Raw genomic sequence first — 72,089 nt, forward strand, 5'->3', positions numbered from 1 at the left:
GGGTGGTGTAGAATATATCCACTACAATGAGGTGGGAGCCACAGGTAGAAAAGGTTCTCCACTTGCCCTTGGCTGAGGGGATCTGGATGACTATTGAAATGATGCAGGCATATTTCCTCTAAATTTTGTGTCTCTTCTTCCTTTTTAATTTGTTCATTTGGCTTCTCCATATCTTCTAGATTCTTCAAGTGGTTTGTGATTTTCTGTTGGCTTCAGGGTATTTGCTTGTCTTGATAAGTTTATTTTAGGAAATACAGGATTATTTGACCCATTAATTATAATTTGAGAGAGCTATAGCTTGCTGCAGTGCTTTTTCCCTATCCTACCAGTAGGAGGCACTCTCAAACTGGTCTTCATTGAATTTCTCCTGTGCACTGGGCAGAGTCCACACCAGGTAGGGAACAATCCGTGCACCAGTTCTCCTTGTGCACTAGGGACTGCCTGCCCTGGGGCTGCAACGTGGGCCCTGAGCAGTTAGGCACAGTCTGCTCAAGGGCACCCTGCAGATCAAATGTGCCCTGCTCCCTGCCTGCCATGCACCAGAGCATCTCTGGGGTATGGCAGGGCTCCTGATCTGTTGGTATGGCACCCTCTCCTTTTCCCCCACACCCGGACTTCCATGGGGGGAGAGCAAACACTGCCTCCTGGGTACCCTCACAGGAGCTCCCAGCCATCTGGCTATGGAGGATCACCTCCCCAGCTAACCACCAAGGCAGGTGCATAGGAGTGGACAGCCACTTTTCAGTCCCTTGCCAGAGGTCATCTTGCTGCTACTGGCCCGGGGACAGAACCTGCAAAACAGACTCACCCTATACCTTGAGTTGCCCTGTCTCGCATTTTTGTCCACATGCCCTCCACGTACTGTTGGGGGCCCTCTATGGCTGATCACACCCCAAAACTGCATTCCCAGGTATCCTCCAGCCCCACTCTAGTTTCTTTCACAGAGGAAAAGCCTGTTCTGTCTCATCTACTCTGTCACCTTCACGGAAGTTCTGTTCTAACAACTTGTTTTTTGAATCACTGAGAGCACCTACAATGCTAGAAATGACAAATGGACACTATCTATTTTTGCCAATTGGCAGGAATCAGTTGGCAGGAAATCACCAATGCACACCAATCTGAACAAGGAGGAACATAAAATTGCCTACGAAACCAAATCTGCATACAGTATGAGCCTAATCAATATATAAGTTAGAAATTCTAACCACATGCTGAACTTATCTGCCAACCTGATTTTAGTTCACGTATCATAATACTGTTGCCTGGCCTAGCTCCCCTATAAACCTCCCCTATAATGTTGACCCTATTTCCATAACCATCAACATACAACAACAATATCCAAGGGCAAATCTCACACAAATATGTGGGCAATTGTAGACTGAGTCCATAAGCAATTTGACTGACCCAGGTGCTAAATGCAAGGCAGATAACACAAAATCTTGTTTGACCATAACATGATATGCTCCCCTTAAAACCACCTGGAATTGCACTAAGTCACACAAACTTCTCTTTATAGGATTACAGAGAATATAGGTAGCAGAAGGAGCCTGGTGATCATGTAAGGGAATTAAATAGCCTCTCATATTACAATCTCTTCTTCATCCTACCCTGGATAGAATTTCCTGAACTTGGGCTTAACTCTAAATCCTAGTGGAATTTTACTCTGCAGTGGAACCCCTGCAAACCACACTAGCCAATTCTCTGATGCTGCAGCAAGTCTTTCCAATATTCCTTCTGATACTGACTACCAAGTGTCAGTAATTTTGGTGTTAGTAGGAAAGGCATATGTGCAACACACCACACAACAATTGAAAGAAACACAGATAGTCATGTCCAAGGAGTTATCCACACAAATTAAATAACTTAAGGACTGGATCTCTTGGCCAAATCTCATTGTAATTTAAGGACCATGGTGTTATATAACCACATAACCCTAGATTTCTTATTGGCTGTTGACAGAGGGGGCCTGTGCACTTGCTAATACATCTTGCTATGTGTAAATAACACTCACCAAGTTTTACAGATCCCCAAGGACGTATGCCAAGGTGACCATAATCTTACTCTATCGACTAAATAGATTGAACAAATAAAAATTTTCTCCATTTTGGATCTTTCCTCCATTAAATGGGAAGACTGGCTGTAAACAGTCTTTGAGATCCTAGTTTGTATCATTACAGGATTCTGAGTCTTTGGGATGCTTTATTGCTTGCTCAAAAGTAAGGCATTATCAAACAACATGTAACTTATATCATAAAACAATGTAGGCCAAGGGATAGATTGGCATATAAGTGAGCCAAATGTAACCCCTGTGTATTGACCCTGGTGTTTACTTCTTCAAAGCAGACCAGGACTGTTGGCCCAAAGTCTACCAGCACCAAACTCAAATTCTTACACAGCCAATTGCCTTAATAGCCTAAATAAACATGATTTTAGACATTTCGCTCTTCCTGTTTTGCATACCCTGTGGAACTGCACCCAACATCCCTTAACCATAGATGAGAAAAACCCTGGGGTTATAAATGAACCAAACCACTGCTGCTCTTTGGAGACAGAACTCGCCCTCATGTTATTGAGTAACATCACTGAACATGTAAACTCTTTCTCTGATTCTTCTCTCCCATGAGAGTTTCCCTGGCCCTTTTCCTTTTGTGGGTGGTGGCTCCCCTGCATCTGGAAAATTCTCCTGCTGTGAGGGACCTCCACTCTAATGCAAACCTGTCATAGTGCCACCCTCAAATATATTTTGCCGCATGTTACTGTCATCTAGTGATCCTGCCATTTTCCTTGGTCAGCTCCTAAATCCTCAAATTTGCAGCAAATACATGGAAGAAACATAAATACATATTGCTGATTGAAAACAGCCAGTCTGAAAAGACTGTGTACTAAATGATTTGAACTGTATGGCCCGAGAGTTTCACTGGTACCCTTCCCCTTGTGCATGGGAGCCCTCCTATATTTAGTTTTCCAATCCATGAACATGGTATGTCCTTCAAATTATTTATGTCTTCCTTTCTTTATGTAGCAATTTTTTGGTATTTTCTTTGTATAGGTCTCTTATGTCCTTGGTCAAATTTATTCCCAAATATTTGATTATTTTGTTGCTATTGTACATGGAATTTTTTAATTGATTTACTCAGATTGCTCCTTACTTGTATATAGAAACATTACTGATTTTTGCATGTTGATCTTGTATCCTGCTACTTTGCTGTACTCATTTATTAGCTGTAATCATTTGCTGTAGATTTTTCAGGATTTTCTATATATGAGATCATGTTATTTGCAAACAGTGAAAGTTTTACTTCTTTCTTTCCAATTTGGATCACTATTTCTTTTTCTTTCCTAATTGCTCTAGATAGAATTTCCAGCACAATTTTGAATAACAATGATGACATTGAACACCCTTATCTTTTTCCTTATCATAGAGGGAAAGCTTTCAGTCTTTCCCCATTGAGTATGATGTTAGCTGGGGTTTTTTGCATGTTACCTCTATCTTGTTTTGGAAATTTCCTTCTATTTCTATCCTTTGAAGTGTTTTTACCAAGAAAGCATGTTGAATTTTGTCAAATGCCTTTTCTGCATCAATAGAGATGATCATGTGTTGTTTCACCTTTAATTTATTAATGTGATGTAATATGTTAATTGATTTTTTTCTGTGGAACCACCCTTGCATACCTGGAATAAAACCCACTTGTCATGGTGTATAATTCTTTTAATGTGCTGTTGGATGCAATTTCCATGTATTTTTTGAGGATCTTTGCATCTGTATTCGTTAAAGAGATTGGTCTGTAATTTTCTTTTCTTGTAGTATTTTTGTGTGGCTTTGGTATTAGGGTGATGTTGGCTTCATAGAATGAGGTAGCTTTCTCTCCTCTGCAATTGTTTTGAAGGGTTTGAGTGGGATTAGTACTAATTCTTTCTTGAATGCTAGGTAGAATTCACACGTGAAGCCATCTGTTCCTGGACATTTACTGGGGGGTAGTTTTTTCAATCTCTTTACTTGTGGATTGGTTTGTTGAGGTTGTCTGTTTCTTCTTGAGTCAATATTAGTCATTCATGCTTTTCTAGGAAGTTGTCCATTTCATCTAAGTTGTCTAGTTTGTTATATAGTTGCTCATAGTATCCTCTCCCTATCTCATTTATTTCTGCAGTGTGAGTAGTTAGGTCCCCCCTCCCATTTTTTATTGTATTTATTTGCTTCCACTCTCTTTTTTTTTTTTTTTTTTTTTTTGTCACCCCAGCTAAGGGTCCATCGATTTTATTGATCTGCTCAAAGAACCAACTTCTGTTTTTGTTGATTCTCTCTATTGTTTTCATGTTCTCAACTTCATTTATGTCTGCTCTAATCTTTGTTATTTTTTTCCTTATGTTTGTTTTGGGGTTGGTTTGCTGTTCTTTCCTTCAGGTGAGCAGTTAATTCCTCCATTTTTGCATTTTCTTATTTTAAAATATAAGTATTTAGGGCAATAAATGTCCCTTCTCAGCACTGCCTTTGCTGTATCCCATAAGTTTTGATATGTTATGTTCTCATTTTCATTTGCCTTGAGATATTTACTGATTTTTCTTGTAATTTTTTCTTGAACCACTGATTGTTTAAGAATGTGTTGTTTAGCCTTCATATGTTTGTGAATTTTCCAGCCTTCTACCTGTTACTGATTTCTAGCTTCATTCCATTATGATCCAAGAGAGTGTTTTGTATAATTTCAAACTTTTTAAATTTATTGAGACTTGCTTTGTGACCCAACATGTGGTGTATCCTGGAAAATGATCCATGAGCACTTAAGAAAAATGTATATCCTGCTGTTTTGGAGTGCAGTGTTCTGTAAATGTCTGTTAAGTCTAGTTCATTTATCATACTATTCAAGATGTGTTTCCTTATTGATCCTCTGTCTAGGTGTTCTATCTATTGAAGAGAGTGGTGTATTGAAGTCTCCAACTGTTATTATAGAGGTGTCTACTTCTCCCTTGAGTGTTGTCAGTGTTTGCCTCATGTATTTTCAGGCATTCTGGCTCAGTGCAAAAAGATTATTGTTATGCCTGTTTGATGAATTGTCCCTTCTGTAAATACATAGTTTCTTTCTTTTTGTCTTTTAATTGTTTTATATCTGATGTCCAATTTGTCTGTTATTAGTATAGCTACCCCTGCTCTGTTAGCGTGAATATCTTTTTCCAGCCTTTCATTTCCAACATATTTTTTGTCTTTGGGTTTAAAGCGCATATCTTGTAGACAGCATATAAATAGGTCCTAATATTTGAATCCATTTTGCCAGTCCCTTTCATTTGATTGGGGAATTCAATCCATTAAAATTTAATGTTATTACTCTAAAGGCACTACATTCTTCTACCATTTCATCTTTTGGATTTTATATGTTATATCTTGTTTGTTTGTCTCTCTTTTTACCCTTACTGATAATCTTCATTTCTATGCTCTTCTCCAAACCTCTCTCTCCTGTCTTTTTCTATCTGCCTGTAGCACTCCCTTTAGTATTTCTTGTAGAGTAGGTGTCTTGTTCACAACCTCTCTCAGTGTCTGTTTGTCTGAACGTATTTTAAACTCTCCCTCATTTTTGAAGGACACTTTTGCTGGATATAGAATTCTTGGTTGATGGTTTTTCTCTTTCATTTTCTTAAAGATATCACACCATTCCTTTCTCATTACCTTGTTTCTGCTGAGATATCCACACATTGTCTTATCACACTTCCCTTGTATGTGATAGACCACTTTTCTCTTACTGCTTTTATTATGCTTTGTTTTTTTTAATTTTATTTTTTAGAGGTTTTTTTGATGTTTTTAAAAACATATAATTTGGAACTTTATCTTTAGAAATTCTTTGAATCTGGGGTTTAAGCTGTTTTTCAGATAGGATTTTTGTTTACTTCTGCCTGATTCCAATTTAAACTAAATTCTTAGTTTATGATTTTTCAGTGATGAATGTAGTTTGAATTTGTGCCCCCATGTTGAATCAGAAGTTGGAAATTCTCTGAAAATACTTTTTTAAAAATACACTGAAACCCAAAAGTGTAATGAGAAATTTGCTTGCTGTGTCCCATCATTGCTTGGATTTTTCTACTTAATCTTTATACTGTCAGCTTCAGTGGTCCTGGCTTTAGGTGGAGATCACCTGTCCATACATTGATTCTGTGCTTTGTCTTGTTTCTTTTGAAGCCCTTACAAGTGAAACTATTTCTCTGTAGACTGGCACTCACCTTCACACTTTCTTGATTTTTCTATCCTTGAATAATAGGATTTTTCTCATTTTCTTCACCAAAAATAATATATTTTTACTTATTTTCAACATTTCTAGGAATTTGTTCAATGGGATACATCCTTTCTACCTAGTTTGCCTAGTTGCTAGGAACAGAAGTCCTAGAAACATTTGAACATTTTTGGTAAGTCTAAGTATAATGGACTGTCTTTTCACCTAACCATAGCTGCTTTAACTTAAATCATAATCCAACATTTGCCACTAATGTTAAAAGAATGCTATATATAACCATTTTGATTGTCTTTATTATTCAGTAAAATTCATTTTGGTGTCAGGATTAAAGACACTGACCATTGCTAAATTTTTATAAATAAAAAGCTTTTTTCTCATTCTTGGATTTTCTATTATGTAGTTGTAGTTATGGTGTGCTGTGATCACTTAAATGAAAACAGAACATAATTACAGTGCTTATTTGAAAGATTTTATTCTTTTTATTTAGCCAAAGTGTAGTATCTCCATCATAAACCAAAATAATATATGTATATATTTTTCAACAAGTTATAAACAAGAAAACAGAAACAAAACAAACAAAATCCTGATGCCAACACAGTTGTTTCACACCTTTAACTCCCCACCCAATGCAAAATGCCGATCACTTAATGGTAGATGGGATAGGGTATATATAATTAGCAGTCTCAGTGTAAATTAGCTTGGCCACTGAAGCCTTTGTCTTTTTTTCTGGGAATTCCTCTCTCATATTCCCTTTGTGTTCTCTTGGAATTTTATGATTTTCAGCATCAGTCCATATGTCCTGGACTATCCAGGCTGTACTAGATATCTGAGTACTGGGGTTCTCTGCCCTGGCCATTTGAGAACAAATTATAGATCAGACATATCAATTAGGGAAAAGAGAAAGATTATTATCCAATGTTTCTACTAATAAATTTTAAATAAATGGTCAGTTGGCACTTTGAATCCATTCTGACCTCCTTCTAATATGATGCCCTGTACTTCTAAGGGTGGAAAGAGAAAAAGAGTACATTTTCTAGCCTCCTTTGCAGTTAGGGTCCTGTGTGTGAATTAGGTTCTGTCAGTTAGATCCACTCATATAATATTAGGGATGCTGAAATAAAGTAAAGGGCATCTGAAGTTTTTCTTTCTCTATAATCAGAAATATTCATGGAGCATTTTTTTCTGAAACAGAATTTCAGTGTCCAGTTGATTGGCCCATAGATGCTGAGAGGCATTTGCATTGGGGATGTCAGAAAGACCCCACATTTCTGTGTCCAATAATCAGGTTTGTTTGACTCAATAGGTACTTTTGATGTTGACTTCCTGATACTTGAATTTCATCCCCTGATATTCTCTTGAATTCAGTAGTTCCAATAGTTTCAGTGGCAGCCTTCTGATTCCCCTCCTTCCTGATTGAATAAGAGATGTACTCCAGGTGGTCAGATTTATATTGTTTTTAGGGCTATTCCTGGAGACTCAGTCTAGAGCCTGTGATTCTATAACAATTCCAACAGCTCTGTAATCACACACTCCCTGAAAACTCCTTTTCTGCCTAGAACACATAGGGTGATTTTTTTTCCCTACAGAGAACCTTAATTAATACAATAGATAATGAAATGTAGACTTAGTCTTGGAATAGCTATGACACTCAACTCCTTATTTTTTTGTAGACAAAAAATTCCTCAGTCTCAAATGAAAATTTGACAACTGGTTTCTAATATAGAAGTAAAAATTACTTTTCTTTTTGAAATACACCCCCTGTTTGTTGAATAACATGAAAGTTTTAGCTGTCTTTTTTCCCAGTAGAAAGAAATTATTTCAACTCTCTTTTAAAGAAGAAAAAGATTGACTTTATCTCTAGAGCAATCTCTACATATCCAAATGATAGGTATAGGCTAAAATAATTTCATATAAAAATTTAAAATATATTTAAATTTATGATTATCAAAGTAATATTTCATTGTAGAAAATATGGAAAATACAAATCAAAAATGGATGTTGAAGAGAGAAAACTAAATTTATACATGATTACATCATCTTGGAAGAGTCATTGTTAATATTTTGGTTTATTTTATTCCAGTTTTTTTTCAGCCAAGTGTCATTACTTCATATTAAGATTATACTATGTTAAAACATGTTTTGAAAGCATTGGATAATCCACACAATTGGTCATCATATCAATATAACATAATTCAATTAGCCGAGACCTATTAATTGAATTTTCTTTGTTTCTGTTTCTCTCATGATTAATTTCTTTATAAATAAATTCTGGACGATGGCTTTTACTATTTCCCTGATTCCTAGAAATTAAAGAGTAGCTCATAGGGTACAAATGTTTTTAGTATTCTTAAAATATAGTTAATTTCATTCCTGGAAAGCTATACAAATTTATCTTTTCACTACAGCCACATTTAAGAGTACCTTCCTTATCTACCACTTATAATGTCTACCAGTAGTTTATAATATGAATTTGGGATGGTATGATTTCAAAAAGACTTTAATTTATGATTTTGTGCCATGTAAAACAGTCTTTCCAGTCTCAGAATTTTATTAGCTCTAATTCCAGTATATAGTTAGATCTTTAGATACCATATAAAATCTTTAGATTTTCATTTACAAAAAAATACTTTTCCATAGTAAAACATATTAAAGTTTGAGTATATGTTTTAAAATACCAAGTGAGGATGCATAACTTCTGGGGAAAAAAGTAAAGTACCAGTGACCTTTTAATTTCTGGATTCCTAATTTAGAAAATATATATCTACATACATACATACATATATACACTGTTCTTTTCCAAATAATTCCTTCTGCCTAACAGTATCCTCTTTATTTTCTGAGTCTTGTGGGGCAGGGTGGGGGACATGGTTGTAAAAGTGATGAAAGAAGAAATGGAGAATGTATAACCATACTATATTCACTCATATTCCTAGCACCTAAAATTTTCTGGGCTTGGAAATATTTCCAGGCACATCTACTAATTTGAGATTTGTTTGGTACCTTTGAAATGCTAATGGTCCTGGGAAAGAATGAACATTATTTAAAAATCAAGTGCATGCATTTTAAGGGATATAGTTGTGTTTAGCTATGCGTCCAAACAATGGAAATTTCATTTGAGATCACTAGTGTAGTCTAATGATAGAGGAGAGAAAGCAGACTTCAATAGTCCATCAAACTGCATGGTGTACCTGTTGGAGGGAAAGGGTGATGATATTAGAGGTAGGGTGTTAGTTCAGAAAAAGAGGGACTTGGCCAACACACAGAAAACTTGCTGTCTCTGACTTGTGCTTTGTACTGGAAACTGCAGTAGTAGTTTGCTGTGGTCAGGGCCAAGTAACCTAATTCAAGGCTAAGATGTTTTAGTCCAGTTCCCCAAGATGCTTCATTATTCCCACCCCTTCTATCCAAGGAGAAGGGACAGAGGAGGAAGGGAGAATGTCCAATGGGCAATGCCTGCAGGTACCCAATCTTCTTCTGTTAAAAACAAAATCTATTGTACAACACAGTATTCTGCACTTTTCTTGTCTTCTGAACTTTTAAAATCCTTCCTCAAGTATTGTGACCTTGCTATCTTCTAATCAGAATTAATTCTACTCTTATTCTCTTGATTCCTAAACTCTGTATATGGCTCTCTTTTGGGAATTGAATCATGTATCCCACAAAAGATATGTTTAAAACTCAATCTGCATTCATGTGGGTGTGTACCTATTTGTAAATTAGACTTTTTGAAAATGTTTTTATTACTTATGGTGTGACCAGATCAAATCAGGGTGCTCTTAATTCATATGATTGGAGATCTTATAAAGAGGGGAAATTTGGATGCAGAAGTCAGTAGAAGCCAGAAGTCAAGAAAGCCAGAGAAGAGAGGGAGAGATCACCTTGTAATAGTGGACTGCCATTCACCAGAACACCACTGACTCCAGGGGAAAGCATGGCCTTGCCAACATCTTGATTTTGCCAACATTTTCTTATCTTCAAAACCATGGGGCAGTAAATGCTTCGTTAAGCCAACCCATGATGTGATATTTGTCATAGCAGCTCCGGAAAACTAAGACAATGTTCTAGAAAAGTCATATTCTTCCTTTTTAAAAATTTGATCAAAGATGGATTTGATCTTGAGCCTTTGAGAGCTCTGTTTAGGTACCTTGCTAATCATTGGAACACTTCATATTTGAGTTCTGAAAATATATACATTTTAAATATATAAATATAGAAAAGAAAACAATAACCTATAATTCCACCATAAAAAGATAACCACTGATTATATTTTTGACTTCTTAGAATACCAATTTCTACTAGCATATATTTCATCAAATTATTGCTCTAAAATTCCCGGGGAACTTGACTTATTATTTTGTATTTTAGGGAATATTTTATGACAGAACCCAGAAAATCTATTGTGCACTTAGTACCTGGATGGCACACAGTAGGTGTGCAACTGTAGATTCCTCTCTTAGTTTCCCAAGCTACTCTGACAGATCCCTCACAGTGGGTTGGCTTAAAAAACAAGCATTTATTGGTTCATGGTTTTGGAGGCTAGAAGTCCAAAATCAAGATGTTTGCAAGACCATGCTTTCTTTCCAAGTCTGTAGCATTCTGTTGCTGGCTTGCTACAATTCTTGGGGTTCCTTTGCTTGCATTTCAGCCTTCCATCACATGGCAAATTGTCTCTCCTTCCACCTGCTCTTCTAGTTTCTGCAGATGTCCTGCTTCTTGCTTCTCCCTGTGGCTTTCTCTGACTTCCCTTTATAAGGCCTCCTACAATATAGATTTTTTCCTACCCTGATTCAGTTGGGCCACACTTTAATTGAAAATAGAATTTTCTAAAGGTCCTATTTACCCATGAATTCACACTTACAGGAACATGGAGTAAGATCACTTACCTAGTTTTTCCAAGTTACTTAATATCCAAAGTCACAAAGTCATATAAGGAATATTGTATGAGCTCAAGGAATGTTTGTATTCTTGTCCCTTCACCTCATTACATGCTTTCCAGAGGACAGAATTACTTGGCTGGAGCCAGACACAGTATACTTTAGTTCACTGTGGCTAATGTTATGGTGTTAGAGATGAAAAGGGGGAAATGGTCCAGGTGTTAGTAAAGGTTGCCATGTTGGGATCAGAAGAAACAGTGAGGAAGAATCAATTCATTCCACAGCCTAAGAAATAATTAGAAATGTCCTTTCTATTATATCCCTAACTAAGAATTACCTGATAGCCTTCCCTTAAAATCAGTCTTGGGGTGGTGGAACATTGAAGTGATGGGAGAGCAGGGGTATGTTTAGGGTGCCAGGAGCAGGCATCACTATTATGGTAAGAAGGACATTTTTCCACTGCCAAAAAGTTTACCCAAAGCCTCCTTCATGTCTCTGTTCCTGAAGCTATAGATGAATGGGTTTAGCATGGGAATAACCACCATGTAGAGAATGGCAGCCCTGCTGTCCCCTTCTGCGGAGTGAGATGGTGAAGGAAGTAAATACACACCTATAAGAGACCCATAGAACAGCAGAACTACTGTGAGATGAGAACTACAAGTAGAGAAGGCCTTCCACCACCCTCCATGAGAGAAAATGCCAAACACAGCCCAGAAAATGTGGACATAGGAGAGGATGATGAGCATAAGGGGAATGGTGAGGCCCAGCAGGACCATTATGATGATCATCAGCTCGTTATTGTGGGTATCTGAGCAGGCAAGCTTCAGCAGAGCACTGGGATCACGGTAGAAGTAGGGAATGGCCTTCTGGGCACAGAAAGCCACACAAGTCAGCAGCAGTGTTAAGTCTAGTTCTTAGACTTAACACTTTGAGGGCAGGGCAGTTGGTTAGTACCCAGCAGACACCCAGCATGAGTGCACAGAGTTGGGGACTCATAGTTGTGCTGTAATGCAGTGGTTGGCAGATGGCCACATAGCGATCATATGCCATCACAGCTAGGAGAAAATTGTCAAGGACACCAAACATAAGGAGGAAATATAGTTGTGTAAGGCACCCAGAGTAAGAGATGGTCTGACTCTGGGCGTGAATGTTTGCCAACATTTTGGGGATTGAGGCAGAAGTGAAACAGGCATCAGTTAATGATAGGTTGGCCAGGAAGAAGTACATAGGAGTGTGCAGGTGAGGGTCAGAGCTGATGGCCAGGATGATAAGTAAGTTCCCCACCACGGTGACCAGGTACATGCTCAGGAAGATGCCAAATAGGAGAGGCTGCTGCTCTAGCTTCTCAGAGAGTCCTAGAAGGAGGAAATCTGAAACAGAGGTTTGATTCACTCTGCTTGGTTTTCCCATCCTTGTAGTTCTTGTTATCTGTGTAGATAAAATCCTTCCATGTGTCAGCATTTTAGTATTAGATCAATTCAAAAATGTGTATCTGTGTGGTGGACAAAACTGTGCTGGGGGAAATAAGGGAGAATAAATGGCCCTTCCTAATGTGAATCTTTGGGTCTCGTTTGGGATGCAAGAAAATATCCATGGGACATTTAGGGAATGATCAAGATAATATCCATTAAAAAATGAATTGTACCTTCTATGCTATAGTAGGGACCCACCCCCACCCCCCCCAAAAAAAAGAGATCGGTTTGACAAGAGAAGTCCATGTAGGATATTTGGAGGGGTAAGAATTGAGTATGGCCTTGATGGCAAGATTAGAAAAGTCACTTATACTTGTCCATTGGAAATGAGGTGCATGGTCTCCATCACTTCCCTTCCCCAACCCTAATGCATGCACATGTTTACACACACATGCACACTTTCGAACCTTCTATGTTGGGCCCCCAAAATGACTTTGGAGCATAATAGAGCCTCCTTTCCCCTTGCCTCCCCAGTTTCTATAACTTGATCTCCCCCACCCAGCTCTAGTCCCTGTGCTCTTCCCTAAAATAGGAGCAAAAGAAATCTGTGTGTATGTGGTGTCCTATTCTCCCAATCCACTGTTGGAACCTCACCTCCAAAAATAGTACAGGGGTCCACTGTCTCCCCTCCATCACTATCTCTCTCCTATTTCCTTGCCCTTCTCCCCTTTTACTCTGTTGCTCCTGTGTCTACTCTGGGAACTGATAGTTTAGTGTCCTTCAGTGTTTGCTTTGATGATGTCTGTTGGACATCATCATGATCAGTACGTATTTATTAGAGGCTTGCTAAGTGCCAGGCATGTTGTTGGCATTATTTCCTTTCACAAGGCTATGTGGGTAAGCATCATTATTCTCCACAATTGTGCAACTGGCAAAACTGAGTCTCAAAGATACCTGATGTATCCAAGATCATTTAACTAGCAAATGAGATTAAAATGGAGGTATGCCTACTCAAAAATCTGTGCCTTCACCCCTACACTGTACTAAATCTCTCTGATATTTACTTCTTATAAATATATATGGGGGGTGAAAAGAACCAGACTCTGGTTCTCTGGGCTTGAAGATAAGCTGCTCTGTTCTTCTGCTCCCCTAGGAGTTAGAGCAAGTTGGTGTGAGATGCCATCTCATATTGCTTTTGTAGAAACTGTGACCTTAGAACCTTTGTAAATAGTTTAGTCCTTCATTTGTCCTTTGGTTCAGAGGAGACGCTTCTGATCTTAGCCAGAGACTCAAGCTCACCTACCCCATAAACTTTTTCCTGGTCATTGGGCTGTTATGGTCTGTGTGTGTGTACTACCTCTTCCATCTTCACCTGTCAGGGTTTGGGTCCATTTCATGCATCTTCAGATTCTCCAGTTCTTTTCTGTGGAAGCAAAATTCACAATAAGGAACTCCCTGTCTCAGAGGGAGTGAAGTCTATTGAGTTTAGAGTTCATTAGGAATAACTGGAGTGTATGACTTATTTTCATCTTGACTAGGCTTGAGAAGGCAGGAATCTTCCTTGGGGTTATAAAGGCTCCTGGAACACCATTCCCCAAAGCTCTCATTAGAGCCTGCCTTGGTGTTGTGCAGCCTGTTCTCCAGCCAGCTCTGGCTGAGTCCTGGGGGAATGGAGGGCCTCTCTTTCCTAGAGGTTGACTTCTTGGGAGTGTGAATCTGAACCTATTTCTGGGATGCAGTGAACTTCAGTGAGACAAGCAAGGCCTCCTGGGAACTCATTTCTATGCACTGGGCAGTTCAGTGTCTGCCCAATGCCCTAGGTAAAACTGGATTGAGGGAGAAACTAGGAACATAAGTTTTAATATGGGCAGTTCATGCTTGTGATTTCATGAACAGAGTAATCCTTATATGAAGCAAGCCCCTCTGCCCCACAAAAAAACCAAACTCGCTCAATTACATGAAGCAGTGTAAATAAAGCATACCAGGCAAAACGCCTGATATATAGAAGTTGCTAAAAATATTACTCATCTCCTTTGTTTTAATTATTACTAGTTGGTACTTACTGAACACTTTCATTATATAATCTCAAGTAATATTCAACAAGCTCAGGATGTAGCAACTATTATTAAGGAGTTAAGTTCCTGGTCAAAAACATGTGTGATTTTTCAGTCCTCATCATAAACAATTACAAAGGCTTTTCCTGGCAGGCCTGAAGGAGGAAAGCTGCCCTGCCCATGGACTTGGTGCAGAGCCAGTGCATTGTTGTCTCAGAAGGAAGCTGCAGTAAGGATTTAGGACCCCCAGTGGGTCATGCTCTTACCCTTATCTGCATGCCAGGCCTGTGGCTTCCCCAGGTGCCTCTGCTGAGACCTTTTGGGGTGGGGAAAGACCTTAAAGACACTTTTCTCCACACTGACTCTACTCAGTGTTTTTTCACTCCTAGCCCCTGCCTCCCCTTCAGCCCCATGGGTCCATAAAAGTTCAGGAGCCTTTTGTTCAGGCCTCCATCAGCAGTGAGACATCCTTCATGTCTATGCTGATCCATCTGACCCTCAAGGGTTGTGCCATTCCGTGGGGGAAATTGGATCAGGAGGAGCCAGTGTTTTCCTCTAGGTTGGTCCCTTGCTTAAAAATCACAGCAAGTAATCAGAAGCTTCACTGTAACGTTTGACACCTAACAGCTCAGCTCAGCTCAGCTCTCTCAGATCTTTTGCTAGGTACTTTGTTCTGTTAGTTTTATATATTTTTATATACTCCTTTCTATCCCATAGACAGGGAAATTCCACTTAATTATTTCTTCTAAATTTTAAATACAGACAAGATGGAATTTTTTATCATATTTTTTATTGTTGAATATAACACAGATACGTAGAAGTATTAACTTTCCAAGTGTAATTTAAAAAGTAGTGAGCAAATTTCAAAAAAATATTATAGGTTACAGTTCCACAGTTTCAGTTATTTACTTATTGTGCAATATAACATAAATACAAAAAAGGTAATATCTTTCAAAGTATGATTTAACAAGTCGATATATTGGAAACTTCCAAAGTTGTTATGAGTTATAATACCAAAGTTTTAAATGTTTCCTTATGGTGAAATATAACATATATACAAAAAGGTATAGCTTTCAATTGCAGTTTAACAAGTAGCTATAGAACAAATTTCAAAGGATGTTATGGGCTACAGTTTCACCATTTTAATTCTTTCCTTCTAATTATTCTAATACCATAGCAATTAAGAAAAAGAAAATTATATGAAGTTTCCATATTCACAATCCTTTGTTAAATTCCATCTTGCCTATTGCTATCCCTTCCTCTAGTTTAATCACTTTCCCGATCTTCAGGGATGTCTAGGCAGTGACCACCCTAACCGTTCATGTTGAAAAGGCATGTCAACTTTATGAGCAAAGGGGGCACATCTAGTTGATGTTCTTGAGGAGGTTATTGCCTCTGGGTTTTGGGACTTAGCTGGCATTGGAGCTCTCTGAAGGATTTAAGTTTCTGATGAATAAGCTTAGTGAGTGAAAGTTTTATAGAGTTCCAGATAGGAATCTGGGTATTCTTTAAGGTTTTGGGGACTATTATTGACTTGGGCTTATCATATTGTGGTCATTTGGCATATCCAGGTTAAGCTTACATACTAGTAACCTCCAGGACAGCCTCTTGACCCTGTTTGAATTCTCTTAGCCACTAAAACCTTATTTTGTTGCCTTTCTTTCCCCCTTTTGGTCAAAAAGTCATTCTCAATCCCTCAATGCCAGGGTCAGGCTCATTCCTGGAATCCATGTCCCATGTCACCAGGAAGGCTCATTTATCTTGGGGGTCCAGTCCCATTTTGGGGGGAGAGTAATGAATTTATTTGCAGAGTTAGGCTTAGAGAGATAAAGTCCACATTTGAGCAACAAAAGAGGTTCTCTGGAGGTGACTCCTAGGCATAATTATAGATGGGCTTAGCCTCCCCTTTACAACCATAAGTTTCACCCAAGCAAGCCTCAATGTTGAGGGCTTTACTTACAAAGTAGGGGGTTTCCTGAGTTCACATAGCGTATGTTATGTCCACGATAATCCATCCATATCTCACATTATCATCACTTAGTTGTACAATCCTCATTACCTTCAATTTTAAACAATTGTTATAACCTGGAATATCTCATAGCTCTTGTCAGTCCTTAATTATTTGTCCCTGGTGTTTGCGTAATACTAGTATGGTATTCATATTAATTATAGTCCATAGTCTGTAATATGTAGATTTTTCACATATAACCTTCTGTTGTCAACTTTCTGTGCTAGTGTCATAGCTTAGAAGTAAATCATGCAAGCACCTATCTGTATTTGTGGTGCTGATCTGTGAGAAGCATGCCTTTAAACAACCCCTTTGAAACCTTTTTATCATCAATACAGTGAGAAGATGGAATTTAGCAAAGCATTATGAATACTGAAGCTTTATGTAATTTTCTTTTTCTTAGTTGCTAGAAGGAAAGAATTGAAATCGTGGAAATGTAAAACATAGCATCCTTTGGAATTTGTGCTGTAGCTACTTGTTAAATTGTAATTTGAAAGCTATCACCTTTTTGTATATATGTTATATTTCACAGTAAGGGAATAACTGAAACTAAGGTACTATAACTCATAACAACTTTGGAAATTTCCTACATATCTACTTGTTAAATCATACTTTGAAAGATATTACCTTTTTATATATGTGTTCATATATTCTATATCCTTACCTTTTTGGTGAGTTGTTCAATCAGCTATTAAGAGAGGTGTATAACATTCTCCCAAAAGGATTGTGGATTTTCATGTTTTTCCTTTTGTTTTGTGAATTTTCACATATTTTAAATAAATGGTATTGAGTACTTACAGACTTAGCATTGTGATAGCCTCCGGTTACAGTGACACCTTTTTCATCATCAAAATCCCTATTTATTTCTGGTTTATTTCCCTGAAGTATGCTTTGCCTGATACTTGTATAGCCACATCCTATTTCCATGGTATTTTTATTTGCTGAATTACTTTAAAAGTTACCAGTTTTGAGTGGGCCCAAAACAAGAAAAGTCCTTGAAATATTTCCAGAAATAGTTTCTGGCTTGATACTGAGCCTTAGTAGAATAGAAACTAAGCAATTGACCATGAGCCACAAGCCACGAGCCACTAATATGCTATACAATGTGAACACTCCATCGTGTACCAGGTGTTCTCTGACCTATCAGACTGGACATTAACAAAGCACCTGTCATCAAATGGAATTGGTATAGATGATATATGATGTTCAAGGAGGTACTGAAGGCACAAGTTTCATGACTAGTTGACTGAGGAAGAAAGAAAAACTGAGTTTGATTTACAGAAGGTTCTGCATGATATTCTGTAACTACCCTAAAGTTGACAGCTTCAGCGTTGCAGGCCCTCTTTGAGGTGACCCCACAGGACATTGGTGAAGTAAAATCCCCCAATGTTTAGAACTTTTAGTGGTACATCTGATTGTTCATTTTTCTCTGGAATGACAGATGGCTAGAAGAGCTGTCAACACTGATGAACTGTGGTTAAAGGTTTAATTGATAATGAGGGATTAGGAAAGAACAATATTGGAAAATTGGTGACAAGGATGTTTGGGGAGACTTCTCTGAGTGGGCAAAGAGTGTGAAGGTAATTATGCTCCTTGTGAATGTACACCAAAGAACAACCACAGTACAGAAAGATCTTAGTAAATGGGTGGACAAGATGAACAGATTGGTAGATATCATTCTCTTTTTAAAAATTAATTTTCTTTATATACACTCCATATCCACCAAACATCCATTCCTCCTTCCCCCCTCCATCCATCCCTTGGTAACTTGTAATCTACTTCTGTCTTTGTGGATTTGCTATTTCTAGATATTTCTTATCAGTGACATTGTATGATATTTGTCCTTATGTGTCTTGTTTATTTCACTTAGGATAATGTTTTCAAGGTTCATCCATGTTGCAACATGTCTCAGAACTGTATTCTTTCTTATGAATGAATAATATTCCATGGTGTGTATATACCACATTTTGTTTATGCGTCCATCATTGATGGACACTTGGGTTCCTTCCGTCTTTTGGGAAATTGTGAATAATGCCTCTATGAACATCAGTGTGCAAATATCTGTTCGAGTCTCTGCTTTCAGTTATTTTGGGTATATACCTAGAAGTGGGATTGCCAGGCCATATAGTAATCCTATACTTAACTTTCTGAGGAACCACCAGTTTTCCACAGTTGCTGAGCCATTTTGCATTTCCACCAGCAATGATTAAGTGTTCCTGTTTCAACACATCCTCTCCAACACTTTTCTATTTTTTTAATAGTAGCTATTCTAGTGGGTGTGAAGGGGTGTTTCATTGTGTTTTTTATTTGCATTTCCCTAATGGCTCACAATGTTTAGAATCTTTTCATGTGCTTATTGGCCATTTGTATATCTTCTTTGGGGAAATGTCTATTCAAGTCCTTTGCCCATTTTTTAAGTGGGTTGTCTTCTTTTTTCAACAACAAAAAGACAAAGAACCCAATAATGTTTATGACCAGATATGGTGTGCTGGTTTGGCACTGTTATGTACCCCAGAAAACTCCATGTTCTTTTAATCCATTCTTGTGGGTGTAGACCTATTGTGGGTGGGACCTTTGGTTAGGTTGTTTCAACTGGGATGCAGCTCACCCAAATCAAGGTGGGTCTTAATCCTTTACTGGAAGCCTTTATCAGAGGATAAATGGCAGAAACACACAGAGAGAGGGCAGAGAGATGAGAAACACCCAGAGAAGTAAGAAGAACTGAGAGGAGCTGAGAGAGCCACTAAAACCAGAATCCAGGAGAGAAGGACCTGCAGATGTGCCATGTGACTTCCTATGTGACAGAGGAACCCTGAATGCCAGCAGCCTCTCTTCAGAGAAGGTATCCTTTTGTTGATGCCTTAATTTGGACATTTTCATGGCCTTAGAATTGTAACTTGAAAATTAATAAATCCCCACGTTTAAAAGCCAACCCATTTCGTGTATACTGCATTCTGACAGCTTTAGCAAACCAAAACATATGGTCCACAAAAGGAATGTTCAGTGATGTCCTTAGAAGCCTTACTCATCAAAGCCAAAAAATGGAAGCAACTTATACATCCCTCACAAGGAAAATATGTAAATATGACAATTCATAAGATGAAATATTACACAGCAATAAGAACAAACTTCTGCTATATGCAGAACATGATTTAATCTAGCAGAAGTAATGTTGAGCTAAAGAAGCCAAATGCAAGAGTTCTACTCTATGATTCTGTTTATATGAACTTCAAGAATAGGCAAAATTCATCTTCTGGTGACATGAATCACAAGAGTGTTGACCTCTAGGAGGTTATAGTGCCACAGAAAGAGGAAGAGGGAGTCCTTTTTTTCTTTTTTTTTAATTCATTTTTACTGAGATATATTCACATACCATACAGTCATCCAATGTGTACAATAAGTTGTTCATAGTACCATCATATAGTTGTGCATTCATCACCCCAATCTATTTTAGAACATTTTTCTTGTACCAGAAAAAGTGAAAAAAATAAAAAATTAAAAAAGATCACCCAAATCGTCTCCCCCTTCTACCCTTTTTTCATTTAGTTTTTTGTTGCCATTTTTCTACTCATCCATCTGTACACTGCATTGAAGGACAGCAATCCACAAGGCTTTCACAATCACACTGTCACCCCTTGTAAGCTGCATTGCTATACAATTGTCTTCAAGAGTCAAGGCTACTAGATTGTAGTTTGATAGTTTCAGGTATTTATTTCTAGCTCTTTCACTGCACTAAAACCTGAAAAGGGTTATCTATATAGTGCATAAGAATGCCCACCAGAGTGACCTCTCAACTCCATTTGGAATCTCTCAGCCACTGAAACTTTGTTTTGTTTCATTTCACATCCCCCTTTTCATCAAGAAGATGTTCTCAATCCCATGATGCCAGGTCCAGATTCATCCCTGGGAGTCCTATCCCACGTTGCCAGGGAGATTTACACCCCAGGGAGTCAGATCCCAAGTAGGGGGAAGGGCAGTGAGTTCACCCACCGAGTAGGCTTAGCTAGAGAGAGAGGGCCACATCTGAGCAACAAAGAGGTACTCAGGGGGAGACTCTTAGGCACAGTTATAAGCCAGTCTTTTGACTTGATGGCAATGTAATATTCTTGATCTGTGGGGTAGTTACACTGATATATACATATGGAAAAATTCATTGAGTTGTGCATTTAAGATTTTTTGTATTTTACTGATATATTCCATAACTTAATAAAACTCTTAAAATTTGACTAGACGCTCTATACTTAGAGATGGGGCTGCAGATGTTGAGTTTCATTGTAGGTGATCTGGGTGGGAAGACTTTTTGAAGGCGTGACCCTCAATGTGAGTATCTTTAGTTTTTTCCTTTGGACTGGTCAGACCCCAAAGAAAAGTCTCTTAATTATTTGTCTTCAGGTCAGGGCCTGGTAGCTAAATGCAGATAAAGGGCTGTGGGTCTCAGACTTCAGCATTGGTGTGCATATGGTCATGTAATTCCCATTTTTTAGTATGATTGATATATTTCGGCCATCTGTAGCAAATTCTAGTCTCCAAACTCTCTGTTTTACTTTTTCTTGTCACATAACTTCCCAACCCCTCTTGGAATAGCAGAGGGAAATATTCTGGTAGTGTGGAGTGAGAAGGGGGACCTAGGGATCCAACTGACTCTCAAATAGATATCACTTTTCTCCTTATTTTGTCCTCACCTCCTTCACACCTAGATCGACAGGTATTAAGGTTTGCCAGTTTCTAGATCTTTTGAGGATTCTTTGGTATTGATCAGAATGGTTCTTTTAGTTTCTCCATTGACAACCTAGGATTTAGCTTTGCCAGGTACGTTAACTCAGTTACCACTCACCCACCAATCTGCTTTCTGACATCTGAAATTTTAGTACTACTGTTGGCTTTCCACTCTTCTCTGTCCTGGTATAATTTGTGTCTTTTTACAGAATCACCTTAGTTCTAGTACAATTATAGAAGGAAGTAAAATTAGATGCATGTATTTAATATAACATCTGTAACCAGAAGCATGAGAATTCCTTAAAGAAGTACATTGTCTGTGATGTGAAGATGTGGATATTGGCAGCTCCGAATTTCTTTGGAGGAGAAGCTTAAAGGTGGTAATCTTCTTGCAAGAAAGCAATTAAGTGATTTATTTACATAGAAAGCACGTCTTTACTTAGACCTCGGTTACAAATCAATACAAATAGCATCATTTTCTAAAATATTTTTATTCACGCTTGACATGATATTGACAAACCTCAGTCGTCCATACTTAAGAATATTATTTTTAACAATAGGCAGTATTTTTTATTTTATATAAGTCCTTGAGGGATTAATAGAGATTAGGGAGGATTCATTCATGCCACTCTTTAATACTACCACTTACATAGAGAAGAAAGAGGTAAAGCTTCCCAGTTTTTAATGAAGCCAACATTATAATAATTTGGTCTGTTATAAAGAGATACAGAGGAGAATTGGGCAATTAGGATTGTTGGCTCTAACAGGGCCCTAGGGACCTCTGTCCCATGATGCCTTGTATCTTGTAGATGCCCAAAGTGGCTCTTTTCAGCCTCCTCCCAGTATAAGTTTGATGACCTAACCTGTATATCTTCCTGAGTATGTCAGTGCAGGTTTCAGAATACAGCTATTTGCTTGAAGACCTGGGTTGGGTGAGGTCATAGTAGCATGTGTCCTATGTTGTCTTAAATACTCAGTACAGATCCTGTTCTCTCTGACCTTCTCTGTTCCGGTTGATGAATGTAACTATGATTACTCCAGCCTCCCCTTCAGCTCTGGGCCTTGACTTTGCATCTTTTTCTACTCTCTTGGGCTCTTCATCTGAAACCCTAGTCTCTCTTTCCCTTTCTCCTTATTTAGCAACCTAACTTTTGCTTCTAGTTTTTTACCGTCTGTATTTATTATTCTTGATCTTGAACCTTGTTTCCAATTATTTGCATCACTCAAGTAGAATCTGAGGTCTTTCCACTAAAAAGTCAGGTCATTTGCATTCCCTTCTTCTCAGTAACCAAGATAGCAGTGAGCAGAGAAATTTCAGACAAACAGTTGCAGGCTGGCAGTTCCTGCCTTTGGAATATTCTCTCCATCATGTCCAAGTTAGCACTTACCTGTTGGCAGACACAGTAGATCAAGAGGCTGCAGAGGTAAGTAAAGGGATCTTTTCACCTTGGAATAGCAGAATCATAGGTTGTCCCAAGATTCTAGAAGCACCTCATTAGTGTCTGTAAGATCTACAGAGTTTTCTGAGGATGAGAGACCCTTCTGGGAGAGGGAAGAGCCAAATGATGTGGAAAGACATACTAGAGCAAGGCCCTTGAGTAGAGAGAAAGTACGGAAGGCAAAAAGCAGGGCTTATGGTGAAGAGCTCTCAACCCTTTTTGGAGGATTTTGGGAAATTTATTATGTTAACTGGTTGGTGCCACAGACTGAGGGACCTCTGTAAGAAGAGCTTGTTCAAAGCATCATATGTTGGCAGAGAGAATGAAAGAGACAGGGTTGTGCCCTAAAATAACTTAGCATCCTTTTGAAGCCTCAATGGATATGAACTGGCTTACTTGCTGAAGGCAAGCGTCTGGAGGTCAGAAAAGCCTGGAGTTTGTCTGAGAGTCTGCATCACCCTACTGTTGACAAGATTCACAAGCAGTGAGGTCTTAAGACATGACCTCCAGGGCATGGTTATTAGAATATACCTAGTCAAAGCAGTCTAGTCTTCATGGGCATCATATTCCCATTGAGAGATGGAGTAGGGGAGAAAATAGCTTGTGGTTTTCTTATCTCTCAGAAGAAATTAGATAGTTCTGAAATGTGCTCTTTGGTTAGGGTAGAGATCATGGGCAGATAAATATGTGATAGTTCTCAGATATTCCTCTTGTTAAAATTTGAAGAACAATGCTTCAGTCTTCTACTGATTTGGAGGTAAAGTTTTCCTTAGATATGGGCTCTAAATAAAAATCAGAAAATGGGAACACATTTAGATCTACAACATAACCAAGAATAATGAAAAAAATGTAAATATAGCTGACTTAATGAAAGGGACACTAATCTGAGAGCCTGAGTACCCTGGCTGTTGTACCAGATCTTCCTTCAAGGTGCAGTGTGAACTTACTCGATTACTACGCCTTTCTGAATTTTAGCTTGCTTACTCGTGAATCAAATGGAGGGATTGGACTAAATAGAATTTTATTAATGTTGATGGTATCAAAAATACCTGAAGAGGATTTTGTTTTTAAATACAGGTGTCCAGACTGTACCCTCAAGAATTTAATTCAGTAGATGTGAGGTAGGGATCAAGATTCTGTATTCTTAACAAACATTCCTCTGGATTATGATAAACTTGTCCACAGACCAATGTTTAGGGACCTTTGGGCCAGACGATTTTTAGATTTTATCCAACCCTTAAACTTCATTATTCTGCTATCAAAGACAAATGTACAAAATGGGAAGAACAAGTGAGACTAAAGATGCCAAACTAGGAATTTGAGGGATTGAATATAAATATGGTTATAGAAAATGGCTTTCTGTCTTCATTGATTGATGATGCCATCTGTGGAGTCCAGTGCTATATTTGAATTCAGTCTCAAATGTGATTCCTTGTGAAAAGTATTCAAACATCCTAAGCCTTATTGCAATCATAATGATAGGAATCTCTTTTTCTTAGTGTTCTTTAAGGATTAGGGGAGGCAATCTGTGTAAAATGCTTAGTAGAGTGCCTGACAAAACAAGTGGCTAGTAAATGTTAGCTACAGGATGACAATAGCAATGACAAAAACTCAAATGCAGGGAGAGAGTGCACGACTCACTATTTTTTATTTCAGAAGTAACAAAGAAATCAAGGCACATGAGTGTTCCTTCTGTCTTTATGTTATATTCATTCTATAATGAGAGACTGTGTTTCTAAAAGAAGAATTTTGCATGGAATTTTAGGCCATCTAAAAAAATGTAAGATTAGTTCATCTCAGTCTACCCATGTGTACATGCTACTGCACTGATGACTCTGCTGTGAGGCTGTAGACCTGGTCCAAGACCAGCGCTGAACAGGCCCAGAGACTCCTTGGAAGAGGGTCCTCTGTGTAGAAGATTGACCAGAGAGAAACAAAGAAGGGGATGAAAAATTATGAGTTTCTTAAGAAAGAGAGAGAAAGGAAATAGGGTCAATATGGAGATAAAGTCAGGATTAGGAGTTATAATAAATTTAAAGAAGATTTGGGAGTTATAATTTGGCATATGTAGAGTTTTAGAAGAAACCTAGCATTCTAACTTCTCCCTAGCCTCCAGGTGCTGCAGAGTCATGGATGGGGAAAACCAATCTATCATCTCTGAATTTTTCCTCCAAGGAATATCTGAGTCACCAGAGCAACAGCAGTTAGTCTTTGGAATTTTCCTTAGTATGTATCTTGTCACCTTGACTGGGAATGTCCTTATCATTCTGGCCATTGGCTTTGACCCCCACCTCCACACCCCTATGTACTTCTTTTTGGTCAACCTGTCTTTTGTTGACATGGGTTTAACATCCTCTACAGTTATCAAGATGCTGGTGAATGTACAGACTCAACATCACACCATCTCCTATATGGGTTGCCTCACCCAAATGTATTTCTTTCTGATGTTTGGTGATCTGGACAGCTTCTTCCTGGCTGTAATGTCATATGACCACTTTGTGGCCATTTGCCATCCTCTCTACTACTCCACAGTCATGAGCCCCCAAGCCTGTGCCCTGCTGCTTGCAATATGCTGGATCTTCACCAACATTGTTGCTCTGACTCACACCCTCCTCGTGGCTCAGCTGTCCTTCTGTGTCATTGGGGAAATAGCTCACTTTTTCTGTGACATAATTCCTGTCCTAAAGCTGTCATATTCTGACACCCACATCAATGAGTTGATGGTGTTTGCCTTAGGAGGCACAGTACTCAATGTCCCCTTTATATGCATTGTCATCTCCTACATCCACATTGTATCAGCCATCCTGAGGGTCCGAGCCCCTGGTGGGGGGGGGGGGGCAAGGCCTTTTCCACGTGCAGTTCCCACCTCTGTGTTGTTTGTGTGTTCTATGGAACCCTCTTCAGTGCCTACCTGTGCCCTCCTTCTGTCACCTCTGAAGAGAAGGACATTGCTGCAGCTGCAGTGTACACAGTGGTGACCCCCATGTTGAACCCCTTTATCTATAGCCTAAGGAACAAAGACATGAAGGGGACCCTTAAAAGGCTTCTCAGTCACAGGACAATATTTTCCTCTTAGCTATAGTGGTAGCAATGATTAATTTAAAAAATATGCTTGGAGTAACATAATATTGCTTCATTTTCAGGTCTACCCATGCTAGCCATAAGATTGTAGTCAGAGAGGTTTAGTTATGTAAGCTCTCTGAGCCTTAGTTTTCTCATCTATAAAATGGAGATATCAATTGCTATCTAATAAGGAAGTTTAGAGGATTAAACTAGATAAACTATAAAATGCATCTAGTACAGTGGCAATAATAGTAGCTTTTTATTAACTGATTACTACTACTACTACTACTCCTGCTACCACTGTCATTCTGTATCCATACCCAACTCAAGAAGTCAAAAGAGATTTTTCTCCAAGATTCATTCCTTCCAAAAATATTTAGTGAACATATACTATGTGCTGGGAGCTGTTATAAATTCTGGAGAGACGGCACTGAACAACAAAATGTCTATTCTCTAATGACATTTTCCTACTAGGTTATTAAATTTGTCAGTCATCAAAATTGGAGGAGTACCTGTGTTGTTTATAATAGTAAATGTAGGTTAAGATAAAAAAAAAAATTAAAGGTTACAGGTTACATTCAAGGACATGCAGAATGGAGTTCCCCATCAGAAGATTGAAATTCATTGTTTAGATTTCCCAGCTGCTTGCCCTACTTCCCATGTTTCACCAAGCTTTCACCAGGATGTTAGAGCTCCTTGTTTTGCCTCTGCTCCCTGCTGTTCAGAAATGTTTTCCTGTCTAATAGATGTAAACAGGTGACCTTGATTCCTATTTTGACTTCAGGCAATGGTAGATCCAAAGGGAACATCAGCAACTTAAATTTGTTAGAGTGATGAAAATAGAATGATTCTCTTTGGTACATGGGTTTCTCTGCCTCAAGAATCCTAGAGATTTTATTTTAAAAAATATGGACCATACAATATTGATTCCTTATGTCTTTCTGGTATGACCAAATATCTATTGGCTGCCTAAATTCCCCCATTGCAGTTTGTTTCTCAGACCTAACATATCTTCAAATGCCTCATGATTCCTATACCTCTTAAGGAAGCATGTTTCATGTAATCAAACTGCCCAGGCTTCAGTAGTTGGTGAGTGCAGATGTGATTCATTTAGGGCAATATGCCATATTTTAGTACTTGAGTATTATACATGTTTGATGATGTGGAATAGGAAGTCTAGCCTCTCCAGATCTCCTTTCCAGGTATTCCCTCTAGGAGTCCTTGACTGGGATAAGGAAGACACACGTAAGCAGAGCTGGAGCTCGCAACACTGGAGTCCTCTTGCTCTGGTCTCAGTCTAACTCTTCTTCCATTCTGTTGTCATTTATTGCTCTGCTGGCTATGGGCCACTGACAATCTCCTCTGAGCCACTGACCTCTAGCTTTCTTTTAGAAATTGAACAGACAAGAAAATACCCTCCACTTCCCATGACCAGCTCTTTCAGGAAAGGCTCCTCTGGCAAAGTTATAGGGTCACTGATGACATTGTTCTTCTTGTACATGAGGGAGACTGAGATGTGAGATTACCAGATAAAACCTCAATTATTCTTGCAGCCCGTGTCTCCTCTGATATCCAGACCCTACTGCTCAGGCTAGCCCAATCAGCCCCACCTTCTTCACTCATGGTGGTTTTTCTTGGTGGCCTTCTGTTTTATTTTTCCCTTGCAAACTTCAGGGAGTCTCAATACATTCATACATCAGTACATGTCGGAACCCTGTTGGAGGTGGATTCAAGGTCTTTGCCACAGGCCCTGAACAAATCAGGAAATTTGTCTAAGTGTCTGTTTTGGTTCCGCCAGTTTTATTCTGTGGCAATTAATAGTTAGGTCAGTGCAAAGCATGCAAAAGGACAATGTTGCCTATAACTGTTCAATAGCCTAACATGGTTAGATCCCAGCCAGTCAAATAGTTGCTATCACATTAGAAGTTCCAAACTTATACCTCCCTTGATATGTATTATTTCACTCATCCCCAATCTCTACACTCAAGGTCACAAGGTCACCAATGTCAAGTAGGTCTAATGTGATAATGGCATTAAAATAATTCATACTGAAACACAGATTGTTTATAAATTTTTACATTTAAGTGGTATCATTTGATTGGAAGGTGCTTTAAATTGGAATCAGAGGTGATGGAGAGATTCCTGGTGCCCCTTGTGTATCTGGGCATTTGCTTTCCTCTTGTTTGGAACTCCTTTGGAAAAGCAGGTGGTTCAGAAACTTGCTCCCTCACTTCAGTAACATTGTTATACCTAATCAAAACCACTCAAAGAGTTTAGCCTTCCATTTTGTTCCTAAATATCAGTTCACAGAGCCCAAAATAACAATCTTTTATTCTACACCTACTTCCCATAAATTACTAAGACCTGTCTATTCTACCTTCAAAAGTATTCTCTTCTCTCTTTACAGTGCTACTGCCTTCATTCAGGCACATGTCATCTTCTACCTGGATGTTGGAATGTCCTTCTAATTGAGCTCTGTTTCCCCAAGCTCTCTAATCCATTGACTACACATCTAACACATTGAGTTCCTGAGTAATCTTTAAAGCACAAACATAACCTAGTCAGGTCTAATCCCTCACCCTGCACCAACACCTTAGTGGGGGCATCCTAGCCCCTTCATAATATAGCCCTTGTCAATCTGTGCATATTCATATCCTGATCCTTCTTCAACTCATACACACCTATATTTTTGGCAACACCAAAGTTTTTTCATTTCCCTGAACTTACCATGCTATTTCAATGCCCTGGTTCATGCTGTTCTTTCTGCCTAGAATGCCATTTCTCCCATTATGTATCAATCCTGAGCATCCTTCAATACCCAGATGAAGAATTACTTCCCTGTAAAGCTTTTGCTGATAACCAGGTAAAGTTAACTAGACCCCCTCTGTGCTACTACCATTTATTTTACTTTTAACATTGTCTTTAAGTCTCACTTTCTTCAGCTGTAAAACATAGATACTAGCACTCTCTGCATCATAGGAATATTATGAGGATTAAAAGAGGTAATACAGGTAAAACTTTTAATACATTGTTCAATTCACAGAAAACAGGCATAAGCACAATTGTTACTAGTATTACTATTTTAAAGCACTTTTTGTACTCTTCTAATATTTTTAGTTCACCTCTCTCTCTCTGCATGGCTAGACTGTGAGCCTCTTTAGCATGGAAGCAATGCCTTTATCCAGCTTTGTATGAACAGGGCCAGGCTAAATGACAGAATCTGTAAATAAGGAAAGTCTCCCTATTTTTCTGGTATTAATCTAACTTTTTATGCTTAATGGCAAATAAAAACTAAGTGAATCTAATTCTTTAGTAAATACCTTAATCTCTCACCTACTTTCCAAATGTGACAAAATAGGATAATTGTTATTTAGTCTTTTAAAACGTATGTTTGTCAGAGTTAAATTGTATGTCTGGTTTTTGTTTGTCCCAAGCTAAAATATAAGTGCTAGAGTTCTTAGTTCTGGAAATTTATGATTCCTGTCCTCCCTGAAAAGTCTGTCTAGTGTGAAACTTGGAAAGAATTAAAGCTAACTTTTCAGAAGGATATAAAGTGGCTGATTGAAGTGTCAACAATGACTAAATTACACATATTTTGGCCACACAACATATTTATGGTTTTCAAAAATTGTTGCAAACTTTATTCTAAACCCAATAGGATGCTTCATTGAGGAAAATCATGAAACTTAGCCCTGACATGGCTCAGCAAAATGCCTTAAATTAAGTACATACTTCCAACAAGTATTTCCAGATATTTTTTGTACGTATTCAAATCAGTGTGGAGTGTGCCATTTGCTTCGGGCTGTCCACATTCAAGGGAGACCAGTATGGGGGATGGGGTGGTGATAAAACACTTTTCAAAAGGGCTTGATTTCTTCATTTGAAAAATCCATTCAGAGCTGGGTCACCAGCCCAGTGCTGAAAATACGGACAATGGTACTGATCTGTCTAGAGGATGGGCTTGAAAGGGCTAAGCTCATGTTCAAGGCCCCAGACCACTGAACTGGAGTGCAGGCAGAGAAACTGAACCAGGTCCTCAGACTTGCAGGTGGGATGCCACAGCAGGGGGCAGGGTGTGCAGCAGCAGTTCCTGGGTATGCTCCGATTAACCAAGGCACACTTTATCTAGACCAGCAAGAAAAGGTTCTAGCCCTTTCCAGGTTTTGGTTCCAGAACTCTTTGGAGCTGAGTGTGTTGACATAGTGACTCAATGCCTGAAGCATAATCCTTCCACAAAGAAACCTGGGACATGAAAAGACAGCTTCATCATTTCCAGGTCAAGGGCCACTCTTTAGGTTAAACAAGTAAACAGTAAGGTACTCTTCTGATCTGTCTTTCTTTGTGCACTCATCCGCCAACTCACTTATTCATTTCACCTTAGTCATTGGGTTTTAGCTTAAGCCAGAGAAGATATGTTGTTTTATCCTAGAGCAGTTGTCTTCCTTGGAATTGGGAATATAACCTACATGCCATTCTGCCCCAGGGTGCCCCTTCTTCCCATAGTCACCGTCATTCAGGAGTGTTTGTGCAAGTTTCTGTCTGGAATTCATCTCTGGTGCAGAAGGTAGGGAAAGCTGACACTCATTATTCTTGGTCCATAATAGTGCTAAGCCAAGCTCATTATTGCATTTATTCCAAGTTGAAAACAGGTTAGGTGTTTTATGATTTTTTCTTTCTACACAGAAGAAGAAATTGAAGTTCACAGAAGTTAGGTAAATTGCCTGAAGCTTCATAGCTAGTGCTCTGGTAGATACACCTTGTAATTCAGATCTGTTTTTCCCAAATAATCTTTTCTTGTTGCCACATGGTGCTAAGCTTCTGAAGCATTTGTGATCCTGTTTATCCTTTACTAAGGAGAGGTCTGTAGAAAGAGATCTAGTTGTTCCTTCATGGGATGGGGAAGGTCTATTCCTTGGACTCAGAGTACAATCCTGGGGTCTCTAGCTGAGTAGAAGTGATTTTCAAGGAGACAGACAATGAAGAGACTGAATACAAAAGGAACCAAATTAAGTGGGGCCATTAGAATTTTCCAGACCATGGACATTTTATTTGTCTTTCTCATTCCCTTCCTGGATTGAGTCTGAGTTCCGATTGAAACTCACAGTTCAGTCAGAAAGCTTTATAGACAACTGATCTGAGAGTGAACTGCTGAATTAAGGTTATTATCATCTAGAAAGATGAACAGTGTTCCTAAAATCAGGACAAAGCCTTCAGTCCTTAAAGTGGAGCAGCTAAATTATAACAACGGACAGTTTCCTGATGCCATAAAAGGACACTATACAGTTTCTTCTCCTCACCCACCATCATCACTAACAGCAATAAAAAAATGTTGCAACCTTTCTATACCAAAGCAGTCCTGTTGTCCAACATCTTCCAAGGATTAATGAGAACTCATTCCCAAGAAATAACAGGAAAGAAAGAACAGTTTTACTAGCTGTGTAATTTGTGTGTCTAATAGGCAAGAGCAATAACCAGTAATGTCAATTCAGAATTCACATTTTATACTAAAGAGTTGTGAGAAAACAAGACAATGACTTGAGTAATCAAATGCAACTGGGACCAAATATTTACTGAGTAGTTAATCCATGCTGATCTTGAGATTAAGCAGTCTTGCATCTGGGGGTATGTGAATACATGTGTCTGTTAAAATGGAGAGCAAATGTTACTGAATTGAGATGGTTGCCCTGCTGAGGGGTCTCTCCAGGGCCTCCTTTATGTCCCTGTTCCTTAGGCTGTAAATGAAGGGGTTCAGCAAGGGGGTGACCACTGTGTACATCAAAGAGGCAACTATATCCTTGTCATTTGAGTTGCTGGATGAAGGCAGAAAATACAGCCCAATAATTGTTCCATAATACAGAGATACCACAGAGAGGTGAGAACCACATGTGGACAGGGCTTTGCAGATACCCTCAATAGAGGGGACCTTCAGGATGGTGGACCCAATGCAGCTGTAAGAAACAAGTATGCATATTAATGGCAGAGTAATGACTGCCAGTCCCACTGTGAAAATGGCCAGCTTATTGAGGGAGGTGTCTGAGCAGGACAACTTGAGTAGGGCAGCAAGGTCATGAAAGAAGTGTGGGATGCTATTGTCAGCACAGAAGGACAGCTGGGCCAGGAGGAGGGTGTGGGACAGAGCATTGGCACAGGAGAGGATCCAGGACACAACTACTAGTAAAGCACACAGCCCCTCCGTCATGATAGTGGTGTAGTGGAGGGGGTGACATATGGCCACATACCGGTCATAGGCCATTGATGTGAGAAGAAGGTTGTCCAGAACAGTAGAAAATATGAAAAAATACATCTGTGCTATGCATCCTGCATAGGAGATGGATTGCTCCTGAGTCTGCATGTTCATTAACATCTTTGGGACAGTGACAGATGAAAAGCAGACATCAATGAGGGCCACGTGGCTGAGGAAGAAGTACATGGGGGTGTGGAGGTGAGAGTCCAGCTTGATGAGCAGGATGATGAGCAGATTCCCCAGCACCATGGTGAGGTACATGCCCAGGAAGAGGGTTAAGAACAGGCTCTGCTGCTCTGGATGGATGGGGAGTCCCAGGAGGAAGAATTTGGACATGCTGCTGTGGTTCTCCAACTTCATGTTGGTCTTCTCTCTGCTAGAGATGAAGAGACATTGGAAAAATCAAAAACTAAGAAATAGTGAATTGTAGCAGACAGATAATAATTAGATCTTTCCACTAGTGAATATAATAATGTCTGTCTTCATTGCTATGTCCCTACAAGAGTCCTTTATCATGTAAAGGACAAGAGTCCTTTATCATGTAAAATGAGAGCATGCACCAACAGAGAAGAAACTTTGATATTGGAGAAAAGTTGGCTCAGTTTCCACTTTTCACCATTCAGGGTAGAGGCAGTCCAGACCAAGGGACGATGTGCAGCTACGTCTAGTCAGTTCAGAGAAAGCATCATACCATCTTAGCTGAGGGGTATTAACTTAAAATCTCCCCAAATTCTACTCTTTTGAAAACAATCATCTGGCTAGTCTTGAGCCTTTGAATTCTAACATATTGGACTTCAGAAATCTGACTTCAGAATCCACTAGTGAGGAAGATAATATAGGGAAGAAATTTTAATAACATATACCCTAGGAAAATTGGATCATAAATAAATAGCAAAAGTTTCCATTATGTATAAAGGTCTAGAAGAAAAGAAACATTTCTACTGATTGAACTCAGAGTTTCTCAGAGTTAAGTCTTGCAATATCGTTGCTATTAAAGATGGAAATATTACTGGCAGTGCATATTTATTACTAGTAATCACAGTTATTAGGCTGTTTTTCTACATTAGAACTATCTTCAACCTTTTCCTGACTCAGTAAGCACTCACGACACCTAAGAATCCACAGTCTGTAATAGAAAGAGTTGTTATCAAGAGAGACTAAAGAGAGGGACCATTGGTATGTTCCCTGCCTCCCTGCCATTTTTTTGTTGTCTATTTTTTTTTTTTTTTAGCTTCTATATTTAGTTTACTGGCATGTTCAACTACAGCACCTGCTAACCAGCCCATCAAAGTTCCAGATACTTTTAGGCTCCTTGGTCATTAATAGCGAGTATTTCAAAAACTCTGCTTGTGACCTACCTCAATAGCATAAAATGTTCTAGAGCCTAAGCTACCAAATTCTAAAAGGTAAGTAGGAAAAATTTTTGATTTCATTGTGTCTTAATAAAAAGAGCATTGTAAACAGTTCCTTTAAACCAAAACCAGTGCCAAATGTCAACACATATGCCTACAAATATCAAGTAAATGCAGGATGCTTGAAAGGATTTCATTATGTTATCTCTTCACTGGAAGAAAAATTCAAAACAGCTTTTTTATAGGTTAATGGTAGGCTTAAAACCCTTGGCTCCATTATGCTTATGAGTTGTAACTTTTCTTGTCGCATATGCTCTAAGATCCTCATTTTTAAGCTTGCCAAAAGCAGGCAACGTAACAGAATTCTGGAAAGACCAGTAAAGACGTGCAAAAATGTCCAGACTAAGTTCCTAGTCTGTCTCTGCTCCTTGAAGCACCTAGGGGCTCCTTGAGGCTGTGACTTAGGATAGAGCCCCATGTCCAAGGATAGTGTGGTTTTTGGGATTTCCCATTAAACTTGGGGAAAACAAAGGCCTTGTAACTAAAAGTAGATTCAGTTCCTGGCAACATCACTTCACATTTGTGAGTTCTGGGCAAATGAGCCTTAATTTTCTTGTCTCTAAACTGCAGATAAGACTAAGAAGCTAAGTCTTGAGACTATTGCAAATGCTATTGAAAAATGTATGTGAAGCACTACTGCAGATAGTTGGTACAAAGTAATGTTCGTTTCCTGTCCTGCATTTCATGTCATTCCTTTATCTCTCCACTCTGACTGCTCTGTCCTCTCAATAAGCAGATATTGACCAGAGTTCAGGTGCCAAAAAGCCACTTCATCATGGGATTGTGACCTGATTGAGGCAAAGACCATAGACAGCAGTGACAAAGTTGGGAATACAAGGAGAGTCCAGTCATATGCTGTTTAATAGAGAATTACTGCTCAGATATCCCACTATTTTGAACTTCTCTGTGTCTTTCTCCATTTTCTTCTCTCTGCACCCATGAACTTGTAAACATATCTGATCTGTGGTGTTTAGGATTTTAATAAAATTCCGTGGATCCAATTTGGTCATACTTCTTGTTCTGCCTAAGTCCATGACAAATGCAGACTCACTACATCCAGTCTGTGACTGATAATACCTCAACCAATGCTTGCTGATAACTGAAATTTATTTGGCAGTTAGACCATGTGCTGTAGAAGGCAAAACATAGGCTTTGGAGTTAGATGGAATGGACTCAAATAATCTGTCTACCATTTACCAGCTATATGGCTTTGTACATTTTAGAACCTCAGTTTTTCTTTTGTAAACTAGGGATAATAGTTCCTGAATCATGGTAAGAGTTAGATAAGGTAATGCATGTAAAGCACATGATTCATAGCAGGTGCCCTGTACATACACGGTGATATTGCTTACATTAGATATAACATACAAAGAACTCTGGGGAGGTAATTCAGTGACTTACCTTCAGTGGAACCCAGGCAAAAGTGAATGGGATGGTAGATCTTTCCTGAGCCCAAGGTTTGATGCCTTTCATGAAGGTATGAGACTATACTAGGGATTACAGGCAGGAAATCATCAAGCAGAATCTAACAAAGAGCCCCAATAATGGTGCTACATAAAGTCAGAAAAGAAACAAAACTCTAGCTAGAAGTGTCCTTCAGACATACTTTTAGGTAAAAGTAACAGTGCACTCTAAAGGGCAGGTGACTTGGGAAGAGAAGCCTACAAGAGTTCTATCACTGCACCCACTAAACAAGCACACATTCTGACACCTAGACCTTGAATGGAGAGATACGGCTTCCTGCAGGCTTTGGGAATGTGCCTGCTGATTTACATAGCCAGCAGTTTCTGTTTCTCATCTTCCAAAGGTTTGAGGTTAAAGTCACAAAAGGCTTCCTAAGAAATTGGAATAAGAAAAAAATGACAGCAAGAGCCAAAGAAGGTATGAGTGCATGTGTGCATGTGCACACACACACACCTGTTACTGATAAAAGGTATCCAGGCATGCTCTGAACTTTATGCTCAAGTTATCCATCCCCATGTAATATGGAATGGTTTCTCAGATTCCTGCTAGCACATCCAAGGACCAGATTTAACCTGCAAATTCTGTGGTCCTAAATCTCTCATTGACATCAGAGAGAAAAACTATGAGCCTGGAACTTACCCTTGTCTATTCATCTGCTCCAGAAATGCACTCCACTCTACCCACCAGGGAGAGGACTCAAGGGGACAGGGTAACAATCTATTGGTTAGAGACATGCATTACACATGTATTAATTGTTCTGTTTTCCCCTTACTCCCTCTAGGACAGATGGTTTTGGGCAGTCGTCCCTAAACTTTGATACTCAGCAGAGTCAGCTGGGGAATTTGTTTAATGTGCAGCTCTCAGCTCCACCTCCAGAGATTCTTTCATGAAGTCTGGGGTCAGTGATTCTGAGGCAAGTGGTTCTAAGGGTAGACTTTGAGGAAACACGGCTTTAGGAAGAGTGTCAGGGTGGATACCCTGCTAGTGTGAGCCTGAAAGAAGATGGGGAAAGACCCCCTCATTGCCCCCTCCCTGCCAGATTCAAGTTTCCCCTGGCTAGGTCACAGCTCGAGATGTATAGAGAGATTTTATTCCCCCAAATGGAAATTCCTTTTTGGTTTGCTGCTGTTGGAAGTAATTCCTCTTCACAATGAAACCCCAAAATATAGACATGAAGAAAAGGAGAAAGTTGAGCCTCACTCTCACATTATTCACTTTTCATCTTTGTGACATGTTTTTAAATTCATAAAACACATTTATATGAATAGGATTTATTTTATACAATATTTTATAATTTTATTTTTAAAAATTTATTGTGGACATCTTTACATATCAATACATATATATCTACTTTAGAATTTTAAATTTTTAGTCATTGATAAAGTGGTAATTTTTCACTGAGAAACTTTATCAAAGTGTATACCATGCCCTGAGATTATGTTTTTTTTTCTTAATTCATTTTATTGCAATATATTCACATATGCAGTCATACAAAACAAATCGTACATTCAGTTGTTCACAGTACCGTTACATAGTTGTGTATTTATCCCCCAAATCAATCCCTGACACCTTCAGTACCACACACACAAAATAACAGGAATAATAATTAAAGTGAAAAAGGGCAATTAAAGTAAAGAACATTGGGTGCCTTTGTTTGTTTGTTTGTTTGTTTTTCTCCTTCCCCCATTTTTCTACTCATCCATCCATAAACTAGACAAAGGGAAATGTGGTCCTTATGGCTTTCCCAATCACATTGTCACCCCTCATAAGCTACATTTTTGTACAATCGTCTTTAAGATTCATGGGTTCTGGGTTGTAGTTTGATAGTTTCAGGTATCTACCGCCAGCTACCTCAATTCATTAGAACCTAAAAAGGGTTGTCTATATTGTGCATAAGAGTGCCCAGCAGAGTGACTTCTTGTTCCTTTTGGAATCTCTCTGCCACTGAAGCTTATTTCATTTCCTTTCACTTCCCTCTTTTGGTCAAGTAGATGTTCTCCATCCCACGATGCTGGGTCTACATTCCTTCCCAGGAGTCATATTCCATGTTGTCAGGGAGATTCACTCCCCTGGGTGTCTGATCCCATGTAGAGGGGAGTGCGGTGATTTCACCTGCCAAGTTGGCTTAGCTAGAGAGAGAGGGCCACATCTGAGCAACAAAGAGGCATTTGGGAGGAGGCTCTTAGGCACAATTATAGGCAGGCCTAGCCTCTGCTTTGCAGCAAGTCTTCCCAAGGGCAAGTCCTGTGGTAGAGGGCTCAACCCATCAAACTTTATCAAAGTGTATACTATGCCCTGAGATCATCTGTTTTTTAATACGGCTACATTAATATTCCCACATGCACTAATTTTCTGGGCTCCACTGCCTTCATTAGTTAGTACCTGTTACTTGCTTCTTTGAGAAGGGAAAAAACCGACTAAAAAATGCCTATGAAAATACATGAGCAATGGAAAGCAAACTTGAACCCTTTGGAAAGGGAGGCAAGAATTCCAGATTGTTTCCATTCACCCATTCCCTTGGGACAAAGGTTATGCAATCAAATTAGATATATAACACAGGAGAGTTGCCATTACACTATTCCACATATATATGAAGTATTGAAGCCTTCAAAATGTTTTTATTTCTGTCTTCACATGCAAAAGGCCTCTAACATCATCACTGCCTTTAGTGTCATTCTAGCTGCTGGTTAAATACTAATTAGTCATATATATATATGTGTGTGTGTGTGTGTGTATATATATATATATATATAGAATTTACTAGTATTGCATTTTGTATTGGTTGGATTTTAAAAAAAAAGATGAAAGACTAGAGTAAAAATTTAATGTGATAATATGGATTGGATTTAAGGCAATTGCTTTCTTGTGGGCTATGCCAAGAAACATGAGGACTTTTAGAAATAAATGACATGACAAAATTTGTTAATGTCCTACCAAGAACTTCAATGGAGGTACTTTTCTCAAATCTAGTGTTTTATAACCAATGCATATTTTATCATGCATCTTGCATGAAATAAGTCATTAATTTAAAAACTGAAAACTATTTTTAGAGGAGTTATAGAACATGTGAACATGACCTAACCCTTTGAAGAAAGTCATAGAATTTTGAGTGACATTATCAAAGTTACAAGCCACACTGAAACTATAGTAAATGTGTAAAGCAATACCTCCATAAGGCTTGATGGAAATAAAAAATCACCGATGGACATGGATGTGATATTTTTGGTTTTATTTTCATTGAACACTTGGTTCCAAGATGTTATATTACAAAGCATGCTATGCAGTATCTGATATGTCTATGTTATGTATGGAAAAGAAGAGGAAACCTGATTGTTTGGGGAAGAATCTCTTGCCTTAGATGGTGAAAACAGAATCTTACTGCAGCTAGAATTAATTTTAAGATATCAACATTAACCTCTGACTTCTGTATTATTAAAATAATTTAACCTGTCTCTTGTTTCATTCCACCTACTACCAGAAGTCAAGTAGGGTGTTATAAATGTGCTTTCCCCAACTTCAAAGATTTATTTATCCTTTATGTCATCATTCACAGCATCCCCCTGGGATCCTATCAGAAATGCAAATTCTTGAGCCCCGCCCTAGAACTACTGAACCGGTGTCTGTGGTGGTGATTTTCAGTAATCTGAGTTTTAGCAAGCTCTCCAGGAATTTTCATGCACACTAAAGTTTGAGAAGCTTTGCTTCTCACTTCTCGTTTTGGGAAAGTAGGGTGTTCATGAAGGAGGTCAGTGCTGAATATGGAGTGGTATTTGTAGGAAAAGCAATGATGCATTTAGTAAGTCTGGGACACATTTTGGATATAAAGAATACAAAGAAGGTCAGCATGAAGCTGCTTCTGTTAAGGAGTGGTTGCGTATGGGGGCTAAGCAATATCAACCACACAGTGTGGGAAAATGGGGAGCACATATGGAAATCCTGAACTACATAGCCCTGGAACTTCAGGAGAGCCTTTGGATTTTTGTAACATTTTATACCGTGAGCAGAGAGCAATGTATTTCTTCTTACTTCAGTGACAATTCTTTTCAGTTCTTTGATTCTTGGAAATGCTTTAAAACAACAGGAGAGCAAAGGAAATGGAACTTCTAGAACAGTGTACAGAACAACTTCCAGTGACTCCTTAGTCAATTACTTTAGTACTCCTGAAATCCCAAGTTTGGAATGCTAAGTAGGATCATTAAAGCAAAAATTCTTGAAGATCTTCGATTAAGGTTCTTTTTCTATGAGCAGTTAGTCCCAATATCAGTATTATACTCGGCAGGACAAGGCAAATAGGAAGATGATGACTTTGACAAAGGGAAGAACCAGGTGAGAAGAGGAGGAAGAAATACAATATTAACCAAAACTGGAAGGATAACCCTAAAACAAACTCTACTTTGCAGAATGCAAACTGCTGTGAGTGGATTTATATGTATCATTGATTAATAGCATAAACAACAGAGTTGCTTATAGCCTCATGGTTTGGATTGTTCTGCTATCTAAATAAGAAACTTTTTAAGGTTTTAGAACCATTGCTTCCTTATTAGAATGGTCCCTGATTTTGTGGTAGACATAAAATTCATTGCATCCTATGTGCTTCCATAATTTGGTTCAGAGTACTTTTGCCATAGCTATAAGACTACAACTTTACAACATCAGAACACTTAACGGAGACCAAGAGTTGTTTAGAACAGTTTCCTGAGAAACCAATTGAAGTGGTCTTCAGGCCAGCTTGCATGACCTATGACTTCCTCATTGTGTAGTAGAAATGTAGTCTCATGCTAACCAGTAAATGATGCACTTCTAACAGCATGCATGCTAGTAAAGGGTTGAGGATTTCCAGTAGGACCATATTTAGTAAATACTGGCTTGTTTGAGGATTTTGTATTAACTGTTTAAATTATAATAAAAGTCACAGTAAGGTGGTTAATCACTTGGATATGAAAGTTTTGTATTCATCTTAGACTTTTGTTATGAGGTACATTTAAACTGTTAAAAGTTTTACAACACTATCTTCTAGGAATGGTATCTTTTTCACCTTTTGTAAGCCTGTATCAAACTCCTTGAAGCCTAAAATATCATGGGGGGTGGGGGAGCAAGGCACTCCAGAGCAGTGATTCTTAAAGTTTGTCCCCAAAGTGATGATCTAGGCCTACCTGGAAGCCACATGGTAAAACAGAGCCCAGGCCTAGGTTTTAGCTTAAAACAACAGGGTAAGAAGCTGAGTTACCCTTATGGTAGGAGAGGCCTTACTTAATTTACTGGCTTGGATGTTTTGCAGGTAAATTGAGCAGAGCAATAATAACTGTATTGGGGAGGAGACGAGAACCCAAAGGAGTCTGAGATATATACTTCTCTGAGGGTAAAGACTGGGTGATGGTGGTAGAGAAGGGTGTAAAGCACAAATCTAGTTGCAAAAGCATACAGATACAGTGATGCCATATATGCAAAGTTTCAAAACATGTAGATCAATACAATGTACTTTGGGATATAAATATATTTAACAGCACGTGTGGCATTCTGACAATGTAGGCAAAGTAAAGATGCACATGGGAAAGAAACTCCAAAAAAAAAAAACAAAAACAAATGATTTCAGTAGACCTATAAAGAAGAAAAGACAGGCCTCTTAATCTACATAAGAAAGAACAGTGAAATAATACAGCTAATTCTTGAGATTCTGGGCAGTGTGAAAGCCTGGGATTATGAGATACAACTATGGGTTGAAAATACGTGGGCCTCCACAAAATCTACTTAAATAAGGGATAACCAATTTTTATATTATAATATTACTATTACCTCCAAAATTGGAGAGAAAAGTAATAAAATTAATTTAGCATTTACTGATCAAAAGTTGTTTAAAAATAATAATATTGTTAATAAAAGACTGAAATTCTGGTCAACAAATATTTACCAACTATATACATCATGCCATAATTTGTCTTACAGTTTGCGGACATAGAAAGTGTTGAGACGCCTTCAAATTGCAAATCAACTACATGAGATCAACCAAAATGAGGTTTTGATTTTTAAAAATGTCAGATGTTACCATGAGAGAAATAGCACTTTTCCGAAGAGTTTCCTGAGAGCCTGTTTTATGTCCTTGTTCCTAAGGCTGTAGATAAAGGGATTAAACATGGGTGTGACTCCTGTGTACATGAGAGCTACAATGATGTCCTCCTCACTCGAATTGCTTAATTTTGGGAAAAGTTACTGCCCAAATATTGCCCCATAATACAGAGACACCACAGAGAGGTGGGAACCATGTGTGGACAAAGCTTTGCAGAACCCCTTGGTCAAAGGTACTCTCAGGATGGTGGCCCCAATGTAGCCAGAAGAGACCAGGATACATATAAATGGAAGGGTAATGACCACTACCCCTACTGTGAACATGACCAACTCACTGAGGAAGATGTTTGAGCAGGACAGCTTGAGCAGAGCAGCAAGGTCACAGAAGAAGTAGGGGACGGTGTTGTTAGCACAGAAGGATAGCCAGTTTAGAAGAAGTGTGTGGGAGAGCAATCTGGCACAGGAAAGAAACCAGGATACAGCTATAGTAAGGTACACAGCCCCTCCCTCATGATGCTGGTATAATGGAGGGGATGACAGATGACAACTTGGCGGTCATATGCCATTGATGTAATAAGGAAGCTGTCCAAGTCAGTAAAAAATGTGAAAAAGTACATCTGTGCAAGGCACCCCACATAGGGGATGGGTTGGTGATTTGTCTGCATGTCCGTCAACATTTTGGGGACAGTCAGATGAGAAAGAGACATCAGTGAAGGCCAAGTGGGTGAGGAAGAAGTACATGGGGGTGTGGAGGCAAGAGTCCAGCCTGATGAGCAGGATGATGAGCAGATTCCCCAGCACTGTGGTGAGGTACATGCCCAGGAACAGAATGAGGAACGTCCTCTGCTGTTCCAGCTGGATGGGAAGCCCTAGGAGGAGGAATTCAGATACGCTGCTACGGTTCTCCCAGCTCATGCTAGTCTTGATGAAGAATGGTTAAGGATGTTAGGAATTCTGAAGCAATCATTTTTAGCAGTCATATTTAAAACACATATGTTTAACTTCAGAAAGCGAGAAATTTAACCTGCTTTTTTTTTCTTTAATCTGTTGGCACGGAAGGAACTAGTAAATTGTCATTGAAGCAAATGTTAACAAGAGCCAGCATCTCTTGGATTACTGACAAAAAAAGATTCTTGCACCTGCAATGCTGAGGACCAGGCCATGGAAAATGTTGCCTCAACCAAGTTAATTCCCTGTGGTTAGTATGCCAAATCATCAAGTCTGGCATATCTACCACTAGAAGATTTGACTTCAACACCCATTGTTAAATTTCAGATGTGAGATGTTGTTTTCAAATGAAAGGGTGCAGAGTATAGTAGTTTATTCCTCAAAGAGCAGTCATCAATATACATTGGTTTTGATTTGTTTCAATTCATTAGAGGGTTCCTAAGACACTTTAAATTGTATCAATCCATTCTCCCTAAAGATCTTTTTTAAACGCTAACTTTCAACATGACTTCTCCTGTTTAAAAATTCTCAATCGATTTCCACTGATCTTAATTTGAAGTGTAACAAACCTAATATGCATTGAAGGCCCTATGAATCTGTGTCTCTCCTAAATTTTCAAACTCTTCCCCCCACCCCCAATTCACCACTCACATCACTCTCACCCTTGCTGCTTTCTCTGTTCCAGCTTCCCTGGAAAGGTACATTTACATTTGATATAATTTAGACTGCTCTCACTTGGTGGTTGTGGGTTTCCTGGGATCCCATGTCTTATTGAAGAAGCAAAGACCTATCTGGCTCCCAGAAAGCATTTTAGGAAAATTTATTTATATTTTATTGTCTGCTGTCAACCTAGACCAGGGTAAATGGCAACTCAACACTATCTTAATTTCTATTCAAAATGTATCTTTTCTAATTGATTCCCAATTCAGCTCCCCTTCCCTCCTTAGGCAATATTACACTACTCTTATCATAAAAAATAGTGAGGCATTATTAGAAAAGATGTCCAATGAAGTGGAATTTTATCTGTATCTCAAGTTTTCATCATCTTCCTGTGTGCGCCTTCCATCTTAAAATGCAACACCTGCTATTAAGTTTTGGAAAGCAGAATAATGACTCCTAAAAATGTCCACATCCAATCCCCAGAACCTGTGGTATGTTATTGTACATAGCAAAGGGAAATTAAGGTTGCAGATAGATTGAAGTTTGCTAATCAGCTGCTCCTAAACAAGCATTCTGGATTATCTATATACAATCTCAGGGGTCTTCTTAAGTGGAAGAAGAAGGCAGAAGAGAGAGATTTCAAGATGCACACTGCTGGCTTTTGGAGATGGAGGGAGGAGGCACCAGCCAAGGAATGCAGGTGTCCTCTACAAGCTGGGAAAGACTAATAGATTTTTGTCCATCGAGTCTTCAGAGCCCAGTGAGACCTACTTCTGTCCTCCAGCACTGTAAAACAATAAATTTGTGTGTTTTAAGCCAAGCCAGTAAGTTTGTAGTAATTTGTTACAGCAGCCATAGGAAACTAATAAAGCAGTATTAGGAAGATTTCAGGTATATCCAAATACTCTGGTTGTCTGGTTACCAGTATGCAACAAAAAGCATGTGTCCTTCCCCCAGCTTCCACTTTGCACACAACAAAATAAAGCAATCGCTTAATAGAGCCAATTCCAAACTAACAGATATGGAAATAAGGTTATCTCATTAGAAGCATTTTTCACTAATCACAAAGGAGGCTCTAGATCACCCTCTGTCCTAGAAAATCTCCAAATCAACCTTCCTTTGATAAGAAGAGGCAGAATGTTAGAGAGAGCTCTTAAGCATCAAAAGGGCTTCTAGCCAGGAACAAAAATTCAGCAGAAAGTCAGTGTTGGATTTCAAATCCTCCTGTCACTTAACTTAAGGGCATAGACCTTATTTCAATTCCAAAAAGGCATCCTTGCCCTAACATATGTTAAAAATAAACACTGTGTTCAAAGTGTTAAGTTCAAGCTTCTTCCTTTGTCTAGTGCCACTGAAGGAATGAGGCATTGCACCTCTCTCTCTGTGGATGCAGTGTGAGACTATGGGGGAAATCCCACAGATTCAAGTATGAGATGGGCTTGGCTCACAATCACAGCTGGCTTTTGGGTTTTTTGCACCCTAGCAGGTTTCTTATCCTTTGTAAATCTCAGAAAGATAAGGATCTTTAATAATCAGTTATACTCCATATGGTTATTGTAAAAATGAAATGAAATGACGTATGTAAAGCCCCTGATATCTCTTCTCACATATAGACTTTTGATCAAAAATGTTGGTTCGCTTCCTGCTACAGTTAAAAATAAAATACAAATCTACCTAGAGATAGAGCAGAAGAATTTACATAATTTATATTCTTTTATACCCAGGAGAAATTTTTTCATATCAATTCTTTTGCTGAAATCTGGGTTTTAATATCTTAGACAGAGGTGTGAAATTGAGATTAGAAATTACTGGCAAAAATCAGGATGGAAAACCAACAGCTGCAAAATAGGAAACATATAAACATAGAGAGGTAAACTCTATTCTACTGCTGTAGTTATCATTCAGGCAAGTCTGTTTACCAGGAAGGGAAACTGGAAAGGATAGAAGTTTTTCCTCAGAGAAGTAGCTTATTTTCTGATACCCAGAAGCTAAATCCAGTGTTCATGCCCCAAACCATATTTTTGGATAAGCTGGATGATTTACCAGGCAGCCAAGTGCCAGCCCACAAGCAGCCTACTGTAACTCCAAGCCAAAGGCACCAGAGTAACCATAGCAGCCTCTGTGAATAAAGTTCTACTGAGTAAGTTTAGTATCTAGATTCAGCAAAACATGACTTTGTTTATACTGATTCCAGTTTCTTACGTCTTCCATCCCTCATTGGTCTCTCTTCACTCCAACCTTCGTCTCAACTTCAGGTGCATTAATATTACTTCACAAATATAGAATGAGTCTGAGCAATTCCTACATACTCAGACATGAAGGGCTAAAAAAGTAACCCTTTGGAAGACATTTGTCCTTAGAAAGCACGCGTGCTCAAGTATCTGGACCCATGAAACCTACCAGGGGTATGGCACTGCATTAGAGTGCTGTGCTAATTAATCAGAGAGGAATGAGGCCAATGGCATCTGCAACAGCTGTCAACTGGGAAGGCACGAGGCTGGCATCTGTTGTTCCTTTGCTCCCGGGTTTTATTTCAAGATGGCATTCTCCAAAATGTCTCTGGGTTTCTCTTGGCTTAGCATCTCCAAGCCTCCTCCTATCTGCATCTCCAAGCACTTCCAAGCATCAGCAATCATCTGGGTCTCTCCGAAGGTTTCTCACAGCTGCTCTTGGGATATTTTTGTCTCTCTTAGCTTCTCCAGAGCAAACTCTGGGCTAGCTTCTCAAAGCACCAGCAAGTGTCCTGGCCTGTGTTGGCTGGTTTTAAAAGACCCCAGAAAACTAATTAAGACCTACCTTGAATGGTTGGGGTCAAATCTCCATGGAAATATTCAATCAAGAGGTCACCCCCTAATCAAAAGATTAATAAGTGTGCCCCCCCACAAGATTGCATTAGAGAATATGGCTTTTGGGGGGACAGAATATTTATCCAAACCAGCACACCCACATTCTGGTGTTAGTTTTGATCTAGTGGTGGAAGCAGATGGAGTAGTAATAAGATCTTACCTGTTTTTGTATCTGTGAGGAAAATGGTGATTGAACCTAGTTCCAGATATGCAGCCTGCAGGAAAGAAGCACAGTCCCCAAATGTCCAATCAATGGGAGGAGGAGGAGGAAAGCAATAATCACATCCAAAACAAGCAGTGTGCCATGATAGAAAGTCAGATAAGCCACATTTTGGGGCACTGAGAACAACAAATTCTGGACCAAACCTCTCAAGCAATACAAGTAAAGGAAGAATTTTGGGAGAAATGTGCCATGAAGCAGACAGTTAAGGAGCTATATCTAGTTCTGAACTACAATGGTTATACTGTTCCTACTTGATGCAGCAAAACCATGTAAGGTATGTATATGCATTTTAAATCTGAACTGTAACTGACATTGCCATTGACTCTGTTCAATTTAGCTATAGAGTTGACCTCAAACTATATATTATTATTCAGAGAGTCATGTGGCTTTTTTCTTCATTCTACTTGTTTGACTGAATTCAAATTCTGGGCCATCTACACAAAACTAGACTTCCACCCACAAGAGAAAGTGCCCCCTCTTAATCCATATCAATTTAATGACATTCTCCTTTCTTCAACTTGTATGTAATTGGTCATGCATGACCTCATAGTGCCCGGTTTGTGCTCTGTCCTAACTTCTCCACAAAACAGCAGTGGCAACAACAACTGTAATATATTGAACAGTTAGTACAATCCAGGTATGTACTATTAACATAAATTCTTGGATCGATGTCTTGTTATATGCATATTTTATAGATAAGGAAAATGAGCCTCATTTGGGATAAATGGTATTGCCCCAAATAATATCTTGGTAGATGTCAGGGCTGGGATTCACTGCATGTTCTTGGCTATTGCACTAGGCTGCCACAGCAAGGAAAATTCAAGTAAACCTCTGTCATTTACATTGTAAAAGCGGAAAGAAGTTTTAAAAAAGAGGATTTTCAGGGAGGTAGAAAGAGGGGGCTTTGGTTAGGAACAGTCTGGACCCTATCAATTAGGAATCTAAAGCAGAGAGATCTTTGAGGAAGCTTAGCTCTCAAGCCAGTCAAAGTTGGCTGTTGATTTTCTTCTGTCTCTGTCCTCTCTGCTCTCAAAAGAAACTTTCTATTGATGTTAAAATGTTGCTTTAGTGCCTTAAAAATAATTGGTCTGGAGGAGAGGAGTGAATGGTGCAGTGGAGGACACAGAAGCATGGAGATTTTTGATGGGAGAGAACATATGTTCTCTAAAACCATACTCCCAGGAAGGATATAGTTACAAGAGATAATGGGAGAATTTGACATGTGCAAAGAGATGATTGGAATTTCAAAACAAAAACACTTTCAGAATCCTGAGAAACTCACCCAAATGGTTCAAGTAGAAAGAAGGGGAATATGCTTAAAAGAAGCAGCCCACGAGGTTCCAATGTGGAGACATTTTGGTCTAGTGGAGAACATTGGAATCAGATGTTGAGAGTGAATCTCAGTGTACCTTATCCAAATTGTGGGAATTCAGGTAAGAACCTATTCCTTTTCATAGTCTCAGTCATTCATCTATTAAGCAGTTCTAATAAAATATCCCTCATTTGGTACTGCAATTCTCCCTGTTTTTTACATGGCATTTGAAAATTAAATTATGTTTTATCTTTTTATCTTAGCTAGGTTGGAAGCTCCATTAAGGACACAATCACATATTTTTGCTCATTGTATCCTTAAAGCCAAACAGAGTTCCTTACACTAATTTGACATGGTGATATGTAGCTATTTACTCCAGAAAAACATGTTCTTAAGCATGATTGATGACTGTGAGTGTGAACCCATTATATGTATGACCTTTATGAGGTTACTTCCATTAAGGTGTGGCCCAACTCAATCAAGATGGGTCTTCATCTTACTGGAGTCTTTTATAAGCAGAATGAAAGTCAGAGAGAGAGGGAGGGAGAGAGAGAGAGAGAAAGAGAGAGAAACCCATGGGAAGCAAGAAGCTGAAGGTCAGAGGAACTCAGAAGATTAGACAGAGGCCAGGAGAGGCCTCCATGTGCAGTGCCATGCGACAGAGAAGCCCAAACCAAGGATTAACGGCAGCAGCCCAAGAGCACCACTATTTTGGAGGAAAGCATTGCCCTGATGCCTTGATTTGGATGTTTTCCTAGCCTCAAAACCATGAGCTTATAAATTACCATTGTTTAAGGCAACCTATTTCATGGTACTTACTTGAGCACTCAAGGAAACTAAACAGTTGGTGATCAATTAAAAATATAGATGGATGAATGAATTGTGTTGTACACAGTCTTGAAATAAGGTTCTCAAATAAATGAGAGCTCCCCTTTTCTTATTTCCTAAAATTATCTTGAACGTGAGTGGGTTGAATAATACCTTCATGATTTACAATCTTTCTCCTTAATATTAATAGATTCCTTCAGGAATTACCAAGGAAACTACTGAAAATTTGGAGAAATATATTTTTTAATTCAGTTTTATTGAGATATATTGACATACCGTACAATCGTCCATGGTGTACAATCACCTGTTCACAGTACCATCATATGAGTTGTGCATTCATCACCTCTATCTATTTTTGAACATTTTCCTTACACCAGAAAGAATCAGAGTAAGAATAAAAAACAAAAATAAAAAAGAACACCCAAATCATCCCCTCATCCCACCATATTTTTCATTTAGTTTTTGTCCCCATTTATCTACTCATCCATCCATACACTAAATAAAGGGAGTGCGATCCACAAGGTTTTCACAGTCACACTATCACCCCTTGTAATCTACATTGTTTCACAGTCATCTTCAAGAGTCAAGGTTACTGGGTTGGAGTTTGGTAGTTTCAGGTATTTACTTCTAGCTATTCCAATGCATTAAAACCTAAAACGTGTTATCTATATAGTGCGTAAGAACGCCCACCAGAGTGACCTCTTGACTCCATTTGAAATCTCTCAGCCACTGAAACTTTATTTCATTTCATTTTGCATCCCCTTTTTGGTCAAGAAGATGTTCTCAATCCCAGGATGCCAGGTCCAGATTCATCCCTGGGAGTCATATCCTGCATTAGCGGGGCGTTTTACACCCCTGGGAGTCAGGTCCCACGTAGCAGGGGAGGGCAGTGAGATCACCTGCCAAGGTGGCTCAGTTAGAGAGAGAGGGCCATATCTAAGCAAGAGGCACTCAGGGGAGACTCTTAGGCACAATTATAAGCAGGTTTAGCCTCTCCTTTGCAGTAACAAGCTTCATAGGGGCAAACCCCAAGACAGAGGGCTCAGCATGTCAAGCCATCAGTCCCCATGTTTGTGAGAACAGCAGCAGCAATCCAAGTGAAGAAGTCTAACACCTCCACATCCTCCCCCAGCTCCTCAGGGGGTCCTCGAATATATATTTTTATTCTCCACCCAAATTACTTTGGGATGTGTTGCTATTTCACTCTAACCTATACAGACCTATCATCTCTCACTTCCTACTCAAAGTTCCATGTAATTGTGGTGTTTGAACAAACTGACTGTAGACATTATATTGTTTAGAAAATATAGATCCTACACCGAATAAACATTTCTTCCCTTGGTCTCACATGGAAGTTGAAGTTTTAATAACATGTTTTATTTTTAAAATTACTAGAATATTTATGAATAGAAACCTGTATGGTTTAATTTGCTAATATATCCATTTAACATGAAAAGCATAATAAAGATAGAAATTGAAACAAGCAAAATTTGTAGAAACATTTCAAAATAACACTAATTTATGTGACATAATATTGTTTAATTGTAACTAAATTAATAGATCAACAGTATTATCTTTAGTAGTGGGGATTTTAAATTCAAATTAAATTCTTTCTTAATCTCTGTTTTTTAAAATTTTACCAATAGTAACAGTGGTAAATATTATTTATAATGTTAAGAATTTCAAGACTTTGTTTACTAAATTCAGATAATAAAACCAGATGCTTATCCCAAACTTTCCTAGTAATCAGTCCTTTAAAGGCAATTTCAATCAATATTAATTACCAACTTTTAGAAGGTATGTACTAAATTGCAGTATTATATCAATTTGCATTAAATAGTACTCAATCCAGTTTTTTCTGCAATCAGTAATAGGAAATTAATATCTGATTTTTTTTTAATTTACTGCAGATATAGAAAATACCTTAGTTTCAGCATAGAGTTTGCTGGCAGGCACTTGAAGGACATAATTAAATGTAGGAAATGATGATTTCAAAAATTAATTCAGAACAAATAAAATTTCTTGTAATTGTTCCCAATTTCCTTCAAATTGGGATAAATGAACTAGGAAACATCTCTTTCTTTGCTGATGAACTAAATTCAAAGTAGTGAAAGTAGTGAGTTAATTTCTCTGTCGTCCCAAGGTATTTTCTTAATGCTCTATCAAAATTCTATGTCCTCAAAAAACTCCAGAAACTAAACAGTTATTTTTAACCTATGTTTCAATTCTAAGAGTTTAGTTTTCAAACTTAATTCAAGATGAAGGATGTTCAGCAATTGTCCTAGTTTTGCTTTAGGACAAACCATTTTAATGGTGATTAGAATTTCTTAACCACACATTAAACCTAGGACTGTCATTTTTATGTTATTGTGTGTTGCAACTGTCATGGTAAATAAAACACCAAAACTGTAGACTGGAATTTCCGTAATTAGGTTTCTAAAGAGAAATCAAGCATCCACAAGCCAATACAGTCCTGCCAGAGATCACAGCACTGGCTCCTTCACTGGCTGAGCATTTGTCTGTTCTGTTGACAGGACTAAAAGCCATATCATCTGTGGAAATACATTTTATTGTTATCAAAACATTAAAGTTAATCTCTATTTTTCAGGAACTGTGGGTAATGTTTAAATAGCCTAGTAAATAGATGGAAAATGGGTTAATTGATTGAAAACAAAGGAAATAAGAATATAACATAGTAATTCCATGAATATTTAGTCTTGTCAAGGACTGTGGTCGAGAATGGTAGATAAGATAGCTCATTTCAGTTGGGTCAGGGGATTAGGCTTAATGAGAGAAGGGTGGTCACTGAATGACCATGCATGTAGGCACTATGTTTTGAGTGCTTGGCACTGGATACAGAGGTGAATACATCCCAGCCCCATCTTTAGGAGTATATAGTGAAATGGGGCATTTGGCTACAAACATTGCATCCTAGTGACATCAGAAAAGTTTGAATTTCCTTTGGTTGTGTAATATCTACCATAATTGTATCTGCGGTAATGACAGCAACTAAAACAGCAATTTTATTTTGAGCCTTTTACTATATGCCAGGCCTTATACTAAGCACTTCACATATATAGTATTTTCATTCTTTAAAAAAATTAGGTATTATTATTATAGAGATAACAATACCTCAGATTTTAAGTAATTTGCCAAAGTCACAGACTGTGTAAGTGGAATATCCTAGAATTATACTGTTTTATTTGGTGCCAAAGCCCTGCTTTAGACCATTAAATCACACTTATATTAAATTATAGGGAGCTAATGAGGTTATGACTGTGTGTGATTGGAGTAATGATATGAAAATGTCTGCCATCTGAGGTGTCTGGGCATAAATTGAATGGCCTCTTGTGCCCCATCATGGTAAGTGGCATTTGAATCAGGTGGCAGGGCCTTGAGATAATGTTAACCTTCCCTTGAGGGCATGTACATACTTTCTGACTCTATGTAGTGGCAGGTGTTGTACCTGACCTCCCCTGAGGAGGCCCTAGAGGAAAGGTCTCTGGAGCCCCAGAGCTTGTAAATCTCAACTAGCCCCAATTTCTAGCTCCAGCCAACAATCTGCCATTGAGCACCATGGTGAGAGCCGTAAGGTCTCACAGGAGGTTGGGGCCACAAAGCCCCCTGTTAGAACAGTCCCTTCTTGGCAGGTGAGTGTGGGGGACAGGGAATTAGCCTTCATTCTTTGGTTTCCCTTTGACCCATACTTGTCTATTTGTGCATAATTTATCCCTCAGTCTGTCCTCATCCCTGCTTAGCACTATCCTTTATCCTTTATGTCCTGCCCTCTATTTCACCAGCTTTCCTTTTCTGTTTTTTTCATGTCTGCTTTCATTCTCTTTCATTTCCGCTATTCCATAACTCCCTCCATTTCTACTGTCTTTCTGTCCATTCCATGTACTCATCCTTCTTTCAGTTATCATCCACGTTATTTTTTTTTGCCACTAAAAATCTTTATTTCTTTTTCTTTTTTCAGCCACATGTTTTTCTAATTCTCATACTCAATACTGTTCTTCTGTCTTCCCATTTCAAAAATCCCTCCTTATTTTCCTATGTTCTTTTTTTATCCATTCACTGTGTACTTTCTCCACCCTGCATTTCCATTCTCTCTTTTTCACCACTGCTTTGCAACACTTTCTTTGCTTTCCCTTCACATTTGTCTTTTCCCCCACTGTGTTTTCATTTCTTTCTCTCTGACTCTCACCATTCTTTTCAGTCATCTCTCTGTCACTGCCTAACAGTAAGTTTTAGCAGCATGGAACTTTAGGAAGGAAAGTTTAGGAGAAAATTGCAATTAATAGTAGATACTGTTTTTCAATAAAATTATTTTCCGAATTTTCATCACATATACATGCTAGTCATACCATAGTTACCTTTATTCATTCAGAGTGCTAACTGTTCTCTAAGTAAAATGGAGGGCAGTTTCGGTAGCAACCAGAAGGGTTCAGATTTCTTAGACTCTGTTGCAGTTGTTTTGCATCCTTAGGAATCTTTTCCTGACCTAAACTCAACCATGACCTCAACCAAAGCTGAGATTGGACTTGCTCTAAATATGCTCCCCTAGCCTTTTTTTTGCATATATTTGTTGAATCATTTGCCACACTGTTGTTTATCCAAGATTTATTTTTATTTCTTCTCTGGGATTGTTAGAGGGAACAGTTTTTGTGATTTGTATTAATATTCCTGGAACAGGTAAAAATCAATGTTAGTAGAACAGATGAATTAGTCAAAAGGTGGATGGGAAAATGAATGCTCTTCTGGATCATTTGACTACCTTCTGCACTTATTCTAGCCAAGTTTGTTTCCAGGGAACCATAGACAAATTCTCCAAAATTCCATCCCTTAAATTCTTTCTCTCCTCAGGTTTTTCCAGGGGCATAGATTTCAGTTGGCTGATCTCTGTTTAAATTAGTGATTTATTATCTGAGAAAAATAGTTGTTGACAATTGCTCATATAAATTTTTAAAAATCCCCAGTGATTCAGATCTATACTGCAGTGTCTCCTCCATACTTCTCTGCCTCCTCTCCTGCTTTTCCTCTGACTGTCTTTCTCTATACCCCCTTTTTCTTCTGGTCCCCATCATTTTCTGCTTTCTTCATTATTAATCTGGTGGTATGGATCTTTCATCCCCTTACTGTAGCAGTGATGTGGGTAACTGTTGGAGATTAACTTTTATGATTCATCAGCATCAAATTGATCAACAGGACCCTAGGACCGGATACAGTCTTTAGATTTACTCATAAGGAGCTTCCACATGAGTGAAATGGGAGAGAAAGTAAACAAACAAACAAAAAAAATGTAGAAAAGCGATAAACTCAGAGAGAAGGAGGAAGAGACTCTTAATTTTACAGTTTTATGGGAATTGGTAAAAAAGCATTATCGAAAAAGTACTTGGTCAATGATGTCCAATGTTAAGGGACAAAGAAGAAGGGTTGAGACAAGGAGTGATTAAAATGTCCATTTCTCTTGTTTAAATATCAAATTCTTCTGCTGACTATCTGTGAAATCTTGAGCAAGTTGCTTAACCTCCCTGTGACACAGTTTTTTTATCTGTAAAATGAGAATGAAAACAGTACCTTTTTCACTCATTTGCAGAATTAATAAAATCATGCATGTACAGAGCTTAATACCGTGTTTGGGTTTATCAAGGGCTCCGGAAATGCTACCTTTTCTTGCTCATTCTCCTCCTATTGTTATAGATCATTGTACATGGTGAGGAGTGCCTTGATAACTTGGGAAGGAAAAGTTCGAGTACACGGGTTTATGTGTAAACTATATTAATTATGCTAAATATATGAAAGGGAGCAAATAGTTGATAGATAGTAAGATACAAATTATCATTTTAAACACAAGTAGGTATTTTATTTCATCCTTCCAACAACATTGTATGGTTTGTATGCCCATTTCATGGTTGAGATAACTGAGACCCAGATCAGTTAAGAAACTTGTAAGACAGTTAGGGACTTGGAGCACAGGAATTTGAACTTATGTTGGCTTGGACCACTACTCCATGTACCAAAAATCTGTAAACAAATCATATATATATCACAGAATAGATAAATTCATTGTTTTATATTCACATATAGGGATATTATATACCTGTGAAAACTATGAACCACAGCTATATGTAATAATGTTGGTAAATATAAGTAGTAAAATATTGAGAAATAAAATCAAGTCCACCCCAAATTACTTAAAGCTTGCTACCCTTTTTAAAAATTAAGACCATCTAAAACTTAACAATAATCTTTTTTTTTTGGAATACATATACAGGTGTCTCTCACACACACCCATAAATACATATATAATAATATGTATGAACATATAGTACCAAAAGCAAGGGAAAAGTTAACCCAAAATTTAGGAGGTTCGTTACCTTAAGTAGGTAATGACAGGGGAATGCGATGGATAATGCCTATATAAGTAGATATAAATTATAGTCAGTGATCTAATTTCTATATTGGACAGTGTGTCAATGGTCTTTAAAAAATAATATTCAAAACCAAGGGAGCGAGAAAGTAAGAAGGTGATGTTTGGACAGATGAAGAGAATGGAGCATGAACCAAGGATTATGATTTCTCTAGTTCTGTTCTGAGACTGGAGGAAAAATAGGCAGATAAAGGTCTTTCATCTGTGTCTCTTACATTCTTGCTAAAGATTTCTGCCTCCTACTCCAGAGTCCTTTCTCTGGCCCTAGTTCCCTAAGATCAGCCCTTATCCAGAGTGCTTCCATCAGAAGCTCGCTGTAGAACTTATGAGAATACAGAGAAATGGAATAGTATTTAGAAACAGAACATACCTAGAGATGGAGAAAAACAGTTTAGGTTTGTTTCTTGCCTAAAGTGGATAGGTCTCAATAGTTATAATTTACATGTATTGTGACCAGTTTTTTTTTTTTTTCCAGAAGGCTTTTGGCAAAGATTTGGAAGTAAATCTCTGATAAAATCTCTGATTTTCCTAGCTCTAAGGTGTTACCTAATTCTGCTGGTAACTTCTTGATCTCAATGACAAATTGACTTGAGGGTCCCTGTGTGAGTGTGTGAGTAGTCAACTGAAGTGGATGTTATTTTGAGCAAGAAAGGTGTGCTTAGTTGTGAAGGAATAAACATGAACAATTGTAGAAAATAAAAGCACTTGTATCTTGGAGGCTATCCTTGCCATTACTGTTTAAAGTTGCAAACATAGAAGTAGTATAAAGATCAAGACAATGAACTACATGTATTTAATACACAGTGAACATAATTTAACATTTGCTCTTTTGGCTTCAATTCCTATTTTGAAAGAATTAGACTACTACAGATACAATTAAAACCAAGCTGCTTCCTTATCCTAGTACCCTTTCTACTTCTCCAAAGGTACCCACTATTTTGAATAAACTATTTTTATTGTCTTACATGTTTTTAGAATTTTATTACACATGTCTATATTACGAAATAATACTTATTCTTTAGACAATTTTAAAAATTTCACCTCTTATTGTTTTGAATCATCCTGCAACTGGCCTTTTTAAGTTAACATTATGTCTTAGAGATTTAAGCTTCTCAATATACACGGCTCTGTTAAATTGCATTTGACTACTGTATAGTAGGAGTCAACCACAATTTAAAATGTGTAAATAAAATTTTGTGCAGTATTTAACTGAATAACCTGTTATTTATCCACTGATTTTCAATGACAGATATCTCTGTTGTAAATCAAATTTATGTAAATTTTGAGGTTTTTTTCATGCTGTCTTTTTCATGCCACAGTTCCATTTAACCACATATTAAGCCACAAAGGGAGTATCAAAAAGTTTCAAAGGACTAATCTCATAGAAGTTCACTTCTCTGACATCAATGCTATTAAATTAGAGTTCAGTAATGAAAAGAATGAGAATGAAATTTTCAATAATGAAATCAATAATAAAAACGTGTTTTGGACATGACCTCTTCAGCCACTGTCTTATGCATCTGTTGAGTTTTTAATTTGAATGTGAATGTATTATTTTCTAGTATTTCTTTTTTGTTTCTTTTGGAATCTGTTTTATTTTAATTTTATGACATCCTGTTTCTTGTAATTTTTATTCCTTCTTTTAGACACTAAGTATTTTAATCATATTTAATTTATAATCCCTAAAAGATTGCTTAATTATATGATATTTGAAGCGGGTTAATCCCATTATTTGTTGATTGCTGACTGTCTTAATAATGAATAGGTTTTGTGTGTGCTTTGTAGTGTTGAATTCTGAGCCCATCTTCAGAGGGTTCTTATTTGTGGTATTCTTGGGCAGTCTGATTTGAGAACAGGTCCCTCAGGGGAAGTTTTATTTTTCTTGTACAAGGTACCCCTAGGCTTCTACCAGTCTGAGAATGATTTTTATATTACAGATTTTCAATTTGAGGTTTCTAGGGTTATGTGTATTGTGTAAATCAGGATTTTCAAATCCGTATGTGTTACAGACCCATAATTGCATTCTCATGGGAAATGTTTTTTTCCACCACGTAGTCCAGGTGGAGAGAGCTGAGCTTCCTTTGGGTTCTCCAACTAGTGGAGATTATGTCTGTGTGTGTGTGTGTGTGTGCGCGCACGTGTGTACACGTGCATACCTTTTAGCTGAGGATTTAGCCTTTTGAATATCTTAAATTTATGTGGCAATCTGTAAGCTCCTCCCTCACATAGGTCTAGCTCTCACCTCCTGGTCTCATATAAGTGTTATTGCTCAAGCCTCTGGACTCTGAAGACTGATTACACACTTCCTCCCACCTACCTACCCTCCCCCCATCATGGACAGTTTAGATCTCTGTTTGTCAGGTCCCTCTTTGATTACAGACCTTCAGATTTCCCTTATATTCTTGGGAGGTCACTTATGAATTTAAAAGGGTGATTATTATCTAAAAATGTCTCTCTGTTTTCTGTGGGAGATATTTATGTTATTTAAGATTTCATATTTCAGGAAGTGGAAATTCTCAGTGAAACATGAAGATGTATAGAAACATGAGAGCTTTCTATGTTTAGGGAATAACAAATAATGGGTTCACTTAGCATGAGCCTGGTTAGATGGTGCTCTGGTTGGCTAATGCTGCTGTATTGCAAAATACCAGAAATGGATTGGCATTTATAAAGGGATTTATTAGGTTGCAGAATTACAGTTCTAAGGCCATAGAAGTGTCCAGACTAAGGCATCAACAAGAGGTTACCTTCAGTGAAGAATGGCTGATGGTATCCAGAACACCTCTGTCAGCTGGGAAGGAAGTGGCCGGCATCTGCTGCTCCTTTGCTCCCAGGTTGTGTTTCAAAGTGGTGTTCTCCAAAAGGTCTCTGGGCTTTTGTCTCAGCTCCTGTGCATCATTGCTTCTTTCTCCCAGGACTTTTCTTCCTAAGCATCTGGGGGTCCTCTCTTAGCTTCTCTGGGGCAAAATCTGGGCTTCGTCTCTTAGCTTAGCATCTCCAAATGTTCTTCTGTCCGCAACTCCAAGCATCTTTAAGTGTCAGCTCCCAAGCATCAGTGTCGGTGTTGGCTCTGGAGCTCTCCTAAGTAGTCCAGTGAACTAATCAAGACCCACCCTGAATGGGCAGGGTACATACCTCCATGGAAATAATTCAGTCAATGCTTCTACCCTAATCAACAGACTAATCAGTTTGTCCCCAGAAGACTGCATTAAATAAATGGCTTTTCTGGGGGGCATAATATATCCAAATGGCAGAGATAAGTTAGGTAATGATAATGAAAGACCTTAAAAGACAGATCAAACTCTTTGGATTTTATTCTGAAAGCCCTTAATGGTTAAATACTCACACTTTGAAAGTTTTACTCTGACATCAGCATGGAAGACCTTTTGGTGGAGATAGAGAAGCCAAAGAAGGAGGCTACTGAAATTAGTACAAGTCAGAGACACTGAAGCTTAAACAGTGATAACAGACTGAGAGCAAAGGACGGATATGAGTGAAATATAGGAATAAAAGAGTGATCGGATGTGGGGGATAAGGGAGGGATTGTCCCCTGTTTTATATTTGGGTAATTGGGTGGGTGATAATGTTGATGCCATTGATAGAGACAAGGAATAAAAGAGAAAAACAAAATCACTTCATGATAACCTGAAGCAATTTCTCTATAACAGCCATACTCTTAAAAAGAACCATTTCTTTATGTGTTATATATTTTAATAGTGCATTATGTTCATTACAGATTCAGAAAGAAGAAATCACGAGGACTTCTGTGAGCTGAGCTTTGAACAGAAGGTGAGGAGCTGGAGACAGTGAGTATAGGTAATTCTCTCATGAGGTTTTCCATCGGAAGGCGATAAATCAGTAATTGGATGAGAAGACAAGACTGAATGAAGAGACTTTAGCAGGGTTTTCTGATTAGATGGAAGGGGCCCTAGTGTGGGGAAAAGGAAGAAATAAGGGGAAAAATGCTATAATAAATTAAGAGAGTGAAGTCCCAGACCTACGAAATAGGGTGTAGCGGGATTAGAATTGACTCTAGTTCTTTAACATACAATAACATATGAACATATGCGTAACATAACTGAATTAACTAGAATTCTTATGATCCCTAACCTCTGATGCATGATTTGCTTTGTGATTTAAACTCTCTCAGACAGGCTCATTGTCACTCATCATGGGCTGTGCGCCTAACGCTTCACATTCTCCAGTCTTCTTGCTCCTTGGCTCTCAAGAACTAGACTCCCCCACAGTCTCCTCTTTTTCTTCTTCCTGGCTATTTACCTGAACACCATACTGGGGAATGTGACTTTGGTGCTGCGTATCTCCTGGGACTCCAGGCTCCAGTCTCCTATGTACTATCTGCTCTGTTTCCTCTCCATGATAGACATGGGGCTGTCCACAGTCACCCTGCCCCAGTTGCTGGTCCATCTAGTCTCTGATTACCAAGCCATTCCTGCTGCCCGCTGCTTATCCCAGTTCTTTTTTTTCTATGCATTTGGAGTGACAGACACACTTGTCATTTCTATCATGGCTCTGGATCACTATGTGGCCATCTGTGACCCTCTGCACTACCATTCAGTGATGAATCGCCAACTCTGTGCCCGCTTACTGGCCTTATGCGGGATGGTGTCCACAGTGCACACCATGCTGCATGTGGGACTCCTTCTGCCCCTTCTCTGGACAGGGAACACTGGGGGCAATGTTCACCTTCACCACTTCTTCTGTGACCACCGACCACTTCTGCGAACATCTTGCTCTGACATACATTCCAATATGCTAGCCATATTCTTGGAAGGTGGCTTCCTCATGCTGGGCCCCTGTGGCCTAATTGTGCTCTCTTATGTCCGCATTGGGGCCACCATCCTATGTTTGCCTTCAGCTGCTGGTCGCCGATGTGCAGTCTCCACCTGCAGCTCCCACCTTACCATGGTTGGCTTCCTGTATGGCACCATCATTTGGGTCTACTTCCAGCCTCCTTCCCAGAATTCTCAGGACCAGAACATGGTGGCTTCCATGATGTATCGTGCTGTTACGCCCTTGGCCAACCCATTTGTGTATAGCCTCCGCAATAAGGATGTCAACAGTGCCCTCCGCAGGCTGCTTGTAAGGGGGAGAGTGGATTTGTGATGAGCCTGCCTCAAGGCCATATTAGGTAGGTGAGGACTGGAATGGTGGGAAGATTTTGAGCATTGCTTGTTGTGGGAGGACGAGAAGGAGGAATGGCTAAGACAACTTGAGGAGCTCCATATTTGGCTCTTATTGACGGTGTGTTCGGGCAGAGCTGTGAACATTCCACATTCAGGCACACGCATGCTCAGTGCTCCCTCAACAACACATCTCAGGCCATTCATCTTCATCTACCAAAGTGGGTGTAAATGAGTCAATATAGACTTGGGTCACTTTAATTCCAGAGTTTTGAAGGACTATGAGGATAATGTGAAATTCTACTGGAAAATAGTGGAGTTAAACATAGTCACGTTTAATTGGATGTGCTTGCTGTAGGAGTGTTTTTTTTTTCCAAGTTTTGTTTTGTGTACATTTCTTTTAATTTTTTTCCCATGAAAAAAGGAAAAAAATAACCCAAATGCTTGTGTACTTTTCTAAACAGAATAAGGTAAAACACAGGAGAAATTTCTGTTCTTTCTGCCAAGTTCATTTAATCTGGTGTGGGGATGGGAGAAGCAGGGGCAAGGAAATAGTCCAGTGAAATAACATGTGGTATGATGGATGCTGTGTCTGTGCAACTCCACATCAGAAAGTAAGCAGAAGATCACAGTTTAGACAAATGGTGCTGGCAATTTCCCTACCTATTCCATTCAGTGAACAGGTGTATATCCAGAAGTGAGTATGAAATGGGAGTCATGGTTTTGCTGTTCCATCTGTCAGTGTCAATTTCCATTTCAAACTATTCTTCTGAGTAAACGAAGATATGGGAAACTATTCTAATAATGTAGAAAAATATCTCAGCTCTTTGGTAACTGAGACATTAAGCCTTATTTTTTTGCCTCTTGAGAAATTTACAAAGTAATTTTGACAGAACCTTGATCCACTTACTGTTGCTCCTCACCTCACTCAAGATACAACTTCACTCAAATAGAGTGTAAGAAGGGGTTTTCTGGGCTGAGAATTTCTGGGACATACGGATTTACAGTTTATGAGAGAACTCTAGAAGTAACACTGAGAATCACAGAGCACTGTCTTGGTACACCTCCAAAATCCCTGGTGTAGCCAAGTTCTGGACTTCTCTGTTTCCTCCCCTTTCTGACTTTGCTCACTTCCGTTTCTATTCCTCACTTATTTTCCCATATCAAGGCACTGTCCCCACCCCTGAGATGTCCACATCCCAGTTATCATCTCTTACTCCCTTCATCACTTCCATTGTGTCTTCATCATCTTCTCACCAGCATTGTCTGTTACTTAATACCTTGTAACTTTTTCAAGCTATTAGTCCCTTTTTGTATTTACTAATTACAATTTAAAGGTTTCCCTTGTCTATGACCTTTAGATACATCCCCACCTCCCCACTTCCAAATTGTGTTAGCCAAATTGTGTCTGTCCCCCGGAGTGGTCCATAGCGTGGAATCAGATTTATCATAAGGTTTCTCTTATCGTGATCTTCAGAGCCCTGCTGGGATAAGATGTACATATATGCAGCAATGCCCTTTTGAATTCCTGTTTTTTTTATTTTAATCCTGAACAGTGCTTATCCAATCTTTATTTCATCACTCATTTATTTTCAATTACCTTGCTATACTAGGCAGTCCAGACCACCTGTCTCTTTAAGCACTCATTTTTTTGGGTCCCTTTTTCCAACACATCATCTCAACAAAGATTCTCTTTATTTCTGCTTGTTAGAGAAGACTAATGACATTGATTTTCTCCATTCCTGCAGGCTCAGTGCAGGTAGACTTTTCATTCAACCACCTTACCTGTAGCCTGGTTCCCATCCTATCCCCTCCCAAATTCTCTTGGTTTGATTCCCACAGTTTTTTTAGTCTTACTTGCTTTTTCAGTATGTCTCCTTCTATTACCTTAAAACATGTATAATTTTTAGTGATTGCCCTTAAAACTGCTTTTCACTTTCCCCAATAGTTATTTGTCTTTACTTATTTTCACATTTTTACTCACCTGCCTGTGATTTTTGAACATAGTTTGTTTTGTCACTCACACACTGGAATCCCATGGTATTGTACTAGTCCTGTCCTCTAACTAATCTACATCTTTTCTGTTCCCCTGTCTCACACCTCTTTCTCCTCCAACTTTGGGTCTTAGGTGCTTTGCCTCTGCTTTCTCATTCTTTCAGAGAACACACTCACTCTTACTTTTCAAATATCACTTTTCTACTCATGTTTTCCAAATGACTGTTGCCTTACAGTAAGTTAATTTTCCACACTAGGTTTATTCCCCAACATCTTAATTTATTTCCACTGTCACTGCTGAGATCTCAGGCTCCAGTAGATCATTCTTGATTCTTCTTTTCTCCTACATTTGTGCTTTTCAATCTTTTCTGTTAATCAGAATGACTTGGGGAGTTAAAAAAATTCTGATGTTGGTCTCTGCCTCTAGGGATTTGGATTCAGTTGGTATGGAGTGGGGTTCAGGTATTAGTACATTTGAAATGTTCTCCAGTTTTTCTAATGTATATCCACAGTTGGGAACTGCTAGCCTTAACATTGTTTGTTTTGCAGTGTCAATTATTTCTCTCAAATGTCTCTCACACTTGAATACCAGTAATAGCTAATTCCTATAGAGGAATTACTATTTGCCAGTATTTTAGGTGCTTTTCATATATGAACTCACAAACCCACCGGTGCTGCTTTGGATATATTATGCCCCCCAGAAAAACCATGTTCTTTAATGCAATCTTGTAGGGGCAGACTGATTAGTCTGTTGATTAGGGTGGAGACTCTCATTATTTCCATGGAGGTGTGGACCCTGCCCATTCAGGGTGGGTCTTGATTGGTTCACTGGATTACTTAAGAGAATTCAAGAGCTGACACAGATGCTTGCTGATGCTGAGGGATGCTTGGAGTTGTGGACAGAAGAATGTTTGAGATGCTAAGCTAAGAGGTGAAGCCCAGAGTTTGCCCCAGAGAAGCTAAGAGAGGTCCCCCAGATGCTCAGGGAAAAATGCCCTGGGAGGAAGAAGCAAAGATGCACAGGAGCTGAGAGAGAGGAGTGAAGACAAGCCCAGAGACATGTTGGATAAAACCATTTTGAAACCCAACCTGGGAGCAAAGAACCAGTAGATGCCAGCCTCATGCCTTTCTAGCTGCCAGAGGTGTTTTTGACACCATCTGCTGTTTTTCAGTGAAGGTATCCTTTTGTTAATACCTTAATTTGGACACATTTATGGCCTTAAAACTGTAAATTTATAACCTAATAAATCCCTTTTATAAAAGCCAACCCGTTTCTGGTATTTTACATAACAGCAGCATTAGCAAACTGGAACAGATTTTGGTACCAGGAGTGGGGTGCTGCTGAGTTTGTAAATACCAAACATGTTGGAGCAGCTTTACAAATGGATAAGAGGAAGATTCTGGAGGAATTGCAAAGAGCTTGGTAGAACAGGCCTAGATTGCCTTGAAGAGACTGTTGGTGGAAGTATGGACTCTAAAGATACTTCTGATGAGGCCTTAAACAGAAATGATGCATTTGTCATTGCCAACTGGAAGAAAGGTGATCCTTGTTTAAAAGTGGCAGAGAATTTGGAAAATTGAATCCTGATGTCAGAAGGAAGGCAGAAATTGAAAATGATGACCTGGGATACTTAGCTGAAGACATCTCCAAACATAGTGTGGAAAATGCAGCCTGGCTTCTCCTTGCAGCTTATAGTAAAAATGTGAGAGGAAAGAGGTAAGCTGAGAACTGAACTCCTGGGTACAAAGAAACCAGAAAATAATCATTTGGAAGATTCTGGGCTTCCAGAAAGTGAGACCCTGGAGACCCCATGTGAAGTTTTAACCAAACATGGAATCTGACCACCATTTTAGTACAAACCAGGATTGGAAATGGAGTTATCCAGAAAGGATTTTTGGAAAGTCCTATTGTCTGATGGTTTTGACCCCTGTATGCTGCATGCCAAGCCAACAGATTTTTTTTTGCGATGAAATCACTGCCAGCCTGGATTAAAGGGGACAGTTGAAGAAAAAATTTCTTCAGAGAAGGCAGAACCATGGAAGCCAAGGTCTGATGCCAAGAAATCTCAGACAAGGAGAGCACAGCAACCGATGCACGTAGAAAGGGTGACTTTGCCCCGAAGACAGAGTGTGGGCCTTTTGCCTGGATGCTCAGGAAGAGTGCTGCCACCAGCCTCAGAGAGAGTGGAGCACATTCCATAGGAATTTGGGAGAACCTGGCCACTACCCCACTGTTCAGAGAGAGGAGAGCCTTTTCCCCGGAGAGGCAGAGTCCAAGTGGTACCCTGATATTTGAAGAGGGTGGGTCCAAGAAGAAGGTGGTCTCCCCAGTGCTTGGATATGTTGAAGCTTTCACCCTAGCATTTGGAGAGAAAAGGGCTGCTGCAAAGGCCTTGAAAAGGGTTGTGACTCCTGCTCTCTCAAGCCCCAAGGAAAAAACTTCATTCAATAAATGACTCTCAGACTTTGTAATCTATTGAAGTTTGCCCTGCAAGTTTTCAGAACTGTTTCAGTCCCGTGATCACCATTTCCCTTTCATTTTTCCCTATGGCAATGGGAACATTTATCCTATGACTGCCCCTCCTTTGTTTATTGGCAGCAGATAACTTGTTCTGAGCTTCACATGTCCACAGCCAGAGGTGAATGTTAGGACTTTGTACTTATGTATATTTTGATGGAATGAATGTATTTTTGCATTTGGAAAGAACACATCTTTTAGGGGGCCAGGGGGTGGAATGTGCCAGTTGGGATATATTATGTCTCCCAGAAAAGCCATATTCCTTAAGGCAATCTTTTTTTTTTATTAGAAACACAACTTTATTTAGAAAAGTAGAAAAAAAGACCATAATGACACCATACACTTAACTCCCAGATTTAATAATTGTCAGCATTTTGCCACATTTGCTTTGACTATATACATTTTTTTCTTTGCTGAACCATTTTTTTTATGCTGTCAGGTTTTTTTTTTTATTTTATTTTGAAATAAATTCAAACTTACAGGAAGAGTTGCAAAAACAATACAAAATCTATACACCGAACTCCAGCATATCCCGACCCCCTCCTCCTATACCCCAATCCGCCAACTTTAACATCCTGTCACGCCACCATTTCTTTCTTTCCCTCCCTCCCTCCTTCCCTCCCTATCTGTCATCCATCATCTATTGCTCTGTCTTCTGAACACGTGAGAGCAAGCTGCACACATCCTTGAACAAACAATGTAATTCACACAGACAATTCCCATGCACAAGAGCATTCTTTTATGCAATCCCATTAGGTGCAGCTAAGAAGTTCAAGAAATTCAACATTGATACAAAGCTTATATTCTATATTTCCTCTTTTTTTTTTCTTATGTCCCAACTGTGCCCCTTTGAGCCTCCTCTCCTCCATCCTCAGATCCCATCCAGGATCATCCTTGGCATTTAATTGTCATTATCTATTTAGACTATCTTTCTCTCTTTTTTTTTTTTTGCAACTGTGGAAACATATATACAGCCTAAATCTTCCCATTCCAACCCCTCCCTAGCATTCCATTAGTGGGATTAATCACATTTAGAGTGTTGCAATGCTATCACCTTCCCACCATGCATTACTAGAAATTTCCCTTCACCTCAAACAGAAACCCTACACTCATTTCTTAACTCCCCATTGCCCCTTCCCCAATTCTTATAACCCATATTCTACTTTTCGTCTCTATGGTCATATTCTCTAATACTTTCTTTGTGTTTACCGTGGGGCCTAAATTTAACCTCTTAAATCTATCACAGTCTTATTTTGCTATGATACCAACTTAACTTCAATAGAACACATAAACCATTTTCCTATACTCCTCCATTCCCCCACCTTTATGTAGTTCTTGTCAAAAATTACGTATTTTACATTGAGTCCAAAAGCACTGATTTGTCATTACAGTTTATGTATTTTAGATCCTGTAAGAAGTAAATAGTGGAGTTACAAATCAAAAATACAGTAATATGGAGGGTGGGGCAAGATGGCAGACTGGTGAGCTGTATGTTTTAGTTACTCCTCCAGGAAAGTAGGTAGAAAGCCAGGAACTGCGTGGACTGGACACCACAGAGCAATCTGACTTTGGGCATACTTCATACAACACTCATGAAAACGTGGAACTGCTGAGATCAGCGAAATCTGTAAGTTTTTGCGGCCAGGGGACCCGCGCCCCTCCCTGCCAGGCTCAGTCCCGTGGGAGGAGGGGCTGTCAGCTCCGGGAAGGAGAAGGGAGAACTGCAGTGGCAGCCCTTATCGGAAACTCATTCTGCTGATCCAAACTCCAACCATAGATAGACGGAGACCAGACACCAGAGAATCTGAGAGCAGCCAGCCCAGCAGAGAGGAGACAGGCATAGAAAAAAAACAACATGAAAAACTCCAAAATAAAAGCGGAGGATTTTTGGAGTTCTGGTGAACATAGAAAGGGGAAGGGCAGAGCTCAGGCCCGAGCTCAGGCCCTGAGGTGCATATGCAAATCCCAAAGAAAAGCTGATCTCTCTGCCCTGTGGACCTTTCCTTAATGGCCCTGGTTGCTTTGTCTCTTAGCATTTCAATAACCCATTAGATCTCTGAGGAGGGCCCTTTTTTTTTTTTTTTTTTTAATCCTTTTTTCTTTTTCTAAAACAATTACTCTAAGAAGCCCAATACAGAAAGCTTCAAACACTTGCAATTTGGGCAGGTCAAGTCAAGAGCAGAACTAGGAGAGCTCTGAGACAAAACGCAATAATCCAGTGGCTGAGAAAATTCACTAAACACCACAACTTCCCAAGAAAAGGGGGGTGTCCGCTCACAGCCATCATCCTGGTGGACAGGAAACACTCCTGCCCAACGCCAGCCCCATAGCCCAGAACTGCCCCAGACAACCCAGTGTGACAGAAGTGCTTCAAATAACAGGCACACACCACAAAACTGGGCGTGGACATTAGCCTTCCCTGCAACCTCAGCTGATTGTCCCAGACTTCGGAAGGTAGAGCAGTGTGAATCAACAAAGCCCCATTCAGCCATCATTTCAGCAGACTGGGAGCCTCCCTACACAGCCCAGCAGCCCAGAACTGCCCTGGGGGGACGGCACTCACCTGTGACATAGCACAGTCATCCCTCAACAGAGGACCCGGGGTGCACAGCCTGGAAGAGGGGCCCACTTGCAAGTCTCAGGAGCCATATGCCAATACCAAGGACTTGTGGGTCAGTGGCAGAGACAAACTGTGGCAGGACTGAACTGAAGGATTAGACTATTGCAGCAGCTTTAAAACTCTGGGATCACCAGGGAGATTTGATTGTTAGAGCCACCCCCCCGCCCCGTGACTGCCCAGAAACACGCCCCATGTACAGGGCAGGCAACACCAACTACACACGCAAGCTTGGTACACCAATTGGACCCCACAAGACTCACTCCCCCACTCACCAAAAAGGCTAAGCAGGGGAGAACTGGCTTGTGGAGAACAGGTGGCCCGTGGACGCCACCTGCTGGTTAGTTAGAGAAAGTGTACTCCACGAAGCTGTAGATCTGATAAATTAGAGATAAGGACTTCAATTGGTCTACAAATCCTAAAAGAAACCTATCAAGTTCAGCAAATGCCACAAGGCCAAAAACAACAGAAAATTATAAAGAACATGAAAAAAACAGACGATATGGATAACCCAAGCCCAAGCACCCAAATCAAAAGACCAGAAGAGATACAGCACCTAGAGCAGCTACTCAAAGAACTAAAGATGAACAATGAGACCATAGTACGGGAGACAAAGGAAATCAAGAAGACCCTAGAAGAGCATAAAGAACACATTGCAAGACTAAATAAAAAAATGGATGATCTTATGGAAATTAAAGAAACTGTTGACCAAATTAAAAAGATTCTGGACACTCATAGCACAAGACTAGAGGAAGTTGAACAACGAATCAGTGACCTCGAAGATGACAGAAGGGAAAATGAAAGCATAAAAGAAAGAATGGGGAAAAAAATTGAAAAAATCGAAATGGACCTCAGGGATATGATAGATAATATGAAACGTCCAAATATAAGACTCATTGGTGTCCCAGAAGGGGAAGAAAAGGGTAAAGGTCTAGGAAGAGTATTCAAAGAAATTGTTGGGGAAAACTTCCCAAATCTTCTAAACAACATAAATACACAAATCATAAATGCTCAGCGAACCCCAAATAGAATAAATCCAAATAAACCCACTCCGAGACATATACTGATCACACTGTCAAACACAGAAGAGAAGGAGCAAGTTCTGAAACCAGAAAGAGAAAAGCAATTCACCACATACAAAGGAAACAGCATAAGACTAAGTAGTGACTACTCAGCAGCCACCGTGGAGGCGAGAAGGCAGTGGCACGATATATTTAAAATTCTGAGTGAGAAAAATTTCCAGCCAAGAATACTTTATCCAGCAAAGCTCTCCTTCAAATTTGAGGGAGAGCTTAAATTTTTCACAGACAAACAAATGCTGAGAGAATTTGCTAACAAGAGACCTGCCCTACTGGAGATACTAAAGGGAGCCCTACAGACAGAGAAACAAAGAAAGGACAGAGCGACTTGGAGAAAGGTTCAGTACTAAAGAGATTCGGTATGGGTACAATAACGGATATTAATAGACAGAGGGGAAAAATATGACAAACATAAACCAAAGGATAAGATGGCTGATTCAAGAAATGCCTTCACAGTTATAACGTTGAATGTAAATGGATTAAACTCCCCAATTAAAAGATATAGATTTGCAGAATGGATCAAAAAAAATGAACCATCAATATGTTGCATACAAGAGACTCATCTTAGACACAGGGACACAAAGAAACTGAAAGTGAAAGGATGGAAAAAAATATTTCATGCAAGCTGCCGCCAAAAGAAAGCAGGTGTAGCAATATTAATCTCAGATAAAATAGACTTCACATGCAGGGATGTTTTGAGAGACAAAGAAGGCCACTACATACTAATAAAAGGGGCAATTCAGCAAGAAGAAATAACAATCGTAAATGTCTATGCACGCAATCAAGGTGCCACAAAATACATGAGAGAAACACTGGCAAAACTAAAGGAAGCAATTGATGTTTCCACAATAATTGTGGGAGACTTCAACACATCACTCTCTCCTATAGATAGATCAACCAGACAGAAGACCAATAAGGAGATTGAAAACCTAAACAATCTGATAAATGAATTAGATTTAACAGACATATACAGGACATTATATCCCAAATCACCAGGATACACATACTTTTCTAGTGCTCATGGAACTTTCTCCAGAATAGATCATATGCTGGGACATAAAACAAGCCTCAAAAAATTTAAAAAGATTGAAATTATTCAAAGCACATTCTCTGACCACAGTGGAATACAATTAGAAGTCAATAACCATCAGAGACTTCGAAAATTCACAAATACCTGGAGGTTAAACAACACACTCCTAAACAATCAGTGGGTTAAAGAAGAAATAGCAAGAGAAATTGCTAAATATATAGAGACGAATGAAAATGAGAACACAACATACCAAAACCTATGGGATGCAGCAAAAGCAGTGCTAAGGGGGAAATTTATAGCACTAAACGCATATATTAAAAAGGAAGAAAGAGCCAAAATCAAAGAACTAATGGATCAACTGAAGAAGCTAGAAAATGAACAGCAAACCAATCCTAAACCAAGTACAAGAAAAGAAATAACAAGGATTAAAGCAGAAATAAATGACATAGAGAACAAAAAAACAATAGAGAGGATAAATATCACCCAAAGTTGGTTCTTTGAGAAGATCAACAAGATTGACAAGCCCCTAGCTAGACTGACAAAATCAAAAAGAGAGAAGACCCATATAAACAAAATAATGAATGAAAAAGGTGACATAACTGCAGATCCTGAAGAAATTAAAAAAATTATAAGAGGATACTATGAACAACTGTATGGCAACAAACTGGATAATGTAGAGGAAATGGACAATTTCCTGGAAACATATGAACAACCTAGACTGACCAGAGAGGAAATAGAAGACCTCAGCCAACCCATCACAAGCAAAGAGATCCAATCAGTCATCAAAAATCTTCCCACAAATAAATGCCCAGGGCCAGATGACTTCACAGGGGAATTCTACCAAACTTTCCAGAAAGAACTGACACCAATCTTACTCAAACTCTTTCAAAACATTGAAGAAAATGGAACACTACCTAACTCATTTGATGAAGCTAACATCAATCTAATACCAAAACCAGGCAAAGATGCTACAAAAAAGGAAAACTACCGGCCAATCTCCCTAATGAATATAGATGCAAAAATCCTCAACAAAATACTTGCAAATCGAATCCAAAGACACATTAAAAAAATCATACACCATGACCATGTGGGGTTCATTCCAGGCATGCAAGGATGGTTCAACATAAGAAAATCAATCAATGTATTACAACACATTAACAAGTCAAACGGGAAAAATCAATTGATCATCTCAATAGATGCTGAAAAAGCATTTGACAAAATCCAACATCCCTTTTTGATAAAAACACTTCAAAAGGTAGGAATTGAAGGAAACTTCCTCAACATGATAAAGAGCATATATGAAAAACCCACAGCCAGCATAGTACTCAATGGTGAGAGATTGAAAGCCTTCCCTCTAAGATCAGGAACAAGACAAGGATGCCCGCTGTCACCACTGTTATTCAACATTGTGCTGGAAGTGCTAGCCAGGGCAATCCGGCAAGACAAAGAAATAAAAGGCATCCAAATTGGAAAAGAAGAAGTAGAACTGTCATTGTTTGCAGATGATATGATCTTATACCTAGAAAACCCTGAGAAATCGACGATACAGCTACTAGAGCTAATAAACAAATTTAGCAAAGTAGCGGGATACAAGATTAATGCACATAAGTCAGCAATGTTTCTATATGCTAGAAATGAACAAACTGAAGAGACACTCAAGAAAAAGATACCATTTTCAATAGCAACTAAAAAAATCAAGTACCTAGGAATAAACTTAACCAAAGATGTAAAAGACCTATACAAAGAAAACTACATAACTCTACTAAAAGAAATAGAAGGGGACCTTAAAAGATGGAAAAATATTCCATGTACATGGATAGGAAGGCTAAATGTCATTAAGATGTCAATTCTACCCAAACTCATCTACAGATTCAATGCAATCCCAATGAAAATTCCAACAACCTACTTTGCAGACTTGGAAAAGCTAGTTATCGAATTTATTTGGAAAGGGAAGATGCCTCGAATTGCTAAAGACACTCTAAAAAAGAAAAACGAAGTGGGAGGACTTACACTCCCTGACTTTGAAGCTTATTATAAAGCCACAGTTGCCAAAACAGCATGGTACTGGCACAAAGATAGACATATAGATCAATGGAATCGAATTGAGAATTCAGAGATAGACCCTCAGATCTATGGCCGACTGATCTTTGATAAGGCCCCCAAAGTCACTGAACTGAGTCATAATGGTCTTTTCAACAAATGGGGCTGGGAGAGTTGGATATCCATATCCAAAAGAATGAAAGAGGACCCCTACCTCACCCCCTACACAAAAATTAACTCAAAATGGACCAAAGATCTCAATATAAAAGATAGTACCATAAAACTCCTAGAAGATAATGAAGGAAAACATATTCAAGACCTTGTATTAGGCGGCCACTTCCTAGACTTTACACCCAAAGCACAAGCAACAAAAGAGAAAATAGATAAATGGGAACTCCTCAAGCTTAGAAGTTTCTGCACCTCAAAGGAATTTCTCAAAAAGGTAAAGAGGCAGCCAACTCAATGGGAAAATTTTTTGGAAACCATGTATCTGACAAAAGACTGATATCTTGCATATATAAAGAAATCCTACAACTCAATGACAGTAGTACAGTCGGCCCAATTATAAAATGGGCAAAAGATATGAAAAGACAGTTCTCTGAAGAGGAAATACAAATGGCCAAGAAACACATGAAAGAATGTTCAGCTTCACTAGCTATTAGAGAGATGCAAATTAAGACCACAATGAGATACCATGTAACACCGGTTAGAATGGCTGCCATTAAACAAACAGGAAACTACAAATGCTGGAGGGGATGTGGAGAAATTGGAAGTCTTATTCATTGTTGGTGGGACTGTATAATGGTTCAGCCACTCTGGAAGTCAGTCTGGCAGTTCCTTAGAAAACTAGATATAGAGCTACCATTCGATCCAGCAATTTCACTTCTCGGTATATACCCGGAAGATCGGAAAGCAGTGACACGAACAGATATCTGCACGCCAATGTTCATAGCAGCATTATTCACAATTGCCAAGAGATGGAAACAACCCAAATGTCCTTCAACAGATGAGTGGATAAATAAAATGTGGTATATACACACGATGGAATACTACGCGGCAGTAAGAAGGAACGATCTCGTGAAACATATGACAACATGGATGAACCTTGAAGACATAACGCTGAGCGAAATAAGCCAGGCACAAAAAGAGAAATATTATATGCTACCACTAATGTGAACTTTGAAAAATGTAAAACAAATGGTTTATAATGTAGAATGTAGGGGAACTAGCAATAGAGAGCAATTAAGGAAAGGGGAACAATAATCCAAGAAGAACAGATAAGCTATTTAACATTCTGGGGATGCCCAGGAATGACTATGGTCTGTTAATTTCTGATGGATATAGTAGGAGCAAGTTCACAGAAATGTTGCTATATTAGGTAACTTTCTTGGGGTAAAGTAGGAACATGTTAGAAGTTAAGCAGTTATCTTAGGTTAGTTGTCTTTTTCTTACTCCCTT

General features: G+C 38.9%; 3 protein-coding genes and 2 pseudogenes across 3 annotated transcripts; 2 read left to right on the plus strand and 3 right to left on the minus strand.

Annotated features, from left to right (window-relative positions):
• Nucleotides 1-11,523: 11,523 nt before the first annotated feature.
• On the minus strand, nt 11,524-12,540 carry LOC119545302 (annotated as a pseudogene).
• A 12,307-nt stretch (nt 12,541-24,847) lies between these two features.
• Nucleotides 24,848-25,794, plus strand: LOC119545529 (olfactory receptor 1N1-like). Its single transcript, XM_037851122.1, is given in 2 exon segments — nt 24,848-25,540; nt 25,543-25,794. Coding segments are annotated over 2 exon segments (945 nt in total).
• Nucleotides 25,795-31,443: 5,649 nt separating this feature from the next.
• On the minus strand, nt 31,444-32,385 carry LOC119545530 (olfactory receptor 1J4-like). The gene has a single exon (XM_037851123.1). The coding sequence runs from the start codon at nt 32,383-32,385 to the stop codon at nt 31,444-31,446; it is 942 nt and encodes a 313-aa protein (XP_037707051.1).
• Nucleotides 32,386-40,940: 8,555 nt separating this feature from the next.
• LOC119545303 lies at nt 40,941-41,671 on the minus strand (annotated as a pseudogene).
• A 16,711-nt stretch (nt 41,672-58,382) lies between these two features.
• Nucleotides 58,383-59,335, plus strand: LOC119545304 (olfactory receptor 1B1). The gene is given in 2 exon segments (XM_037850807.1): nt 58,383-58,431; nt 58,434-59,335. Coding segments are annotated over 2 exon segments (951 nt in total).
• Nucleotides 59,336-72,089: the final 12,754 nt, after the last annotated feature.

This window comes from Choloepus didactylus, chromosome 10 (assembly GCF_015220235.1).
Source record: "Choloepus didactylus isolate mChoDid1 chromosome 10, mChoDid1.pri, whole genome shotgun sequence".
NCBI lineage: Eukaryota > Metazoa > Chordata > Mammalia > Pilosa > Megalonychidae > Choloepus > Choloepus didactylus.

Coding starts and splice junctions, on each gene's coding strand:
- LOC119545530 (XM_037851123.1), bottom strand. CDS start 32,385: ATGAAGTTGGAGAACCACAGCAGCATGTCCAAATTCTTCCTCCTGGGA.